Raw genomic sequence first — 72089 nt, forward strand, 5'->3', positions numbered from 1 at the left:
CCCGAAAAGTCCTTGAAGGCGATCCGGAACCAGCCAACGCCAACCACGGGAATGTCGTTTCCCTGGTAGTCTCTGAGGTGTACGCGGTGAGAGTCGAGTTGTCTTTTGGATACTCTGGGTACCAGTCTTTTGATGGTGCTCCATGACACGACGGACAGGGCAGACCCGGTGTCGATCTCCATGTCACATGGAGCTCCTTCAATGAGCACCGTGACGTTCAGCTTGCGTCGCGTAGACGAGTCGGTTTGGCCAATCGTGGTTCCAGACGGGCAGCGGCAGTTGGTGAGAGCGAAACAACTTTCCTTGGCAGACTGGAGTGAAGACTTGAACTTGCGAGTCGATGAAGGGGGGGTGTCAGACGGAGCCGATCAGCAGACCTTAGCGATGTGGCCCTTTCTGGAACACCTCCTACAGATGGCGTCTCTGAATCGACACTTGGCACGGGAATGGTCGCCTCCGCAGCCAGCACATTCCGGTTGGCCCTTGGACTTCTGTTGGAGCTTCCTGCGCTCCCGCTTTGTCTGGTGCACGTCATCGTCTTCACTGGAGGATGCCTCATCACTGCTGGCCTCTTCATGATGCACCGGAACTGGCCCCCTAGCAAGACGGGGGCTGCTGGACTTGCGGATCTCCTGGGCGGAGCGTTCAGCAGCTTCTGAGGCCACAGCCTCCTCAATGGCTTTCTGTAGCGTGAGGTCTGGCTTGGCTAGGAGACGCCGTTGCAGATGGATGTCTGCAGACGATTCGATCCATCAGGGCATCGTCTAAGTCTCGGAACTCACAGTGCATTGCGGCCTGTCGCAGGGCGGTGGCGTAGTTGTTGATTGACTCCCCCTCTGCCTGGTTCCGGTGGTAGAACGCATGGCGGGCAGCAATCTTGGACAGCTTTGGTGCGTAGTGGTTGCGGAGCTTCTCTTGGATCGTGTCCCATGGTGTTGCCTGGACTGCTTCCAGCGCAACTAATGCTCGGGCCGTCTCAAACACCTCAGGCCCACAGAGGCTGAGGAATAGGCCCCGCTTCCGATCCACTGATACTGCTGTCAGCTCGTTGGCTTGGAGGTAGCAGTCGAACCGAGCGAGGTAGGAGTCCCATGACTCAGAGGCTGGCGCAAACGGCGGTAGAGGCACAAATGAAGCCATGATTCCGATGCCGGCGTGAAGGGCGATGGATGGAACACAGTGCTCTAGCCAGAACAGTCAGCTCTGAATTGGTTCTGCCCAGTGATTTCGCTCAGTGATTTCGCTCAGTGATTTCGCTCTGTGATTTAGCTCAGTTCAGAGGCTGGCCGCATCTGGCTGTGCTCTGATGTCCATCCAATCCCATCCTCGTCGCCAGTATTAAGTAGTGGGTTGACATAGCAGCCGGCACAGCGATTTCTTCAAGTAGCTCTTTTATTAAGATAAGCTGGAATAGAACTGACTGCCAACAGCTCAGCCGGCCTGTATTTATAGGCAGCCGGCTGTCAACATTGTAACACAACAGCCCAGAGTTCCCGCCTAAACTAACTGCCGCGGACCTGAGTGAAAACTATCTACAGACCTGATTGAAAACTATATACAGTATCCCCCTGTTGGCCCAGGGTGAAACTACACTACATAACACCCCTCCCCACCGAGATAAGGCGTTAGTTACAATCGTAATGGTTTCCTTATATACAGCACTACGCGTAATGGTTCAATTAGGCACAAAAGCATAACGGTTACATTTCCCATACTTAGACCAACAGTGATACCTGTCCAACAACGTAGTCCTTTAAATAAGTTGGGCGCTTGGAAACTCTGCCAGACCGCCGGGGACTGGTAGCCAAGTCCGGAGGGCCACACAGTTCTCGCTGAGGCTGTGGTGCGACCCTAGGTGGCGTTGGAACCAACTCCCCTGGATCCGCTGTTGTGGGTGGAGCCTCCGCAAGTGGAGTGGTCTGAGTCTGTTCTGAGACGGCTTGGTTCGGCTCCACGCTGGCAGTTTGCGAGGGAGGTGTAGGTGGGGCCTCGCCATCTGTACGTGTCTCTTCTGTAGCCGCAAGCGCAGTTGGGGGCACCTCGGTAGTGTCTAAGTCGCCAACCCTGCGCCTAAGCTGGTCTATGTGCCGTCGCCACAAACGTCCGTCTTCGAGTGCCACCTGGTACGAGCGAGGTCCAGTGACTCCCACTACTGTGGCTGGCACCCAAGGGATGTCCCCCACATAGTTCCGGGCAAAGACCTGGTTTCCTGGGACGAATGACCGTGGTGCGTTGGCACAGCCTGGGGGTGCAGCCACAGCAAAGTCTGGGTGTAGCCGGTCGAGCGGTGACCTGAGGCGGCGGCCCATAAGCAGTTCAGCAATTCTTCAAAAAAGAAAAGTAAAGTAAAATATTATCCAAAATATATAAGATATAACAAAAGCTAATCTGTATAAAACGGTGCCCCTCTGAGGTCTGCACCCTAAGTGCCTGCCTAGTTGACCTCATGATAACACCATCCCTTGTCCCAGATTCCTGTTTAAGTGAATTTGTGGTTGTATTGGTCAAACATTCTTAAACATAAGATTTTTTTATGGTCTTCAAGTAATCTCTAGATTGAAGTTAAAATAAGGTTACCAGATTTTTTTTCAATGCATCTGGGGTCACTTTCAAACTTCCTACTAAATAGATGGATTTTGTCAGGGGACTGACTTGTAAATCCGGAGACTGTCCCCGGAAAATGGGGACGTCTGGTAACCTTAAGGTAAAAGGCAGATAGAGCTAATGGCAGTCAGGCAGCTTCAACATCCCACTGAAGATTTAAATAACAGGAACACTGATTATTTTATATTATTACCTGCCCTTCACCCCAAGGTCCCAAGGCAGGTCACAACAATTTAAAATGCAACATTAACAAACAGTTTAAAGCAAACTACAACCACAAGAATAGGGTGGGTCCTAAGAATATACATCTCAAGTGTCAAAGGTCAGGCTGAAGAGGTGTCTCTTCAGCATTCAACAAAAGCTGTACAGTGAAGGTGTAATATTCATTTGTGTGATGAGTTGGTAGAATACAGCAAAAGTTAACTAATACAGCTTGGCTGCACTGAATATATGGAACCGGAACAGAAAGCAAAACGAATAGCCTGAGATGCAGAGGTTCCAAATCTGTTTCTGATGTGGTCTCTGTTGTTGCTAGCACAATTTCATGGTCAAAAATATTTCATGGTCTAAAATGAAGGCTGCTAGATCATGTAAACAATATTTAGGAAACGAATAACCTCAGAGTTAGTTCAACAATAACATGTGTCCCAAAGCTAGTCAGAGCCCCTGTTTTGGTACCAAGAAGTTTTAAGCAGTCAGAGTTTAAACATAAAGCCTCTGCTTGCTAAAAGAGAGAATTGCTCTGTCTGCCCATCTATTTAGTGCATAAAGCAACATGATTATTATTTTTTGATAGAAAGTCTGCTTTTCTCTCTACAGCTCAAAACCTTTGGCTTTAGAAAAACAAGCAACTTTTCTTTTATCCACAACATCTTGGGTTGTATCAGGGAAAATATGAATCCAGAATTGTGTGAGTTCCTAGAGTAGTAATGCCATAGCTTAAACTTACTCTTCCTTAAGAGAGCAATGTACAAAGCAAACATTAGTGTTGTCAGTTCAGAGTCTAATTATGGTGGTACACTGACTGCCCTATGAGGCTTTTCAATACTGAATTGGTATTCAGAGAATAGGGACGCGGGTGGCTAGGGACGTGGGTGGCATTGTGGGTTAAACCACAGAGCCTAGGACTTGCCGATCAGAAGGTCGGCGGTTTGAATCCCCACAACGGGCTGAGTTCCCGTTGCTTGGTCCCTGCTCCTGCCAACCTAGCAGTTCGAAAGCACATCAAAGTGCAAGTAGATAAATACCGTAGGTACCACTCCGGCGGGAAGGTAAACGGCATTTCCATGCGCTGCTCTGGTTCGCCAGAAGCAGCTTGGTCATGCTGGCCACATGACCAGGAAGCTGTCTGCAGACAAACGCCGGCTCCCTCGGCCAATAAAGTGAGATGAGTGCCGCAACTCCAGAGTCGGCCACAACTGGACCTAATGGTCAGGGGTCCCTTTACCTTTACTATTCAGAGAATATGTTTAGCCGGTCTGTTAAAAATAGAAACAAATGCCCTTTCTCTTCAGCCTCAGGTACACATCTACTGTAGTAGCCAAATCCTGGGGACTGACATCCTTTTGACTCCCCTAAAATATTTGAGGGGACCAGGGACCCTCAAAGCTGATGGGCATTGCCATTCAAATGGGCATGTGCAGTGTCTTGTGATCAGTTATGTGGGGTGGGTAGCAAGGGTCCTTAGCAAAGTATTAGGAACTAAGTTACCAGACATTCCTGGTTGTTTGAGGTCCAGTGACAATAGTCATTTCTGAGCTCCAGTGATCTGTACCTTACATATCTCCCTGTCCACCAGAATCCCTCACATCTGAACAGATTGACCAGTATAATTCTGGCAGAAATACAGCATGAGATAAACTTGATTTTTGAACCATCAAGCGGATATTTTATAAATGGCGGGTACAACATCAATGCCACGCCATTTCTGGTTTGGGAGAGCCAACAATCCATGTCCCTGCTTTAAAGGTTAAAACTAATAATAATAATAATAATAATAATAATAATAATAATAATAATTTATTATTTATACCCCACCCATCTGGCTGGGTTTCCCCCCCAAAAGCAAAAAAAAGCCAAAAGAAGCAGATGAAACAAAGAGAGTTTGTTTTAAAAGCTCCCCCCCCCCCGCCCCAGAGAGGATGAGATAAATGGACAGTATGCGCTGAAAATATTTTGTATTTGTGGAGTCTTCATTCACGAGATGAGGTTTTTCCTCCCCCGCACCTTTGTTTCCTGAGCTAAGATGCATGTCAGGGGTCTTGTATGTATTAAGGACATTTGTATTAATTAGCAACAGCCAGTTTAATTGCTTTGGAAATGGAGCTTAGCCTAAGAATGTCATGCATTTTATTTTCCTTGGCAGGAGGCTGTGGATACATCGTGTACTGTGAGGATGGGATTAACACACAGTACAAGAAATCCTTCCAAGATACGTATCTCAACATACGTATATTAGTCCTGGGTGCTGCATGTTACAAATGAGTGAGACAATAAAATGATGTGGGTCTCCAGTTATCTGTCCAGCAATGGATCCATCTTTAAAATGGCACCCCATTAACAAATATGTCCACTCCCCTTCCCCGAGGGGCGGCATTGCGGGAGGACATCCAGGACCTCCTAGTGACCTAGCTGTGGGTGGAGGGATGTTGCCTGCCTCATAGGGACCCCCAGCTGCATCACACCCCCGGCTGACCAATCGGGATAGCCGGGGTGTGTGGCCAATAAAGTTGTGGCCTATTTTATCCCATTAACCTAAACATTCATGTCCGTGTGCTTATTATCTAAGGGAACTGTGGGGCCCAGGGCCTTGCTATGTAAGTCCCTATTCACAGCTAAATCCCTAGCACAGCTATTATATGGGGCTCAGATTTGGACTGGCACTTACCATGGTTCCATGGAAGCTGTCCAATCAAAGTTCTTAAGGCAATCTTTTTCTGTACCACCCTGTGTCCCAAACGCATCATTGCACCTAGATGCATCAATCTCCCCTTGGTAGAATTATGGATCTGGTGCAGGACACTTAACTTCTGGCTTTGCCGAAACTCAAATCCTCCCGGTCTAATATCCCTAGTGCAACAAGACTGTCACAGGAGTGCCTGGTCTAAAATTGTCCATCAAAAACTTCACTCTTGAGGTTTATCCCCACAGCAGCTACTCACCGTGGGTCATAGTAACAGTTTAATTTGCCAATGCCTAAATGATATTGAGCGTCAGAACAACTTGGTCACAACAAGGAAATTTTGCCCATGGTATGACCATTTCCCATCCTCCCACTTTGATTCTCTGGCACCCTGTCTGTATAATCTAGCAATACCAAAATATAGATGTGCCTTTACCCTCGCAAGACTGAATGTATTGCCCTCAGCTGCACTTGAGGGACGATTCCAACAGATTCCACACAAAAAACGCCTATGTCCTTGCAGAGATGACAGCACCGAATCAGTGGCACATGTTCTCCTGACGTGCACTCTTTACAAAGACCTGAGGAATAAGATTATCACCCCTCTTTTATTGTCCATTCCGGGCCGCCCAACCACTGCCACAGTGTCTTTTCTCCTGGCAGATCAAGAGGAGCAGATTGCTGCAAAGGTTGCAAGGTTTCTAGCTGGGGCAATCAGAATAAGGTCCACTATTTGACTGCTGATTCAGGACCCTAAACTGTGTTTTATATAATCGACTTTTTATTTTGTTCTGTGTATATTGCAGTGTTCTTTTGTTGCTATGGCCGATGGCTGACACAAATAAAGTTTCATTCATTCATTCCCTATCCACAGAATAACTGAATACTATTGGAGTGGAAGGCAAGAAGAGATTTCTCCTGTGTTGCAAAAAGTCATAGAAATGAATGCGCTTTTTATCTTTTTTTAAAAAAAAGAACACCAGGAATTTATTGTGAGAGAATAAACCTGAAAGCTATGCAGTCCAGTTGGGTGACTGCAGATCGATGTTGGAGTTCTGATTGCTTTACTCACAGACTTATCTTTATTGCCCCATATGGAAAAGATTGCTTATATATTTCCCCATGTTTCTGTGAAGACTCCACCATTCCCCACACTCAACCCTCAGGTTTAAAAGCCTGGGTAATTCCAAGAGGCAAGCTTCCTCGTATAAGATTAGTGATTTATTTTGGTTTAGAATTGGGCTGAACAAATCAAGCAATTCCCTCAAACAAGCAGAAAATAGCCTGGTTTATTCCAAATGCACTTGGGAGCTCTGTTTGGCCCATGCATGCTCCCATCATTAGGAGTGTGATGGGGTTTGAGTTCCTACCCTCAGTGCCCCCCAAACCACAACACCCACTTCCCACTACCCAGCCGCGGAATAAATAATGACAGCAGGGTAGGAAATATCCAAACTGCGACTGAACACAATATGTTGCTGTGGATTGTATGGAAAGGAATTGTGTGTTTCTGCCTTTGTCTTACTTCCAACCTTGAGCCTCACTCTTATTCTTGCACAAAGATTCAGAAGTTGCAGGGGAACATTTTAGCCCAAAGAAAGATGGAGATTCCTAGTTTGCTTTCTCCATCTCATGAAATCCACCCATGTTTTGTAAGCAGAGGCTCCTTCAAAAGGAGCACATAGGGCCAAGTCCCAAATGTTCATAGCCACGCCTAACTCTTATTGACGTCAATGGGAATGTTGCTGTCGTACACACACAGAGACCTGTGTTTTTCCTAGTGTGAGGTCCTCTCAAACTGGTGCCAACATTGTGGAAAGTGAGGATAGCCAAATGAACTTTGGAGGTTCAGACCAAGCCTTTTAAAATGCTGGAGTCCAGCATATTGGGTGTAAAATGGGGGAGGGGGAGCGTCTGACTTCATAGATGGAATAGCCTTGCCAAGTACTGAACAGGTACCTGCTATGTGGCGCTGAAGTGAGCAGAACGCATATGCCTGGGTCAGTAGAAAGCCTTTCATCTTCCAAGAGTGCATTTCAAATCAGCATCTGGCTATAGCTTGTAAACAATAGGAACATTAATAATAAAAAAGTCATAACGTGAGAGTCTGTCCACAATATGAACATTTTGCCCCAGCTCCAGCAAAGTAAATGTTATCAATTTTCACAATAAAACATTTTAGCCAAAGTCTCTTAAGCATATAACTTTACAACTTTCATAAAAGGGACATGAGAGAGAGAGACATAAAAGTGAAAAATGTGTTTTGCAATGCATCTGCCACTGATATGGGTGTTCAATTAAATGGACCATGCAAGAAAGGAGGAAAAATTTGTTACTGGGATGTTGCCAGTGATATCCTTTGACACTTCGGCAGTCTCATGTGGTCTTGATCAAGCAGATTAGAGCTTTGGAAAATCCCAAACCAATAAAGGCTGAAAGTAGAACAATCTGAGTACACTTGATACACTGGGGGCTTATAAGTCTGGTGGTTACGTTCGAAGGGCTAGCCCTAAATTATGGTGTTAAAAGCTGCTGCATTCCAGACAGGGCCACTGTGTGGCAAATTTGCATTCATAGGACCGGACCAGTGTCCACGGTGTGCTTGCAGTGAAATTCAGGTATGCCCCAGAATGCTGGTTTCCTTACTGATCTAATTCAAAGGCTGCGGGCAGCAAATCCGCACCTCACCTTCATCCTATACAGCAAAGTAGTAGAGACAGGCATGTTTAGGACCACCCTCAGCTGACTGAAGTTTCAGCCTAGGTGAGGAAACCTAGTTTGCTGAGGGCTTCTCTCAATATTATGGTTTTTAGTTGTTTGTTGGTGGAGTAGTGGACGGGGAATGTGGAAAAGTGCAGCACTGGGAACTTTTCTCAGAGCAGAAGCTATGATTTCCTGTGTCAGAGCACCAAGGTACAGTGGTACCTCGGGTTAAGAACTTAATTCGTTCTGGAGGTCCGTTCTTAACCTGAAACTGTTCTTAACCTGAGGTACCACTTTAGCTAATGGGGCCTCCTGCTGCCTCTGTGCTGCCACCGTGCGATTTCTGCTCTCATCCTGAAGCAAAGTTCTTAACCCAAGGTACTATTTCTGGGCTAGCAGAGTCTGTAACCTGAAGTGTCTGTAACCCAAGGTACCACTGTACCTGAAGATCCCTCCTTGTTAGTGATGTGAGACGATAACAAGGCTTTCATGTTTTACTGTTGTTTGTGGCAGATTAGTGCAGAGGAAGTGTGCACAAATAAATCTTTTAAGAAACAACAGTGGTGAGGTGGGAACTTTTAACTGCAGGCAACAATATTTTTGGATATATATATATATATATATATATATATATATATATATATATGCTTTCGTAGATTTTCACGGGTAAATATATATACACACAGTGGTACCTCGGGTTACATACGCTTCAGGTTACACACTCCACTAACCCAGAAATAGTACCTTGGGTTAAGAACTTTGCTTCAGGATAAGAACAGAAATCGGGCTCCGGCGGTGCGGCAGCAGGAGGAGGCCCCATTAGCTAAAGTGGTGCTTCAGGTTAAGAACGGACCTCCGGAACGAATTAAGTACTTATCCCGAGGTACCACTGTATGTATACACACACACACACACACACACACACACACACACACACACAACTGCCTGCACTTTTGAACTGTTCTTGGAGATGGCGCTGTGGAGCTGTCATGATGAGCTCTTGCAGATAATAATAATAATAATAATAATAATAATAATAATAATAATAATAATAATAAAAAAATATATTTAGACCCCACCCATTTGGGCAGCTCCCAACAGAATATTAAAAATATGATAAAACATCAAACATTAAAAACTTCCTTAAATAGGGCTGCCTTCAGATGTTTTCTAAAAGTCAGGAAGTTGTTTATTTCCTTGACATCTGATGGGAGGGTGTTCCACAGGGCTGGTGCCGCTACCGAAAAGGCCCTCTGCCTGGTACCACTACACTACTGTTGCTTCCTAAAAACTTGGGAAAGGAATGATGAAGGAAACCCCACCTTATACACACCTTTGTCAAAGCCAGAGAGTCTATGTGGAGCTGAAGACATGTATCCTTCTGATCCATGCTGGAGTTGTACAGAACGTTTAGATGCTGCAAAAATGTGCATCTTGAGCATTTTTTCCTCCTTTAGGATTTGAACACAGAAAAAAGCTCTCGTGTGTGCAAAGCTGTGGATGCTGGCCTGCCTTCTTCCACCCGGTTAGCAGAACCATTGATTTAAAAGCCAAACCTCTCTAAAAACAATATAAAAATTGCAGGGTGATGAAAAGCTGCTGCGAGAGACGAATCATATGGGACTTCAGAGACTGGAGAAGTTTCTTTCTAATCACTGATTTGCACAAATAACTTCACACTAGCCTCTTTGTGTTCAGGACCACCTCCCCTTCCCAGGTTGACTTGCAGAGACTTCCATGGATGGCTCAGCGAGAGTTGCACGGAGCGAACACAATGAAAGAAATCATGCTTCAGTGAAGTCAGTGGAAACAATTGAGTGGGGACAGGATTCCTTCCAAAATTCTTGCTGGCAGCCGCACAGTTTCAACAGCCTCTTTCTGTGTGTGGGATGTCAAGAACATCACACCCTTTTGCCAGACGATGAAATGATGGATTTCAAGGCCTGTGCTACATCCATGATAGATCTATTGGACTGAAGCATGGATGGTCCTCTAGCTGGGGTTGGACAAGCATGGCCAGTGGTGAATGGCGATGAGAGTTGGGCTAAGAAGAAATTGCCACAATTGTCAATCTTTTCCTCTTCCCCGGGCAACAATAATCCCTGGCACACGAATGAGACTGTCTGAACAGGTAAAAGATATCGGTGACAAATCTCTGACTCAGGCTATGCACCCATTATCAGCTTAAATTGCAGTGAGGTTATTTCCCCCTGCTGTGTTTCAAGTAAAGTTTGCATATTGCTGTTCATGCCAGAGAGGGGTAGGGATAGTTTTACCTGGTGTGCATTGCCTGTTTGATTTCCCTATACATACCTCAGCTTAACTGCAAAGGGAATGTGTCTTGTTTTTTCAAAACTCATCAACTAGCAACAGTGCAGTTATTCTAGAAAAATAAAGGTGCCGGAACTCACCATGAATGCCTTCCTTGTTCTCTTATAATCACAATGGCGCCCACATGAGAGGTGCCAGAACTGAGTTCTGGTGAGTTCCGGCTGGAAAAAAGCCCTGATTAGCAGTATTCTTTATGAAACAACAGCATAAATACAGATTGTGGCTGATGTCATGCATACTCAGCTTCAAACACCAGCGGTGAGAGCACCTTCAGAAGGTGCCCCCTCCTTTAAGACGTGACACATATTGTGGTAATATTTCCACACTTGAAGCCCAGGTGGTACTTTCTATAAAACAAGATACTTTGTAAATCTGGCATCCTTACTAAACTCATGAGGAAAAAGCAAAAAAAAGGACAAATACTACAGTGGTGCCCCGCAAGACGAATGCCTCGCAAGACGGAAAACTCGCTAGACGAAAGAGTTTTCCGTTTTGGAGGTGCTTCGCAAAACGAATCTCCTATGGGCTTGCTTCGCAAGACGAAAATGTATTGCGAGTTCCTGCGGGTTTTTTCCCTTCCCCCCCTTTTTCTAAGCCGCTAAGCCGCTTATCAGCTGATCCGATAAGCCGCTAAGCCGCTAAAAGCCGCTAAAAGCCGCTAAAAGCCGCTAATAGCGCTAATCCGCTAATCCGTCAATGGGCTTGCTTCGCAAGACGAAAAAACCGCTAGACGAAGAGAATCACAGAACGGATTCTTTTCGTCTTGCGAGGCACCACTGTAATTGTGACCAGAGATGTAAGAGATGTTTGAATGAGATCCATGCTAGAGATTGCCAGAGATCTGTGGCAATTTTAAAAGAAAATGACATAAGAGGAATGTTGCGGAATGTTAATCCTTCCGTGTCCATCTTAGGCATGTCTGTGCAGAAGCAGAGGCAGCCTGGGTAGCAGGGCAGATCTCAGGAGCCTCTCTCCTGATGCTGGTAACCCTAACGCTAACCTGGGCAGGGTGACAGCAGGGCAGGGCTAAGGTTGAAATTGTGCAGGTGCTGGATTGGCTCTGCTGGTGTATCCACACAGCTATGCTAGGTTGTCCTGCCCCCAACCCCGCCCCAGTAAATTCCCTTTTCAATTTCTTGTTCTATTTAATAATTACGATGAAAGGTTTTCCCCAACAGTAAGCAAGCAATCCATGGGCACATAACAAAAAACAACCACCAAACTGGGATAGCATCACTAACAGTCAAAAAACAAGGAAGAAGAACTCCAGGTTTTAGAAATGTTGTCTATTAGAAATTTAGTTTATTATAATAAAATACATTTCTTCTTGCACCTGGACTTCGTTTTATTCTTTTGTTTTGTTTTGTACATATGAAAATAAAAAAACACCTGTTTCTTAGAGAGCTTGTTAATGCAGGATAGTCAAGAAGAAAGAAAGCTTGTAGCTCAGTACCACTGACAAGGGCTGCACTTTGTCCCAAAGCAGTGCTTTGAGATGATGATGATGATGATGATGATGATGATGATTTACTGAATTTATTTACCACCCTATATCTGGAGGTCTCAGGGCGGTTCACAGAACAAAATCAAAATATAAAACCACAAAATATATAATCAAAATAAAAACAACAACCCATTTCCCCCCAAAAAAAAACCCAGACTACATTTTAAAAAGGGTATAGGATGTCAATCAAATCAACCCTAGGTCTGTTTAAAAAGGAACATTTTTGCCTGGCACCTAAAGTTGTATCATGAAGGCACCAGGCGAACCTCCCTGGGGAGAGCATTCCACAGATGGGGAGCCACTGCAGAGAAGGCCTGTTCTCGTGTTGCCACCCTTTGGGTGTCTTGGGATCACATGTACTGGGTCTAATTCAGCAACAAAGCACAGTTGCTTTGCAGCTAATATGCCTTTATAATAACCCTGAAACATTAACGATTTCTCTGATAGGAAGAGTCAGTAGGGCAAGGTTGTGTCTCTTACCTCGGGGTTTTTCTTATCATCAACACTGCATAGGTCCTAGTAAACTCGGCTTTAGCAGAGGTAGAAACCTAACTTCTGTTAGTCATATCTAGGCTGCCACAGCTTTCCCTCAGCCTGTACAGTTCCTGTATTTCTGCTGTGTGACTCACTTTCCACAGGTCTTGACACCAGCTTTCTGGTACCTATATCTGTTTTTCTCAAGCCACAATGACACATTTTTTTTTACAAAAGGTTCCAGGTCACAGCACTGGGCAGGACAGGAATTTCCCTTCTGAATAATCAGTGTGAATAATAATATATTTTTACAATTTTAGGGGATCCAGAATTCAGTAAAATTCTTGATTCTGAAAAAAAAAATCCATTATAGTTTCAACAGAAACACGCTGACTTCCTAGCTTTGGTTTTAATCAGGTTCAATCCACCTTTATTAAAATCTGTTGTCTTTTTCTCTCTGACAGGAAAGTGGAAATCCTATATTCAAAAGACTATCACATTGCTGGATCCCTGGGTACAGTGGGATGAAAGTCTGGCTAACCAGGCTGCCAAGATATCAAGCCACTTGGCTATAATGATGCACAAAGGATCTCATTTTGTGATTTTTTACCTCTGCTTTAAAACTAAACAGATGGCACAATGGCAGGAGCTGCGAGGGAAAGCTGAACAACAGACTTTTCTGAACTCCGACCAGTATTACAGCCAAGATCAAATGTGCCCAGGGAAACGGAGGAAACTCCACAGCCAAAAGCGCCAATGGCAAGAATTTGTTCTGGCTGGCTCTCTCTCTCTCTGTGTGTGCATATTTTCCAAACCGAAGTGCTGATACTCATATATTGATAAAAGGCGTGTGGGTGCCAGCAAATGGCTTAGGGTGATACTCTCTCTGATTAGAGTGATCTATTTTCCCCTGCTTGATGCTGTAAATATTGAGGTTGGTGAGAATATATCATGATCTGGTGCTTGACATTAATGGGAATCATCTTCTCATGATGTCAGCTGCCTAGATCGAACATGGAGTTCTAAATGTTAATATGGGTAGAGTTTGGGATATTTGAAAAAAAGAAAGAGCTAAACACTTTGGAAGTTTTAATTCATTTTGTACTTTCAGTTAGGAGAAGAAAGCAAAACAGACTGCTTTGTGGTATTTTTATTGGCCTCTCTGAATCAAAGAAGGATTATGTTTCTCATGGGAGAACTTAATTTTGCAAGTTTTCCAGATATCTCAAGAGCCAAAAGGTTGACATAGATTTAGATATCTTTCCGAAACAATAGTCCAACTTTTAAAAGGTATTTCCCCGCTTTACTACCACATGGATTCAACTGATCCATCTATATGGTATGGTTATGTTTTATGGCAAAGCCCACTGCACCATTCTTGCTATAAATAGAAACCTACTGAACCATGTAAAAATCCTGAACTATTTTCTTACCCCATTCTCTGTAATGGTAAGGTTGGCGCATGAGTCAATGGTGATCTCATTTATGACTAACCACAAAGGGCAAGGCTAACCTCATGGACACTGCAGTTGCTTTCACTTATGCCACAGCAGTGATGGAGAACTTGTGGCCTTTGAAATGTTGATGGACCACAGCTCCCATCATCCCACACCATTACCCAAGTTGGCTGGGACTGATAGAAGCTGGAGTCCAGCAAAATCTGGAGGGCCACAGGTTCTCCAGACCTGACTTTTGAGTTGAGTTGCTGAGGGGACAACGTAGCTGCTATTGCCTTCTCTGCTGTTGTTAACTCCATGGGCTCTAATTCTCCTGCAGTTTGGGGAAAGGCCTGTGGGTCATTGGCAAGATACATGTTTTGCATACACCAGGTTCTAAGTTCAGTAAGTGGCAACTCCATATCACAGCCTCTCAGTGAGCAGACCTGGGAAAGACCTCTGTCTGAGACCTTGGAGACCCACTGTCAGTCAGAAAGATGTACCAATAGTATGACTTCAAATGTTCATAGTCTCTAAAGTGAAAGTGAAGCATAGAAATGAATATTCTTCCTGAGATGTTATTTGCCCTGCGTCCATAACAGGATTCTGAGAGTGCTTCCAGACACTCATTATTTCTGAGTAGGACTCAATCACATTGGAGCTGTGGTGGCAGGGAGGAGAGTTCACCCCCCACCATTCCCATTATCTGATGCAAATTAGCCTCCTGAGTGGCTACTTGCAGCCAGGGTGGTGTGGGAAGAAGAAGAAGAAGAAGAGTTTGGATTTGATATCCCGCTTTATCACTACCCGAAGGAGTCTCAAAGCGGCTAACATTCTCCTTTCCCTTCCTCCCCCACAACAAACACTCTGTGAGGTGAGTGGGGCTGAGAGACTTCAGAGAAGTGTGACTGGCCCAAGGTCACTCAGCAGCTGCATGTGGAGGAGCAGGGAATCGAACCCAGTTCACCAGATTACGAGTCCTCTGCTCTTAACCACTACACCACACTGGGATAGACAGAACCTGTATATTTCCCCCTCTGCAGTGAATAGTGCCACCAGGGGATAGTTTGCACTGGCTTGGGACCCCTTTCCCCATGTTCTCAGTCCAAACTACCCCTCTTCCTCCAGAACTTTTTTTAAAAATCTAGTAAAGAAGAAAATACTGGGAGACCTAATCCCAGATCTTCCATTTCACGTGTGCCCTAAGATGCAGCACTGCATAGTACAAATGTTACGAAAACATATGGTTTTTATTAAGCAATGTGAAATTCATAACTCTGAAAGCTATATTGACAAATAAAGAAGAAGAAGATAACATGAGAGCGGTTGTGGTTAGTGGTTTGTGGTTTCAATATATTTCAAAGCACTGATGAATGGTGAGAAAAGGAAGAAATTTGCATCCTTTGAAGAAGTCTTGAGAAGGTTCTGATAGCATTTACGAGCTGGGTGTACTGGGGTCAAGGCAAAGGTCTAAGAAAGGTAGTGGGAGTGGGGGAGAAAAATAAAAGAGAGAGAAAGAATAGGAGGGAGAGGTAGATTTGGAAAGGTCAGGATGATCTGGTGAGCTTTCTCTTTATAAAAGTTAACAAGGTCCTCACAAAAGAACAAAATGGAGACAGAAGTGGGAGGTATTTGTGACCTGAACTGAAAATGCAAAACAATCCAAAGTTTAAATGTGGATCTCTGGCACACACACCTTTCCCTCAAAAAAACTGGCCAGTAAATTAAATGTCTTGTCATAATAAGTTCTTGGACGTTCTCAGCTGTGATTTAAACCGTGCTCGACTATATGTTACAATAAATGTCAGAAACTCAAATATTGATATTACTGGTAGTTCTTGTCATTACTAGGCCAGAGAGATATTTTTTAAAAAATCTTCCATTTGTCAAGGCCAAGCAGATATTTTTGGCATAACTAATGTACAAACTTCATCCTCATTTCTATGAAGTCAACAATGATATTAAAGTTGGCAAGAACCCCAAAGAAATTTGGACATTTACTGGTACATTTCAATAACCCCACAACCTTCAAAAATCACCCAATTTCACTAGTCATCAATAAGTAATCAATTCAGACTATTGCAGTTTGAGGCAACAGTGAATTGCAGCAAGTATTATCAGTACTGTACGTTATTAAGAGGGTTGGACTAAATGACCCTTGTGGTACCTCTATGATTACAAGAGACTGAACTTGTTCAATTCATTTTATAGTAAACGACACACTTTGTAATTTGGTTTGCGTTCAGTGGATGAGTGCACCTGTAGGGCATATGTGAATGTGTAAACCTACTCACGTTCACTTGAAGAGACACCATCAAGTTGTTTCAGATCTTCTGTTCTTTAATCTCTACTATTTAATACTCCTTTGGAAAGTTAAAAATACTTTCCTTTATTCATTTCCCTTCGTATTCTTTCAAACCCTTTCTCCTGAAAGGCTTTCAAAGGGAAGCAAAATGAACAACCCCTTAGCTGATTAAAGGAGCAAACTTTTTAAAACGCTGCTGTTGAGAGCTCTTCAACTGAAAGTAAAATTAACATCCAGCATAGTTGTCTGGCAGAACATGAGCTACTCATACGTCATCACAGAACTATAAAAAGAGTTTCTCATTTTACATTCATATAAAATTGTGCCAGTTTTATATGAAGAGGCACTATCTTGTCTTCAATCCTATTTAATGTCTGTATGAAGACAGAGCTGTCTGAAGTTATTTGCTCAGTCAGGGATGAGTTGGGCACAATGTGTCCCCAACCTTCCCTAACACCACTTATGCCCTGAATCCAGGACTCAGCCACAGATCTTCCCTGCTGTCTTTACAAGCCGCTGGGATAGGTTTTTAGGATTTGGGGGCAAGGCGACATTAATCTGCCAGTGACACTCAGCTCTATTTTTCCATAACATATGAATTGGGAAAGGTCATGCAGTTCCTGGACCTGTCCTCAAACGCAGCGGTGAGACAGATGAGGAAAAACAAGCTGACTTGAATTCTGAACCACAGACTGAGGCATGAATCCAGAAGGTATATATGATCTTCACAATGTTGGGCAATGAACTGAAGCTGTATGTGGAAAAGACAGAGGTGTTATGTGTCCCAAGTCTTTATGTCCAGGAGGTAGGGAGAAGGCCTTCTCCGGATGGGACTGGTCTCATTTTGAAGGATCAGGTCCATAGTTTGGAGGTGCTCCTGGATTCAGTCCTTTCACTGGAGGCTCAAGTGGCTAGGAATGCTCCCCCCCCCCCAATTCTGGTTGGTTCACCAGCTACGGTTCCTATTGGAGAAAGATGACTTGGCCACTGAACTCCATGCTCTGGATTCTTGAAGTGTAGATTGGATTATTGTAATGCACTTGAAGATGACTCAAAAACCTGAGTTGGTCCAAAATGCAGCACCCAGATTGCTAGCTGGGGTTCCCATGTAAACATGTAAGCTGTTTTAAAACAGGTGCCAGTTCATTTCTGGGCCCATTTCAAGTTAGCATTTAAAGCCTTAAATATACCAGGCCCCAAATATCTGAAAGACTGCCTCCTTCCCTACAGGCCCTCTTGGGTGCTAGGATCAGCCGAGGGGCCTGCTTGGTTGTTATGCCACCCTCCGATAGAGCATTATCTGTGGTGGCTTGTAAGCTGCAGAACTCCCATTTACACAGAGGTACACATGTCACCTTTATTATACACTTTCGCTGGATGCTGAAGATGTACATGGCTGTTGGCACTTGAAGTGTATATTTTTAGGATAGGGACCCACCTTAAATTTTGTAATTGTAAGTTATTTAAATCTGTTATTAATATTATGTTATATTGTGTCTCAGTATTAATATTGAATGAATGAATGAATAATATTTATTGCTAAAAGCTATAAGCCATCACAAATTGACACAAGCCACAATGTATAGAATACAAATCATTGGTTTAAAACTGCACTGCAACAACAGAAGAACAGACACACAAAAATGCAAAAATCACACCTGCGTAAGTTTGTTGTTGTTGTTTAGTCGTTTAGTCGTGTCCGACTCTTCGTGACCCCCACAACTCATACTCCCCATTTTGGTACTTGTCTTGGTGTCTGGCTCTCAACTTACTTGCAGCCAAGGTAAATTTTACAACCAGTGCAGTAATAGATACATTATTGCCAGCCAGCAAAATAGAAATTTGATCAAGGGGAGGACGGCTGGAAAGAGAATGAAGGATGTAATCAAGGGATTTTTTTATTAGGTGATTGTATATATATATATACAGTATATATAGGGCATCGTAGCAAATAGTGTTGAAGTATTAATATTGTGTTTTAATTGTTGCAACCCAGCCTGGGACCTTGGGGTAAAGGGTGTGTAACAAATCATAACAAAAAGTGCCATATATATATATATCTTCTTCTTCTTCTTCCTCTCTGGCGATCACTCATAGCTGAGTAAGATTGACTTCCATGAACATAGTCTTAGCAGTGAGTCCATAAGTGACTGTGGAGGCCAATTCTGGATCCACACATCCTTCCACATAAGATATAATCTTTATATATATAAACACTATCTATGACTTACACCCCCCTTTTTTACATGTATTTTACAATTTAGGAGATTATAGTTTCTGGAGTCATGCTTAAATTGGAGGACACCATGTTGTTGAATGTTGCTCCAGATGTGGAGTAGCTTCCGCTTCTCTTTTTTCGTTACCGTGCTTCTCCGCAGTCACCAAATACCTGTTCCATTAGTACCCTTTTTGTGTTTTATTCTGCCATCTACTGCATCTCAGTAGTACTGTGATCTGGCTTTTAAGACTGGAACACTTAAAAAAAAGTTTACTTCCACTGCCATCCAGTCACATCACCCATGATTATAGCCCTTGCATTCAAACCTTTCGGAGTGGCTGGCAGAGCCTAGAAGCCTGTATGCTAAGAGTGACAGGGCTTCTGTCCCTTTAAGATAGCTGAGGAAAGGCTTAAGGGCTTCGGTCATAGTGTGAGATAATGGGAGCAAGGCACCTTCTGAATGTTGCCGTCCCTCAGAGCTCTCTGAGGGACAAAAAGCCTGCTCTGCTTTGGCATATAAGCTTCCAAGCTCCCATTCTTTCGCAATATGATTATGAAAACAGATGCTTTTAGAAATTGATTGTGACAAGTGCTTATGAAAGGCTGAAGGGCTTGATGTATCTGCATACATTGTAAATGTGACATTTGTGAACTTTCTATGGCCATGATTGACACATGTTTCTCACCATGAGGATGTTTGCAATTGTGCCATATTGATATTGGTTAACTTCTAGACTTCATGGGTTCCTTTGCTTACATTACTTCCCCCCAAGCTCAGATGAGCTGTGTGGAGCCTGACACGAAGGGAAATTACTAATCTATACATGCTCAGAGGCATTTTCTTCATTATTGTGACTTTACATGGCAGGCCTAATGCCAAATATTCAAAACAAGTTTCAGTGCTCCACCCTCATCCAGGAGAGGATATTTGATAATAATTAACAGTTCAGTTCTTGATCTCTTCTTGTCTGCTCTTGTCAGGCATGGCACCAATGCCAAACTGCCTGCCGTTTTAAATCTCCCTGTGTACTACTGAATTATGGGAAATAAAAATGGTGGGTACCTTCCCAGTAGGGAGGGGAAAGAAATTCAATTCACGTTTAAAGGCAGACCTATCTAATTCTGAAACAGAACGCAAACTGAAACAGGGTCATTCTTTGAAATTCTACCGTCTCTGAATTTTGCAATGCAGTTTTCCAGCCAGGTTAGATGTACAAAAATGCATACGTTTGTGTGTGAAGTGTGCTGATAAATGCATAGATTACTGAAAATAATGTAATAGGATAATATAATAGGTATTATATATGGGAAGACTGCTTGTGAAAATTTGTGTATTTGGCAAAAGGGCACATAAATATAAATATATATGAGGAGATATTAGAACCACAAGGTTGATTAATTTTCATGAGGACTTTAGAAAAAGCAAACTGATGGGGAAATGTGAAGGGATTAGGGGGGGGGAATGGAACTGAGAGAAACCAAAATTGGACATATTTGCACATCCCTATTTCCCTGTAACAGCTGCTGCTTCCAGATAAGCCAGGGGAAGTGAATAGGCAGATGACTATGTGTGGTTGCGACATGAGGGAGCCCACTTTGTCGTGGGGTGCTTGTATCCTTCCGCCATTACCAGTGCTGGTTCTTGAGCACTTTCTTTTTACTTGCATTCACTTTCCTCACAACATTTTCCAGATTCTCCTGCCCCTTTCGAAACGCTTCTCTCTGCCTCACACCGAGGTGATTGATGATTCTTCTTTATTTCTGTGTTCTTGCTCCCTCACAGGTTTATTCACCACTTGCAAGAGCCAACTCTTTGTTTAATTCCCCAAGATTAGCACTTTCCAATTCCAATTAGTTTACTTTTTGGAGGCCCGAGGAAGGAATGTGGGCTGCACAGTGTGTGCAGTGCATCTATGGGAGATTTTTTATAGCGATAAAAGTTTTCCATCAAATGCCTCAGCTTTTTACTCTGGCCACAATAGTTTAGCTAAGTGAGAAACACATTTTTCCAGCTGACTTCGTATTATTTTTATTTGTTGTTGCACATACCTAATCAACAGCTCCAGTTGGCAAAGCTCTTCCTGTCATAAATATGGAGACCAGACAAACTAAATAATCAATCATTGACTAAACAAAGTGTGTGTGGCTGGACAGAATGCCATTTGTGCACGTTTATTTTGAATGGCAATTATTTCTTTCCCCATTACTCGAACATTCGCAACTTGTGAGGTTTCTCCTTCACTCACCACCCACCTCTGTTTATAAGGTGCTTGCCACTATTTTGCTCCTAGGCCCGACTGCGCTGCTTGCAATTCACAAGTGAGTTAAGATGGAGTAATTTCACTGTGTAGTAACTTAGGGCCAGTTCACTCCTATGGGAAACTCATTTTTACATGGATGGTTAAGTATGGACGTAGCCATCACTGCACATACATAGCTCAGTATGATGCTGATAATGCCAAGGCTGACATTTGAGCACTGTAAAGGACAGCTGTGAAAGGGATGCGGGTGGCACTGTGGGTTAAACCACAGAGCCTAGGACTTGCCGATCAGAAGGTCAGCAGTTCGAATCCCCGCGACGGGGTGAGCTCCCGTTGTTCGGTCCCTGCTCCTGCCAACCTAGCAGTTCGAAAGCACGTCAAAGTGCAAATAGATAAATAGGTACCGCTCCAGTGGGAAGGTAAATGGCATTTCCGTGCGCTGCGCTGGTTCACCAGAAGCAGCTTAGTCATGCTGGCCACATGACCGAGAAGCTGTACGCCGGCTCCCTCGGCCAATAAAGTGAGATGAGCGCCGCAACCCCAGAGTCGGCCAGGACTGGACCTAATGGTCAGGAGCCCCTTTACCTTTACCTTTAAAGGACAGCTGCATATTCCTGCATTGCAGGCAGTTGGACTAGATCAGTGTTTCCCAAACGTTTTTGGGCAACGGCACACCTGTGTACTAAAAAAAAATCTCGCGGCACACCACCAGTAAAGCCCCGCCCCGTGACGTCAGCGCGCAGCGTCACGCTGGGAGGGATGCACAAAAGTGAACGTTTTTTCCCTCGGCAGCTCCTCTCAGCTGCGCTCAATCCGCCTCCGCGCAGGCTGAGGGAGGGAGGGAGGGGCGTGTGTGACCCGTCTCTGCTGGGAGACCAAACCCAGCGAGACAGAGTCGCGCGGAGGCGCCCAGGCAGCGCTGCCGGCTGCGAGGAGGAGCGCCAGGCAGCAGCAGGAGGCGCGGCCTCTCCTCGCCGCCCCCGCCCCGCCTCTCGCCGCCCGACTCGCCCGCCTCCCTCCAGGCATCTCGCGGCACACCAGCCGGTGTCTCACGGCACACTCGTGTGCCGCGGAACACCGGTTGGGAAACACTGGACTAGATGATACTCAGGGTCCCTTCCTACTCTACAATTCTGTGAGTTGGGGCACAGGCAGTGTGCCTGTACACCCACATGTCCCATTATTGTGATGCCTGCCCTCGCATCACATACTACTTCATATATATGGTGCATAGTGCAAGAACCAGCTCTTCATGTAACATATAAGACTGCCAGTTTCCCTAAGGTGTGAGCCAGATCCTAGATTATTTATTAGTAACTGCTATTTTTAGGGGGGGACGGGACTCTAAGCAGCTCCAGATTTAAATCCAGTGACTCATTGCTTCCTGAATCAGGCTGGTCTGCTGATTTTTCTCGTTATTGTTTCTTGCTGTTATCTCAGCAGCACTATGTCATTGTGCACCTTTGGGAGGACAAAGTGCTGAAGGAACATGGTGGGCATGCCCTCTACAAAGAGCCTCCAGTGTGAGCCTCCAAGGGTCAGTCGGTAGTTTTTGCAGACTTCTCTGTACCCATGAATAATATAATAATAATAATTTATTACTTATACCCCGCCCATCTGGCTGAGTTTCCCCAGCCACTCTGGGCGGCTTTCAATCGAGTGCTTAAAAACAACACAGCATTAAATATTAAAAACTTCCCTAAACAGGGCTGCCTTCAGATGTCTTTTAAAGATTAGATAGCTGCTTATTTCCTTCACATCTGAAGGGAGGGCGTTCCACAGGGCAGGCGCCACTACCGAGAAGGCCCTCTGTCTGGTTCCCTGTAACCTCACTTCTCGCAGTGAGGGAACCGCCAGAAGGCCCTCAGCACTGGATCTCAGTGTCACTCTACGCAGACCAGGAAGCTGCACCCATGGCTATTAGTGAAGAGATGAATTATTTTCAGGCATATAAATTGGCTTTGAAAATTGAGCTATAGTTTAAACTGTGGTTGTTACACACCTGATCATTATAACTGACAACTGAATACTGTCCGATCTCTCCCTCAATAAGCCACCAAACCTCTCGCCTACTTCCTTCCACAAACAACAATGAAAGGGAGAAGGTGCCTCTGCCTTTACCTATTCCTGCACCTAGCACACTGCTATGGCTGCCAGCCAAGTATCCAGGGTGTTGGCTTTCCAAGTGCTAAAACTTAATTTCTCATCTCTCCTGGGAATCTGTGATAGTCACAGTAGTGAACCTTATTTCCTTATCAATTCTGTACCAAGTACTGAAGGCCACCCATTCATTATTAAGTTTCTTGAGGTGTGCTTGCAGATAAGATGCAACACCAGTGTTGGTAAAGGCTCTGCAAAACAACAATTGATCAAAATCTTCATGTACAAAAATGCAGCACCAGAAACAGTCCTCATTATGCCCAGGAAATTCATTAACACTCCTTTCAAACATTCCTAAGATGTGGCTGTGTGTGGTTAAATATCCCTTATGCCTCCCCTAGCATTTCCTTTCATCAAGCTCTCCAGACTAGTAAAACAATGTTGTTGTTTAGTTATTTAGTCATGTCTGACTCTTCATGACCCCATGGACCAGAGCACGCCAGGCACTCCTGTCTTCCACTGCCACCCATAGTTTGGTCAAACTCATGCTGGTAGCTTCAAGAACACTGTCCAACCATCTCATCCTCTGCGTCCCCTTCTCCTTGTGCCCTCCATCTTTCCCAACATCAGGGTCTTTTCCAGGGAGTCTTCTCTTCTCATGAGGTGGCCAAAGTATTGGAGCCTCAGCTTCAGGAACTGTCCTTCCAGTGAGCACTCAGGGCTGATTTCCTTCAGAATGGATAGGTTTGATCTTCTTGCAGTCCATGGGACTCTCAAGAGTCTCCTCCAGCACCATAATTCTAAACAAAACCCCTTCTCTTCTGATTCACATGCACTGTGCTATATTAGACTATTTATATATCTCTATTAACAGTGGAAATATTAGAGGACTAATATAGAACAATCTGCTCCATCCTCTGTGCTACAGGCCTTCAAATTTTTGAAGACAGATATTGTGTATGCCTTATTTTTCTCTTCTTCATGCTAAACTCATATATTTCAACCATTTCTCATAAAACGTACTGCCCTAACAACACTATATTTTAATGCAGGGGTAGACAACATGGTGTCCTCTAAGTGTTGTTGAGTTACAACTTCCTTCAGCCCCAACCAGAATGGCTAATGGCCAGAGATGATGAGACCTGTAGACTGGCAACATCCAGGGCACCACACTGACTAATGCTGCTTTAATATTTCTGGGTAACAGGGATGAGCACATTTTATTTCCTTTGCTCATTTCCTATTGCTGTCCTACTTCTACTACTTGTGATGAAAACTTGAATTTTGTCTTGGTATCTGCATGGCTGGCTACTGTTTGTGAGGGGAAAGAAATAGCTGAGTTGTTGTCACTGTTTGTGTGTGGAGTGTGAGAGGAATTGGGAGGAAATGTTCCCTTTATGGTTTTGTTTACAATAAAAGGTTCAACAAAAATTAATTCTAGTTGCTCTGCTGTTTTGGCAATTGTAGTTAAAATGGTTTTAAAAAGAAAGAAGCATGGAAAATGTGTACAATTTAAATATAGACTTTTCATGTATTCTTTAAAAAGAACAGCACAAAACAGGGCAGAACAGGCCTATGATTGAGTGCCAGGGAGACTGAAATGGGACAGAATTAGGCTATTCAGTATTATTATTATTATTATTATTATTATTATTATTATTATTATTTATATACTGCCCTATATCTGGGGGTCTCAGGGCAGTTCACAGAATAAAATCAAGATATAAAACCACAAAATATAAAATAAAAACAAAACAACAACCCAATTAACCCCCACCCCAAAAAAACACATTTTAAAAGGGCATAAGATGTAAATCAGATCAACCAAAGGCCTGGTTAAAAAGGAACATTTTTGCCTGGGGCCTGAAGGTGTATAATGAAGGTGCCAGGTGAACCTTCCTGGGAAGAGCATTCCACACATGAGGGATCACTGCTGAGAAGGCCCATTCTCGTGTTGCCACCCTCCAAACCTCTCAAGGAGGGGGCACGTGACGGAGGGCCTCAGAAGATGATCTCAGGATCTGGGTAGGTTCATATGGAAAGAGGCAGTCCTTGAGGTATTGCAGTCCTGATCCATTTAAAGCTTTATAGGTCAAAACTAGCACTTTGAATTGGGCCTGGAAACTAATTGGTAGCCAGTGTAGTTGGACCGGGATCAGTGTAATATATTCAAACCATCTTGCTCTGGTGAGCAACCTGGCCACTGAATTCTGCACCTGCCGAAGTTTTTGAACTGTCTCCAGAGGCAGCCCTACGTATAACACATTGCAGTAATCTAACCTTGAGGTTACCAGAGCATAGACAACAGTAGTTAGGCTATCCCTGTCCAGATAGGAGCATAGCTGGACCACCAGCCAAAGCTGATGGAAGGCACTCTGGGCCACTGAGGCCACCTGAGCCTCGAGCGACAGCAAGGGATCCAGGAGTACCCCCAAGCTACGAACCTGCTCCTTCATGGGAAGTGTAACCCCATCAAGAGCAGGCGACCTCCCACCCATCTGGTCTTGGGAATCACCCACTAACAGTGCCTCAGTCCTATTTGGATTGAGCTTTAGTCGGTTGGCAGTACATCCTCAGCCCTTTCTTGGGAAAGTCAAAAAGAAAATCCTCACCAAATCTTTATGAGGTTAGCAGGCTGCCTCCCACCTTTATCTAGTGACTGACTGTACCTATAAGAGACAAAGGAATATGAGTCATATGGGTGGGAAGCCCAGAACAAGGAAGTTCTTAGACTTTGAACAAGAACGTTACCTCTATTCAGACACAACTTCCTTACAAAACAAGATTGTGACTTTGATTAGTTTTAGCCACTTGGAGTATTCAGTATACCCCATTTTGTTTTCTCAGCTGCATTCGAGAAAGGTGCCCTATGAACCTTTATCTTTGACACATCACTTACTATTAGATGAGGGCACCCCCACCCCAACCAGGGAAGAATTTATTCAGCCTGCAGTCTCCCTCTTGGAACCGAGTCTACAGGCTGACCCTGTGGCTACAAGATTCTGCCTGCTTTTGTTTTTCTTTGTTTCTTCCTCATTCTTCTCCTTGCACGCATCTTACCTGATGAAAAGTTCTGGAGAACTTGAAAGCTTGCCACATTTTTTGTGAAATTTTGGTTAGCCCTATTATTATTTTTTAATTGCCTAACCGGATGTTGACGTTTTCCCCCCTTACAAACCCACACCTTTGCTTTTTATGTAGCAAGCGTCTTGTGAATAGCTCCTGAGGACAGCAAGGCATGCCGAGTTTTTTCTTTATTTTAAACAAAAACAATGGGGCTTTACAATAGGGTGTGAAAGTAAATAACTCAACTGAAACTAGCAGAGGATTGGAATTTTTTTGGAGTTGCCGGGCGTGGTACCCTCTGTCCCTTATAATAATGGTTACTGTGTCTTTTGTATGACAGTTGAACAGGTTCAGGTTAATCATTTAGCTGAGAGGCTTTGTTTTCTCTGAAAGAGTCAGAGTTGTAGCCTACCTGTAAATGGGTGAGTTCCTCTGTGGCTCACCTTGGAATGCTGTCAGGTTATCCCAAGATAATTATTGAGAAAAGAGAGCAGGCTTTTCCAACATTCTCCATAAAAGCTGAGAAAAGCCAAGCACTAGGAAGACTGCTTCCACCCCTCCTTCCAAAAGCAGACTCATTCCCCAGCCCTCCCTACCAGTCCTCCCATTTCAAGCAATCTTGACCTTGTGAAGAATGGACAGGAGTGGAACTGGGAGCAGGAAGGGATCACTTAAAACAGGAGAGACCTATAAAAACTGGCTTGGACACTCCTGAACATGCTCAGCAGTGTCATTTCCTGTTGGGGTCCCTGTACACTACTTTTCTGTGCCCCTTGATTTAATGAATTGGACTGGGATGTATTATTTTACCTGTAAAAGTAAAATAGAAACAAATCATTTAAAAAAAAATGAAAGCAGTTCCTTCTACTTTCTTCAGACTCCCAAGAACTACAGGCTGAAGGAAGTGGTTCCCTCTGCACACTAACCTGGGAGTAAGCTCAGCTGAACACAAGCAGGACTTAGGCATCCTAAAACATGCAACAATTAGATCAGTTTAAGATTGGTTGAAGCATTGGAGGTGTACTAAATTAGGTGGGGGAGGGTAGAAAAACATGCCCTATATAGTACAAAGATGTATCACTCTGATTAAACGAACCAAAATTTGATCCCCATGATACAAGCACGAAGTATAACTTTGTAGCCATTTTATATTTCATTATATATCTTCACAACAGCCAAGCGTGAAAGGTTGGACTAAGGGTTGGTGAGTGGTCCAAGGCAGGATGTGAAGAAAAATAGTGATGAGCTTAAAATGTGAAACTGCACATGCTCAGATTATTTTTTGTAGTCCACAAATCTTGTGCCTTAATACGTAAGATACCCTATTTTCTGGTTCCTTATTTCATGTGTTCCTTTTTGGAAGAAAGGGACATTGTTTAAGGATTTGCTCCAGGACCCCTGGCCATCTTAATTTGACGTTAATTTTGGAGGTACTGTATATGAAATAAACAGCCGCAGCAAAAACCTGGTGTTTATTCAGAAACAACTCCTACCTTCGTGTGAAAAAAGAAAGTCTTCAAGAGAGTTGAAACCATAAAATGGGAATGAAAAGCATGGGGGTTGTATTCTGCAAACACCTCCAAGTTCTCCCCTTGGAATATTGTTACATATAGATGTTTTTTATGTATCCCATTTCTAAAAGACTGAGCTAATAGTAAATATGGCTTCTATGCCAAAAGGAGGGTAAAAGGGAAAATCTTAAAACTGTTACATGTTCTTTTAAGTTTTTATTTTTCAAAACTGGTCTTAACACACTAGCCCTTTAAAGTTCTGCACTCTGATTTTCCCACCACCACCTTCACCAAGCTCCAATAAATACATTTACTTTTCAGGCGTTGGACTAGTAAGACTATACGTAGCTGTGATGTATGTTGCTGCTGTAAACCGAAAAAACACACACAGGCATTAGAGATAGCTCTGACTGGTGCTTTTTAAAATTGCCTGGTTAATATTTAGCTACAAGATATGCACAGCTTGACTAATTGAACTTCTTTTCTCCTCAGAACTTCCTTTTCTGCTTTCAAAAGTAAGGAAGTGGTCTAGCCGATTACTCAAAGAGCGAGGATCAGAAATAGTTCAACGCGGGGGAACTCTTCTAAGAAGTGCTACTTTTATATAATCACCCTTGATCTTGCTGAATTTTTCTTTAAAATTTAAAAATGGCTGGTGTCAGCAGCTGCATGAAGTACTCTATGTTCATCTTCAACTTTTTGTTCTGGGTAAGTCTGAATTGTTCAAAGTGATTATCACGCAAAACAACACGAATTCAAGGGATTCTGAAACAGCAGTTTGTATTTGTAGGTATTTGTAGAACAGCATTATTGCTGATATTTAACAGGTGCTTGCTATCTGGAAACAGTTGGAGACTCTTTCATTTCAACATGCTTTTCTAGCGAGATGTAAAGGTGTTCATTTTGTATTGTTTTTAAATCTATCCTTTGGCAGTGCTTTAAAAACTATTATTGTATGTTTCTATTGTATGTTAGTAGATTGCATTGAGATTCATGTGAAAGGCAATTCATTAATTAGTTTAGTGTTGTTGTTTTAAAAAAAAATGTTTGTAAATCACCTTGAGATACACGTGAAAGGCAATTCATAACTCTTAAAAAACCACAGTTGGGTGGGGAGTAGGGTGAAATTCCAAGGGCAAGCTCAGAACCCAGGCCTTTCTAATCCCCCCTAAATTAATGTGACCAAAATGACTTATATTTCAGTAGTTTGGTATAGCTGAAGCACATGGGTTGGACAGCACATTAAAAGGATGTTGGGAAAAGAAAGGCATTATTTTAATGTTGCTAATAATACACTGACCACCAATTGGGAACCTGCATGCAGTCAGCCATCTGCCACCAACCCAAAGCAGCGTGAAACTTCTATCTCTCCTGATATTTCTAGATGATTAGTGCTCAGATTTCTGAAGATCTTGACCAAAATTAGGACTAATTGTAATAGTGGCTTGGGAATGGAAAGGCACAGAGTTGAAACTTCAGTATTTTGTATGTCTATTGCATGGGCATAGCTAGGATTTATATGGGGGGGGCAGGCTTTATGTTAGGGGAGGGCAGAACCTCAGGTGGTTAAGTATTTTTATTGTTTGGGGGGGGCAATTGCCCCCTTGGCAACGCCCATGGTCTATTGACTGGTGCCATAGCTGTCAATGTTTCCCCCTTTTTAAGGGAAATTCCCTTATTCCGAATAGGATTCCTCGCAAGAAAAGGGAAAAGTTGACAGCTATGACTGGTGCATACTGGAAAAACCCATAATGTCTTCCTCAGAATCAATTACTTCCTCATGCTTTTCAAGTTACTTCAGTGAGAGAATGCAAATGCATTTATTCATGACATCCCCGGATGACTTTGTGAACTGAAACCCTTCAGGTCAGAGCTGTTACTTGTATGAACTTTTGGGAGTAAATCCCATTCCCAAATTCTTAGCAAGACATATTGCAATACGTACCCAGTCACAAAAATCATTTAGAGATATTCCTATGTCTAAAACATTTATCATGTAACTTCCTCCTCAGATTGAAACTATAATGTTTTGTTTTATTTTGACCTAAGCCCCCCCCCTCTCTCTCCCCTCTCTCTCTGCCTGCTTATATCTGTTTTAGTCATGGCCTACTCGCTTTCCATCTATAACGTTTCCAAAATTCATCCTTTTAAATCTATTAACTATACTGATTCTCAGCGCCGGCCCACCCATGAGGCAGGGTGAACCAGCCGCCTCAGGCAACACCCCCACACGTGCCCCACCACTTCATATTGCCACCACACAACCTAGGCAAGGGATGTGGTGGCGGCAGGGCAGGGCAAAACAGGATGCATCCCCCCTACTGATTGTCATACAGACCTGCTTTCTAGTATATGCAATGTTTGTTCATCATCCTTCTTGCCTTTCAGCGGAAACTTATATCTATTTTCTTCTACCTTTAATATTTTCTTCACACTCATTGTTTCCCCACTTACAGTTGTGGAGAAGAACTGTAGCTTTGCATGCGGAAGGTCCCAGGTTCAAGCCCTAGCACCTAGCTTCTATATGAATAGTAAATAAAAGAAAAGCTTGACTGGGGGACAAAAGACTGTGGCTTGCATTTTCCCTTCAGCTTTGTCGTTTCCGCTTTTTCTAGACACATGTCATTCCATCATCCTGCACCACTAGCCTCTTGCTTCTGCTGCCCACAAGAACCAGAGGCTTAGGCAAGTTGTGCATTTAGGCCTCTGTCTGTGTGGTGGGTACGGGGCCTACTACAGATCACTTGGCCAGGACACACACACACACACACACACACACACACACAGAGAGAGAGAGAGAGAGAGAGAGAGAGAGAGAGAGATGGCAGGAGGTCCATGCACACCTTATACTTCTAATCCATCTTGAACTCTGTTATGCTCATGGGCAGGTTAGCAATATATTAAATAAAGACAGCCACAGCCTTTCCACTATGTGATAAGGCAACAGCCGCTGTGTTCTCAGCTGCAGAGAATTTTAATAGAACCCGATGAAAGGTATCTGTTGATCAGCCATTCAAACAACTGCACAGACTGGGGTTTCTGGTTGGCCTGCACTTAAGCACAGTTAATGATCCGGTCCTGCTTGTGGAAATCTGCCCTTGAGCTGCCTGCATATTGTAAGTTGTCAAAGCATGAGGATACCTCTAGAAGTATAGAATTTATCTACCATATGATCTCTCACTCACTCACTCACTCAAACACACACACACACACACACACACACACACACACACACACACCCTGCAGTCTTTAAACCATATCTGCACACACCAAGATTTTGTGCAGCCCCTCTGTAAAAGTGGGTGGAGCAACAGCTATGACTTGTACCTGTGTATTCTAGGCTGCATTCTAGCCACACAAAAGCCAGAGGTTTCCACACATATACACAAACTCTAACCAGACAGGCAAGAGGCATTGGACAGTTCAGAATCATATTCTAGCCAGATGAAAGCACCTGAGGATAACATGGAACAGGACTGGATAGGGCTGTGGCCTCAGGGGGAGTCCTGAGTGCTAAACAGAGATGCCAGGGATCAGTGCTGGAACCCATGCCATGCATAGCTGAGTGTTTTTCTCCACCTGCTGTATGTAAATAAATAGTTATTGGTGGGGAGTGACCGTGAGATGGAAGAGAAGCGGTGTGCTGATGGGCGGCACAGTGGAGTAGCCATGCAGTTGGGTGGCAGTGGTCTCCCAACAGCAGTGTTGCTGCCACTTACTGGGATGGTGCAAATTTGGGACTGTGGGCAAACTGTTGGGAGCACTAGTTTTGCACCTCTCTGCTGTCCTGCCCCATACCAGACCATCACGGTAAGCGACAGTAACACTGCTGTTGGGAGAGGGGCCATTAGCTCCTACCCCATCACCCTGGTTGCATCTATGCATGTGCTCTAAGCCCAGAGGAAGATGTTAACTGGACACCTGGGAGAGGGCTGAAACCTGGGAAACTTGACTCTCTGTGTGTTCACGGTCCATGTGGACAGATTTTTTACCAAATCTTCCTCTAAGGAGCCAGTGTGGTGTAGTGGTTAAGAGCAGTAATCTGGTGAACCAGGTTTGCGTCCCTGCTCTTCTACATGCAGCTGCTGGGTGACCTTGGGCTAGTCACACTTCTTCTCAGCCCCACTCACCACACAGAGTGTTTGTTGTGGGGGAGGAAGGGAAAGGAGATTGTTAGCCACTTTGAGACTCCTTCGGGTAGTGATAAAGCGGGATATCAAATCCAAACTCCTCCTCCTCTTCTTCTTCTTCTTCCTCTCTAAAGGAAAATTAGGAGCAAAACACCAGGCAGGGACAGTTCCTGGCAAACAGAGACTGGAGAGCTGGAACACATGATATTATTTTATCTACTCCATGTGATTGTATGTACTGAACTTGCAAGCAGGCATCTGTTGAAAAGTGATTGTTTTACATTCTGTCTACACTGCTGATCAATGTCTTTCCATAAACAGATGTGTGGATGTGCTATTCTGGCAGCCTCTATTTACATGCGTGTGAACAAAGATGCTCAAGAAGTAAGTTTGTTTTTCACCATATTATTTATCCTTATTTTTCTATATTATTTCTCCATGATTTGTTGATCCCAAAATGGTCTGGGCATCCAGTCTTGTGCTTTCCAAGAAATAATGGGTGTTTAAATATATATATATCATTTTAAAAATTTTAGAAATATAATTTTAGAAATCCATAATTTGCCTTGACCTTCTTTTGATTCAAGACACATTTGAGAAAGAGGAAAGCTTGGTTCCATGTGATGGGCTCCTAGGAAGAGAAACGTCCTTCATTTAAAGTGTGGGCCTTATCTCAGCTACCCACTGCTTCAAAAATATATTTCATTCTTAGAAACATAATGAAAAAACATCATTCAATTGATTTTTTGGGTGTGGGAGGTGGGGATGTAAGTAGTACCACTATGTTCATTGGGATTTACTCTCAAACAACTGTGCATAGGATTGCAGGTTTAAACTCTTGAATAATCCAGAGATGCACTCGAGTTGTATTAATTTGAATGCTCTTTTGAAGAGAGAGAGGAAAAAAGAGGTGTGCTGAAGACATTTTATTTATGTGATCAGGGACAAGATACCTGATTTCCACTTTAAACATAATATAAGGAATGCAGGTGAGTATATGAATACATGCTACATTTTAAGTAATATACATATACATTTTAAGCCAAATCCAATAATAATAATAATAATAATAATAATAATAATAATAATAATAATATATTTATTATTTATACCCCACCCATCGGGCTGGGTTTCCCCAGCCACTCTGGGCAGCTCCCAACAGAATATTAAAAACACGATAAAACATAAAACATTAAAAACTTCCCTAAACAGGGCTATGACTGGCCTGCTGCTGGAGTCAATGCAGTCAATCCAATTATTATTATTATTATTATTATTATTATTATTATTATTATTATTATTAATACCCCACCTATCTGGCTGTGTTTCCCCAGCCACTTGGGGCAGCTCCCAACAGAATATTAAAAACACGATAAAACATCATTCAAAACTTCCCTAAACAGGACTATGACTGGCCTGCTGCTGGAGTCCCATTAGCAGGGATAATGCAGTCATCTTCTCCTCTAAAAAGCTGCCCATCCTCCAACACCATCACCTGAAACCTTTCTTTGGGTGCCTCCACTAACTGAAGTGACTGGAGAGGCAATCCTGGAAGTAGAGTTGCAACTACAGTGACACCATCATGAGCACCAATCACCTTGCGCAATAAAAAAAGGATATTTGGAGGTGCCCGAATTCCGCACAGTTGTCCCTATATTTATTTACATCAGAACATTTCTACGCTGCTTGATTGTAAAAAAACCCCACAAAAAACCCCCAAAGCTGTTTCCAAAAAGAATAATAAAACAATAATAATGTCACTGAAAGCAGCTTTTTTTAAAGCATTCCCAAATAATTAAACTCAACGATGAGCTAAAAATAGATTAAAATACACATCGAAATACCTGGGTAGGCATATGTTGTCTAAACAAAAATGTTTTTAGCAGCTGCCAGAAAGAATACAGTGATATCAATGGGCAGGGAGTTCCAGTGTGTGGGCTCTGCTGCACTAAAAAATTAATTTCTTACAAAAGCAGAACGAGTATTATGTGGTCTCTGTAACAGTGCCCATATGGAGCAAGGTGACCTCGCAGGTGGACTGGTCCCAAGTTGTTAAGGATTTTATAAACTGATAGTAATAATTTGAATGTGACCTGGTAGCAAATGGGCAACCAGTGCAGGCCTTTGATCAGTGGTGTCGTATGCTGACAGGTTCTCACTCCTGTCAGCAATCGGGCTGCAGGAATCTTCACTAACTTCAGCTTCCAGATCGAGAGAAGCCCCACATTTGTATTCAGGCACACTTCTTGCAGTGGGAGACCCAGCAAAGGCAGAGTCTACAATCACACACACACACACACACACACACACACACACACACACATTCATAGGCTCTGTTCAACCTTCCACGGAATGTATGGAAGTCAGGCATGCAATGAGCAAGCACCTTCCTATTCACCACTAGCCATGTGTACATATCGAGGGATATGCCATTTGAACGGGCCTTTGAAGCCAATAGGGCTGTGCAAAATGCTTCCACCCCCCCTGTGCTGCTTTGTGCCCCTTCTCCACTCATACCTGAGCAACGCAAAACAGTGCATTGTAGCAGTTAAAAAAGGTAAAGGGACCCCTGACCATTAGGTCCAGTCGTGACCGACTCTGGGGTTGCGGCTCTTATCTCGCTTTATTGGCCAAGGGAGCCAGCGTTTGTCCACAGGCAGCTTCCGGGTCATGTGGCCAGCATGACTAAGCCGCTTCTGGCGAACCAGAGCAGCGCACGGAAACGCCGTTTACCTTCCCGCTGGAGCGGTACCTATTTATCTACTTGCACTTTGAGGTGCTTTCGAACTGCTAGGTTGGCAGAAGCTGGGACCGGAGCTCACCCCGTCGTGGGGAATCGAACCGCCGACCTTCTGATCAGAAAGTCCTAGGCTCTTTTGTTTAACCCAGTTGCTCTGCCCTAAATTGCAACACTCCTGCAGTGCCCTTTGGGTATTTGGGTGTAAGAGATAGGATGTGGCTAAACTCATGAAATAGCACTGGTGCAAATGCCTTTTCCCACTGATCCCATCCACAGTAGACTAGAGGAAAGAGTTGTTGATTACCTTTCACATTGCTTTTGAAGAAGAATGTCCTTTCTCTGTTTACCATATTTGCTTCTGTCTACACAGTCATTCAACAAAGGCAGTGGCATGTTTGCCGGGATTGACCTCCTTATTGCTGTGGGCGCTATCATCATGGTGATGGGTTTCCTCGGCTGCTGTGGTGCCATGAAAGAAAGCCAATGCATGCTCCTCCTGGTAAGACATTCAATAACAGGAACTTCAACACTAGCCTCTCCACACCAATGTTTACATTGATGTGCTCACTTCTTGTCTCCTTTCTTTGTCTGTGATTTTGAGCATTCTACAGTGGAACTTTGGTTTTCGAACGTAATCTGTTCTGGACTTCCAAAATGTTCGAAAACTGAGGTGCAAAGGGTGGCCTGCAAGTTTACAGAGAAATTTGAGAAAAAACATAGTGGTATCTCAGCAGAAGCCGTTCGACTGCTGAGGCATGTTCAAAAACGGAAGCATTTCCTTCCTGGTTTTTGGCGTTTGAGTTCCGAAACGTTCGTCAGTGGAGATGTTTGAAAACTGAGGTACCACTGTATATTCAATGAAATGATTTAGTGTTTCTAAAAAGTTCCAAAGCAACAGGCAAGAATTCTCTTCTTTGCATCTGTGGACTATGAAGGAAACATGAGACAGAAGGATACAGTAAGGGAATTTGACTCGGATTATTATTGTTATTAATTTAATTATCATCATTTATTTATATAGCACCATCAGCACACTCTATACAATTAAAACACAAAATTATACCCCAAGAGACATACAATCTAAAACAAAAGATATACACAATACAATAAAAATATATAGTTTAGCATGCATAATTCACAAGCCATTACATTAGGGATAATGTATAAAGAGTACCTCTTGCATCAATAAAAGGCTGGGAAGTTTTTACATTTCTGAAGCCCTGTTTAGAAGTGCTTACATAGAGGCGATGAATCTGGGTCACACCCAATGACTCCACCACTCCTGATTATCACACTTTCAAGGGCCCAGTTTGGACACAGCCAGAGCATACAGTACACAACTTGAAAGCACACACAGCCTGTTGTCAACCTCCTCTGGAGTAAAACTATGGGAGCCAGTTGCATGTCATCTACTCCTCCCTTCTGAACTGAATTCTTGTCAGAATCCTTGGAGTGCAGCAAGACCAGTACCAGAAACTTGGTTGGTTAATTTTTGTTTTGCTTCAGTATTTATGTACTTAAGCCTAGGTGGGTGGTTGTTGTTGTTTTGTAATACTGAATTTATTCTGTTTGACTTTTTTTTTGCTTTTTGACACTTTTGAATTTACTGACATGTTCTGTGTTCCATTCATGTGTCTTTCCATTGTTCTGTATTTGGATGTTTTTGAATGTTTCCTGTAAGCTGCTTTGGGCACAGCTCATTATGGGGGAAAGCAACATATAAGTTAACTCAATCAATCAATCAATCAATCAATCAGTGTCAGGCCATACCTCCATTTTTCTAGAGTATGGATTCCACATATGGGAGCCTATGCATGTAGGTGCTGTGTAAATGAATGATGACTGGAGTCAACATGAAGTAACACCAGTCTTCTCTTAATGCTTTCATTTCTACACATTTGAACACATGAACAAGTCTAGTGACAAGTACGGAATCAGCAGTAGTGTTTATTCTGGAGGGTGCATCATAATAACACTCAAAATGGTAGACCAAGATCTATGTGCCATTTTATTTACGTTAAAGGCTTGTATCTCACTTGCTCACCCCCCCCCCCACAAATGACTGACAACAGTAAATTATACATATGCTTGAACCAAATCAATAAATGCATTGATCAATCACCAAATATAACAACATCATAAAAACTATATATATAATTCTAGGAAAAGGAGAACTGCAAAAGGAACAATGACAAAATCTGGAATAGCTTAGGCAATTGTAAAATGGAGCCTACAAGCAACTAACAAATAATTTTTTTTAAAAAAAATTACATTTGCATCTCACTTTAAAATATGTCATACAATGGCCAGATTAACAGAAACCTACTTTACCCTGACATGACCCAGAAAAACTGTCTGCGGACAAACGTTGGCTCCCTTGGTCAGTAAAGCGAGATGAGTGCCACAATCCCAGAGTCGTTCGCGACTTGACTTAACTGTCAGGGGTCCTTTACCTTGACCTTTACCCTGCTTTTAGATAATTAATTGTTCTCTTTTTTGTTTCTCCCCTCAACAGTTTTTCATTGGACTACTAATAATCCTGCTTCTTCAAATCGTAGCTGGTATTTTGGGAGGAGTGTATAAATCTAAGGTACCACATATTTTTAGTCATGCTTAATTGTTTCTAAGAAAATATATCAAATATGCTGATTGATATTGCATTCCTTTTTGTAGGTGGAAGAAGTTGTTAACAAGACCTTAACTGAGGAGGTTCAAATGTTGCAGGATACTACAGGCAAGAATCAAGACTTCCAGGCTGGTTTTCACAAATTTGAGCAAGCGGTAAATGATATTACTGATTTATTTGAGATAAAGGCAAATGAGGAGTTGTTGTTTTTTTAACTCTTACAAGAATAGTGATAGCAAGAAATTGGAAAAAGAACACAACCCCTACTCTTTGTGAATAGATTGAAAAAGGTTGGTCTGTTGTGGCAATAGTCATATTAACTTATTTCGGAATACAAGTAAACCAACCCGATAAATCTAACCCAATAAGTGTAAATGCAGCCATATGCTACTTTTTAATTAATTGCGATGTTATATATTTAAACTTTAAAGATAAAATAAAAACAAACATGATATTAACATTTTTTTAAAAAAAATGCTAAAAGCTGAAATTCTTACTCATTGGTGCTTGGACTCAAGATATGTCTAGACCCTTAATTCTTGGGGAACCAAGCTGTTTAATGGTTAAATCTATGTTAGTTACAAGCCTTGGATCTGAAACCTGGACCAGTTTCATGCATTAAGTCAGACCACTTCTACACTGTGGCTATTTTGTAGGTGGGAATCAGTCATGTGTCAGCACATTCAGATTGTAAAATTAAAGTGGATTTGGTGCACAAGAAGCCTGCTTCCTAAATAAGTAAATTAATCAAACTTTTTGTGATAATCAAAGTGATGGGGGAAAGGCAATGGATAGAGTAGAGTAATACTCACTTGTTGTGCGTATAACCTCCCTGCAAACAAATCAGAAGGAATGCTTGATAAACAGCCAACCTTGTATCTCCTGTTCACAAACTTTGTGCAAACGAATTAGGATAAATGTTCAGTAAACCTAAGTGTGTTTGGACCTTTAAGAATCTCACTCAAGGCCAGTTCAAAGCTGGAAGGTGGGTAAGAGAGGGGCGTCTACTGAGTGACTGGCTCAAGAGGCAAGTGGCCAGGAGACACCCATTGCTCCTTGTGGCCAAAGTGCTTCAAGGTGCCTATCATAAGAGACCTGGGTTTCTCACATTAGAGAACTGAATGCAGCAAATACATAGGCTTTGAAACTATCACAGTATCTTTGTAAGAACTTATGGCAAGCATCTGTTTCAGCTTATGCCGGGATGACTGTTCCTCTTCTTGTTTATGTGGTGCCTGAGACTTCTCAGTTTTGCTTTCTGCTGAAGGAACCAACTTTCTACTGAACAAAACTATGAAAGAAGGGGGACTAGAGTGGAAGAATGTAGAGTTACAGAATGCAGACTCTTAACCTCATTTAGTTAAACTGTTTCCTCCACTGCTGGCTGGTATCCCTTCTACTTCAAAGAAAATGGCAATGGTATTATTTCATAATGGTATTTCCTAATGGCCACGTTTGAATGATAATATCTTGGTTTAATAAGCCAAGATATCAGCGAGACTTCAGGGTGAGCACACAGCCCCTTCTCTCTTTTCTTTGCACAAACAAGTAAATCAATCGGAAGCCTTCCGTTAATTAGTTTCCCTTTTCATCTGAACTAGGAAACTATGGTCAATGGCTTCAAAACAAGGAAGGATAGTAAACCAATGTCAAACCAATATGGAAATGTTGGGAATAAGCCATCCTAATCTAGTAATAAGGGTTTTGTTCCTAAAGCAGTAGCTACGCTGGAGTTGAAAAGAAATGATTACCTCTTAGTTGCCCTCTACTTCTTAATCAGTCGCCAGTGTATGAAATTATAAGGAGCTGCCTTCAGACATTCCCTAGAAATAGGGCTACATCTAGGAAAGTCATCTCCTTAGTACAAGGACTTCTGCTTGAACAATGATATTTCCTTTTCCACTTCTCTCCCTATGTGCCCTCCCAAATACTCCAGGAGTTTCCCTAATCCTCCAGATTTTAAAGCAAAGGATGGATGGCAACCTGTCATGTATAATCTAGTTGAGATTCCTGCATTACAGGGAGTTGGACTAGATTACCCTCGGGGTCACTTTCAACTCTATAATTATATGATTCTATGGTTCAGTTTTTGGAGAGGTGCATGCAGAGAAAAGAGTAGGAGGAAGTTCTCTTGCACAGGTGGAGGGCTCTGCTAGATACAACCCATAGTTTATAAAAAATATAGTTGGGGAGAGAAATTTGCTTCAGCCTAATTTGCACTTCCCCAAACAATACCCAAACAAAAGCACACCTTTCCTGCAAAATTCACGGTTCTCCAAATTTTGTCATACAGTTGTACAGCCAAAAAATGTATACAAGCTACATATACTGTGGGAAGGTGTGCATGAAAATTCATATATAAGTAGAAGAAAACAAACAAAAACACATAATGTTAGGAAAAAAATGTTTTGCAAATGTGTATAGTTGCACGCATTAGATTTTATTGACCAACTAAATACAGGTTATAGCTAAAAACAAACAAACAAACAAACAACAAACAAACACAAAAAGCAGACAGGTCTCAGAAACATATTAAAACAAACACGATTAAAGCATTATTTACACACATCACAGATATACACAAATGGTTGGAAATGGTGGAAAACTCAGGGAGCAAGGCAGGACTCTTGGGTTTTCCTAAGTTGAGAACTTTTATTGCAAACTTCGCTGGGTTGCACTGAAAGGCTGGTGAATTTTCATGAGGACTTAAAAAGAAAAGTTTGTTTGAACATGTCATGAACTGAGCTAAAGACTGGAAAAATTAGAAAATGACAGAAGATTAAATTGGCAGATTCACCCATCCCTACATAAACACCCCATTAAATTGACTACAACAGCTGTGAGCCTTGATTCTTGTAAAATGTGGCACCAGCTGATTTTTTAAAATAAAGTTCAAAGTCAAAATCTTTCTCTCCTTGTGAAAAGTGGACATTTGGATAAAATGGGAACAAAATTCTAAAAGAAATCTGCTTTAGTTTTGATAATTGAAAGAAAAATGTGATTTCTCTGGATCACACATATCTTATAAAAGGATAGTTAGTATTCTGAGAAAGTTGCTTTTCTTGAGAATGTCTGTTTATTTGTTGCACTTAGTCCTCCCTGCTTCCCATTGATTTTTGGTGAGTATCAATTTAACTGCAACAGCAAGAAGAAGAGCCATTCAACGTGGTACCATTATTACGGTTTCTCCTTTCCCCCCTATATGCAAGTTTAGTCACATGGTTTGCTTTTTAAAAAAATTCTCTGAGATCTTGACACATGCCATTTATCGGTAGTGGCACCCGCCCAGTGGAATGCCCTCCCAAAAGATGTCAAAGAGAAAAACAACTACCAGACTTTTAGAAGACACCTGAAGGCATCCCTGTTTAGGGAAGCTTTTAATGTTTAATAGACTATTGTATTTTAATACTCTGTTGGAAGCTGCCCAGAGTGGCTGGGAAAACCCAGCCAGATGGGAGGGGTATTAATAATAATAATAATAATAATTTATTTATTTATTTATTTATCCTAGTTAGGAACTCTCATTGTCTCTTTATTTTCTCCTCTCCTATAGAACAAATGCTGTGGTTTGCTTAAGGGGGAGAGTGACTGGGGAAAGGCACAGTCCGTATATAATGGCTGTCAATGTGACACTGAAGACGTAGGGACATCAGTTTGCAAAGGAGATAAGTATACAACGGTAAGAAGAATGAAAACGTCTTTCATAATTTTCCTTTGAGGGTTATTGTTGTTTGGACGGCTTGAATATTCATGGCGACATGGCAAATTACATATTGGTAACGGGTTGCTCTATTACTTGCCTCAAACACTTGTCACCTCTTACCTCAAAATGTGAAAACTCATGTTTCTGTTGCCTTTCTTGCAGTCCTATTTATTGAACTAGTTAGAGACCATGTGACATATCTGAAGAAGAGTAATGGCCCCACCACAAAATGTATGCGCATTGCACATTGTGTTCTGTCTACCTTGGAATGGGTTGCTTCTGGCGTGCGCATTTGGAATTCTCCTCCTAATCATTGCTGCTGTATTATGCATTACAACAAGTCATGTATTGCATTCCAGAATTAAATATAAACATACAGTACTGTAGCATCTCCCCTGTACTATAGCACACAGCGTGCTATCCAGAACCTGATGCGTTAATGGAGCGCTGAGAAGATGAACAAAGTCTGCAAAAAATTGAGAATGAAAATGCCACAAGCTATTTAAAGTTCTAAGTTGTACATGCCTTCACATTCATTGTCACTATGGACAGTTTTCAACAAATGTGATGTGTTTGTTGCATTTTGCTTGTATCCTGCATTTCTTCATTGATGGGATTCCCAATACCTCCTTTTCTGAATGTTGAGAACTGCAATATCACAGTTATAAACTCAGGTACTTTCCCTGGAATGAAGGTCGCCAAAGACTTCTGGCATTTCTGTGATGTATGGTCTATTTACACACGTGAATGTATATGTGTGTCCATATGGGCTCAGTATGAAGTTTCACTGTATTAACTTGAACAGATATTGGTTCCATACTCCTCAATCATCCTGATTTGAGTGGGACATCACAGAGTTACAGAAGCCATCCTGGCTTCTGATTGGATCCTGGAATGTCCCATTTTTTGGTCCGGTGCTCTGACATGAGTCAGCTGGGTCATGCCAGAACACTGGACCAAAAGATGCTTTTTTGTGGTCTCAAACTCTTCTGCACATCAGCTGGCTCCCATGAGAGTTTGGGACCAAAAAACAAGTGTTCTGATTTTGATCAGTGGGATATTGGAGGGTATGACAGCATGAGTTTCACAGAGAAGAGCATCAGACCTCTCTGGGTCCCATCTCCCCCGGCCCTGCCAGCGACCTAGAGGAGGAAAGGAGAACCTAGCTGAGTCACCTCCATCAACACATATGCATTCCCAACACCTGTTTGGAGATTATACATATAATAGCCAGAGAATGCAGAAAATTCACATTAGATATGCATATTCCTCAAGGCCTGTTGGAAATTGTGTATATATAGTTCCCTCTTCCTGGAAGGATTATGTTCACTTTCTCCATAAGGCCTGATGAATGTGCACAGGGGTAGCTTGTTTTGCATATTAACCATTCAATTAAGATTAAACTTGCATATATGTTTTAAGACAATAGACATTTGTTGTGCACTGTTTTGCCTTTCTGGTGCCAAGCCGCAAATGGCTTATATTTGGCACAAGATGGGAGATTCCACTAGTTCGGTTCATTCCCATTAAGTGTTCATGTTAGAAGCCTATGAATTACTAGTGAACATTTCACTTGCATTAATTTTTCTCTCTTTTATCTTTCAGCCTTGCAGAGAAGTAATAATGGAGTTCTTCAAGAATAACATGGTCATCGTTATGGGGATAGCATTTGGGCTGGCATTCATTGAGGTAGATCTACAGCTATTCCTGCTCTTTCTGTCTCACTCTTTCTCCAAGGAGCTCTGGGGAAATGTCCCACTTTTGTGCAGCGCCTTAGGCTGACTAAAAAGCCCCAGAATGGCATTTATGTAAATGTGTGTGGGTTTAAAATGAGGAGAGGCATCCTGGTGCATGCTGCCTCCACTTCCAACCTTTGACCTGAAGAAGACTCGTCTGGGGGAGAAGGAGCCAAAGAACAGTTTTGTCTCAGCTAGAGATGAACCAATCTGCTGATTTCAGTTTCTCCCACTTAGTATTTCCTGCCCACCTTAAACACAGTTTACCACATTTCTGCATCAGTTTGTATTTTTGCCATTCCTGACTGGCGCGAATTGGTGGCCCTTGATCTGTGAATTCCACCAGCGTCAGCAGCCACAACAGATGGTCTTCTTTTGGAAAAGTGGCCTTGCTGTCTCATGGAGCCACACAGAGTGGTTTAATCTGGCCACTATGCAACGCATGGTGCCCAGCAGTATCCACACTTAGCCCAGATGTGGTCCTGTGTATGTTGTGAGCCCATGGCCATCTCCCCCTTTGTCAGTATCCAAACACTGCTGCAAATCGGCTGTATTGTCACTTAAACCACTGCTACTAAATTTCATCTGAAGCTGGAAGGAGCCGTGAAATGTAATAAAATAAACGGCTGTTAATAAAAAGGAATAACAAATGTTTAACAAAATGAGCTGATGACAAATCATGTGATAATTGTGTGGTAATTAATGATGTGGGAAATATGTGGGCTGGGAGGTGAGGAATTACACGGCTGCCCATTTGCTTCGCTACTAGAGGAGTCAGACACGCAGCCTTTTTCTTACTAGCTAGGTTTGAAAAAGAATTACAGGTTTCTAATTAAAACTGATCCTGAGATGACCCTTTATCCATATCCGTGCTGAACCTGAAAGTGTGTTTCTTAAAGGGAAATAGTATGTTCCATTTTTAAAAAAGTCTGTTTTGTACATTTGTATTTGCTGAATGGCTTTCATAAGAAGTAAGGGGACCCCCTGGAACGGTACAGAGAATGGTGAAGAGGGATGCATTAGGTAAGGGGGTGATCTGCTAAAATTGAGTGCCCTCATCCTGCCTCAGTGTGAGAGCTTTCCTCTACTGCAAAGTCACTATTAAGCAAGTCATTAGAATAACATTGTGATTCATTTCTGATGAACCGAAGGGCTTCATTCTGGGGCGATTCTCTCTGAGAGAGAAGTAATATGAAAAACCTTTATTAGCTACTATGAGATTTGATTCCCTCCCCACGTTACAGCAGAAAACAGCAGTACAAATTCCATAGAAGGCAATGTCTTCACCCATTAAAGCAATCCATCTTTCAGAATAAATTTAAGTTTCCCATAGTGTGGTATATATGGGTTTAATTAAAATCCCACTATTCTCGAGTCATACTTCTAAAAATTACTTTGGAAATGGTCTTCAGCATAGCACATTTCATCTGTATGTAAATCCAAGAAATTTGCAAACAAAATGTTCTTGCTGCGCATTTGCCTGTATGTGGGGGATATTCTGAAGCTGCCAAATCATACCATAAACATCTTTCTTTTCCAGGTTCTTGGTCTGGTGTTTTCAATGAGCCTTTACTGCCAAATCCAGAGAAAATGAAACCATGGAAGTGTCAGAAATATGCCACCAGCCAAATGAGAAACCTTTGTAGATTGAGAGATGGATGTTTGGTTTGGCACCCACAAATAAATGCCAGAAGCAGCTGTGATGATAACAGCCGAAGCACCAATGGATAAATACTCTTTATGACTTATGAAATAAAATCTGTTTAAAATTAGAGAAACTAATGATCTGTCACTAGTTTCTTTGTAATGCAATACATACCTATGTGTACACTTCTGCCACCTTTTTTTAATTTGAAGATGACTTGTCAACAAAATGAAGCATATTGACTTGACACATATTGTGTTGTCGCAGCGCACTGTTTTCCAGACTTCTGATAAGCAAGGAATACTTTTTTGTTCGGAATTAAAACTGGACACACACACTTCAGCTTCACCACTGGAAATGCTTTACTTATAACAGGGACAGGGGGCGGGCTGTGCACTTCTGAATGTTGTTGAACTCTTAATACAAGACCAATGCTGAGACATAATGGGAGCTGTAGTACAGGAAGATTGGGAGATGCTAGGTTAGTCCACTCAGCGATGAAAGCAAAATTACCCAGCCCAGAGGAGTCATCCCACCTGTGTGGTGCACCTTCTGAAGCAAATATCTTCTGTGAGGGTATTTCACTCTTCAGTATCTTTCCAATAGGGATGACTGTATTTTAAAGTCATACTCCATGCAGCCAAATTATCAACAGAGGTCAGTTTGAAAGGCTGCAAGGCTAGAATCGTTTAGAATGAATAGACGGGTGTGTATTTTGGGCTACATGAGATTTTTTGTTATTTTCAACAAGCCCTGTTTAGTTTCCCAAAAATTTCCCATCCCCCCCCCAAAAAAGATCAAGCCCAGCATTCCCATCCCTTTTCCTCCTCTTCACTAACTAATTTGTTTCTAAAGGTTTTTGAAAAAGAAGGAATGATGCTATAAAATATTTGCCAAATCTAATTTTTACTTCTTACTTTGCCAAACCTTTGTTAGGCGTTACAGGTGTGGGCCATTGTAAAACCAAAAAACCCCCAAAAAATCCATATATAAAAATATATACAAATAAACAGCCATGTAAAACATATAATAATGAGGATTTTCATTGGGATTTCTTCCCACTAAATAGTGCTATTCACCACTCTAAGAGATACTATTGACAAAAACTCAGCCACCCTTGCAGTTACTTCTAGGTTAATGTCAGATAGATAGAATCTGATATTTTCATTTGGCTGTGATATTAGACTACCCAAAAAAGGGAATAACACACATTTGTGTAACTGGTTTTTAAAACTCTGTGTGTACTTGGCTCAGTTTTAAAAGCCTCAGGTTAAGCAATTCAAAATTATAGGTGCTGAGAGCGCAAAGCACTTTTGAAGATCTGATCCAAGGTAACTTTCACTTCTTATCTGATATTTTAACTAGTCAAGCATTCTATTAATTCCACTGTGTGTCAGGGGGACACATAGGGCAGATTTATTTCAATTGCTGCCTTTTCAGAAATGGTTTCAGGAAAGTGTGTAAGATTATTCAGGGATCCAGGAAAACAGAAACAAGGTCTAAGGAGAATTCGGTTTTATTGCAACAAATTCAGTACCAAACAAGCCAATGTAACTAGAGTCTTTCATGGCTGCCTGACTGAATCAAGATTGTGCAGTGCATCCTTCATCAACCTAGTGCCCTTCAGATGTTTAGGAAGGCCATTGCCATCAGCCATGCTGCATGGAGTTGATGAGAGTTGTAGTTCAAAACATCTTGAAGGTGCACCAGGATGATGTTGGAGAGAGAGAGAGATTGAACCCTAACTAAATCCTGAGCTGGAGGAGCTTCAGATTATGATATGAAAGAAACATCAGAAGAACATGGGGTGGAATTCTAAACATTACAGTTTCCTATACCATTTCTCATAGCCAATCTCTGTGAATCGCAACAGTCACCTGGGTCTCTGCCACTCGTACTATACTCTGTCAAGGAATGACAGTCTTTTTATGACAATTATCCATTCCCACCTCTTGCAAGACAAGAGACCTAAATTCTGGGTGAATCCACTGCTGAACAGCCATATTTGTGTGGCATCTCTGAGGAAGACACGTTTTTTCCAGGCCCTTCAAGATCTAATAGAGTTCCCTATTCCTCTGTTAGAATCAGGATTGGAGACATTGGACAGTTTCTATCAAACTCAGCAGCTGAATGGAAGGCACTTCAGAGGGAGTCAGGACTGGCATTTTTAATACAATACTAATATTGCAATTGTCTGAAGAGCTAAGGTAAGTATCTCCAGTTTTGAAGTCAGGGTAGTTATTTGCCAAAAAATATCCTTTGTGCTGTGTTGAGTACACAGCCTTCAAGCTGCTCTGTTTTGATTATGTTGCTATGATATTTAATTGGTATGGATCCAAGAAAAGATTCAATTGGTTATTCATCTGCCAGAGAAACGGACTGTGGTTACCCTTAGAGGCTTGCCAATTGCATACTTACTGACATCAGTGGTATTGTGCTATTCCCTATAGAAAATATTGGAGACTATTGCTTCAGATTGAGAAGAAGTTGCTGATGTGGGTGCTAAGTATTATCAGATTCTGCCTCCAAAAGCAGCTTAGCTGGCTGCAATGAAAAGAGCCAGAATCACAGCACAAGGCCATTTATATAATGCTCTATTGTAGGGCAGCGGTAACGGAGGAATCTGCAAACTCCATGTTTTTGAGACATCAACAGTACAGTTTTCTTTTCTGTTTACCTGGAAGGAAGCCCAACAGTTTTCAGTGTGGCTTATTCATAGGTAAGGGTGCACAGCCTTCTTTGAGTTCTTCACACACTATTTTTTTTAAAGGGCTCTGTGCATCTCACAGCCACACTATCCTTTCAGCGTGGGGAAAGAGGAGACAGCATTAATAGGTCTGACTTTTCTGCTGCCCTCTTTCTCCTCTGCAGGTACCTCAGAGTTCTGACCTACCCTTGTTTTCCAGGACAGGAGCAGAGCCAAGCCTGGGGAAAAGGCAGTGCTTGAAGTAAGTACCAGTATGCTTCTGAATGTCACCAGTTGCTGGAAACCACAGGAGACAGGAGAGTGGTCTTATGCTTGGGTCCCGCTTGCTGGTTTCTCATCTGGTTGCCCAGGATGCTGGACTAGATGAGCTGCTGGCCTGATCCAGCAGACTTTCCCTATGAGGTGGGAGAGCAGAGGGAAGGCTCCCTTTTGGTGGGTGGTAGGACAAGCCTGGTTTTCCCAGTAGTGATATATGGAAGTGAGAGCTGGATCATAAAGAAGGCTGACCGCCGAAGAATTGATGCTTTTGAATTATGGTGCTGGAGGAGACTCTTGAGAGTCCCATGGACTGTAAGAAGATCAAACCTCTCCATTCTGAAGGAAATCAGCCCTGAGTGCTCACTGGAAAGACAGATCCTGAAGCTGAGACTCCAATATTTTGGCCACCTCATGAGAAGAGAAGACTCCCTGGAAAAGACCCTGATGCTGGGAAAGATGGAGGGCACAAGGAGAAGGGGACGACAGAGGACGAGATGGTTGGACAGTGTTCTCGAAGCTACCAGCATGAGTTTGACCAAACTGCAGGAGGCAGTGGAAGACAGGAGTGCCTGGCATGCTCTGGTCCATGGGGTCACGAAGAGTCGGACACGACTAAACAACAGAAGGGCAAGCCATTGCAGCTTGATTTGATATCTGTGCTTACCGAGACAACTTGTTTCTATTCCTCCCCCCACCCCACTCCTCTCTGTGTCTTCATATTGTCCAGTTATCACTTGTGATGCCTGCTCATTTTATGTAATTATTCATTGCAACGTGGGAAGGATGGAACACAACAGCTGGATGATGGGACATGGGAATTGTTTCTTACTGTAAGTGTAATCAGTGAAATTTATATAATAAGAAAGAAGAACAAAGAGTGGCAGCTTTAAAGACTTGACCAATTTATCATAGCCTTTGCTTTCATGGACCAGAATCAGCTCCACCAGATGTATGAAGCAGAATCTCATCAACAAACGCTCACGACACAATGCATTTCTTAAGACCCTAGGGAACCACAAGTTTCTGCTGCAATGGACTCCCTATGGAAATGATCAAAAAGGGCATTCTATCTCAATGTGAGAAAGGGAAGAAGAAGCTGGATCCTTTCGTAATTGAGGGATTGATAAATAGAAATGTTGCAGAACTACCACACTTGGAGACAGAATGCTGGGCTAAATGGATCGTTGGTCTGATGCAATATCAGCTCCCTGTTCTTGCGATTAAGGGTATAGTACAGTATGTGCCACAAAAAAATCAAATCCTTGGAGATCATCCTACAGCAGCAGAATCAATGAATGGCATTAATTATGCTATGCTGCATATGAGAAAGCCGGTCCATCAAAACGTAGATGTCAGCACGTTATTAGAACAAATGTAGCACAGCAAATAAAAATAAAAAAACACTTTCAATATGCATATGAAAGGGAACAGTTGCATTACCAATTAACGTATTTTTAAAGTGCCAAGAGGCCAATTTCTTCAACCACGTTCACTGCTTAATGTTAATGTCTGGAACAGCTAAAAATGGAATTTGACAGTAAATCCTCAATGGAATGATAAATCTATGCACTGTTTTTTTACACCACAATGATTATAGCCAAGGTTAGGTTGAGCTCTCATGTAAGCCAGTTAAATCAAACAGATGGAAGAGATGTGAGGCCAAGAAATTAGATATTTACAATAGCAGAAATCATAGATGCAAATCGTTACAATATTAGACCATAAGGAAAAGAACAGTAAAGCCAACAACCTGCATTTCCCTTTGCCAGAAGAGGTGAGACCCAAATTAAAATCATGCTTGTATTTTATTTTATTCTTGCTGCAAGCTGTTGATTTATGTCTCAATATTGAATCCCGACCAAGATGACACTATACTTAGGTCAGACTCTCTCCAAAGAACAATTTGTAACATCACTTAAAAGGATTGTACCAGGAAAGGTTGATCTCTAAGGGATTCTTATTTGGAGGCAAAACAAAGCAAACTCCAAGGTGGAAAAGCAGAGTCAGAAAAATTTACATTGAAGCACAGAATTGTGAATAGTTTTGTAGATGAAGAGGGAAAACATCAAGAAAGTCAGAACTGCTCAGCAGAAAGATAGCAGATGATAAACACTGATGGGACCAGATCACGCATGCATGTGTACTACTCGATGACTACATCAAGTAATGATTGCATGTGTGAATGAGGCATCCCTGATCTAATACCAACAGCAACAATTTCCTACCACCCTACATAATCTTACAACACAATCCTTTTCAATACAAGATGTTTGATGCAATTTTGCATGTGCTGGCTTATAATTTAGCTGTGAAAGACTGAGGCATGTGAGAGCCGGCCCTAATAATTGTTAGCCCTTAAAAATAAGGGAAAGTAAGGGAAATAGTAAGGGAAAAGAGATCCCAATGCATTCAATGGGGTTTCTTCCATGAAAATGTGTGTATTGTATTGTATTGTATTGTATTGTATTGTATTGTATTGTATTGTATTGTATTGTATTGTATTGTATTGTATTGTATTGCAGTCTGATCTGTTACTCACAATAGGGAGGGGGCTTCAGACAAAAAAGAAGCATGCAGATACTGTTAATAGTAATGATCAGTGCCGTTTTTCTTGAAAAAGAGGTGCCGGAACTCGTCACGAGCACCTCCCCTGTTCTCTTACAATGGCAATTACTCTCACCTGAGAGGTGCTAGAACTGAGTTTCAGTGAGTTCCAGCTCAAAAAAGGCCTGGTAATCACTATGATGCTTTATTACATTTTCTGTAATAATATACTATATTAGATCATTCTGATGGCAATGAATAAGAAAATGACAGTCCCAGAGCCCCAATTTAAATTTAAATTAGCCTATAGACACTTTGAATTTGGCACCTGAATGTGGACAAATCAAGTGCAACACAAAGTCACACCACTGCTGCTGCAAAACAAAATGATCTACATGTCTGATCCCTCACAGATCAGTTTGCACAATCCAGTTCAATGTGGCACAAACAGAAAGTATTCTTCAAAGCACGATAAGCCCATGATAAGCAGCAAGAACCTTTCAGAATGAACATGCAGAGAGATACTCAGCTTCCTTTGAAAGTAATTCTGCAGACTAGATTCCATTTCATCAGATGTATCAAGTGGAGCCAAATCAGGAAGCACAGTCTATCCCAGAAAAGTTTATGCCATAATTGATTTGTTAGTCTTTAAGATGCTACAAGATTCTTTCCTATTTCAGAATGAGAAACAGAACTTCAGATTATCAGAATCATTTTTTTCACATGCTTTGGAGCATTAAAAAGCCTCAGAATCCTAACCAACCAAATAGAAATCACCATTGTGACACTATAATAGGGTTACCAGATGTCCCCATTTCCCGGGGACAGTCTCCGGATTTGAAAATCTGTCCCCGGACAAATTCCGTCCCCGGAATGCCCCCGGATTTCATTAAATGTCCCCGGGAAATGTGACACCCTGCTCTCCTGCTCAGCTGGAGGGGTGGGAAGATAGTTTTTGCACAGGCAGAGGCAGAGGCAGAGGTGGGGGGGATTGAAGAGTGTGAAAGAACGGCTTTGCACCTTGCCCGGCAGAGAAACCGTGCACCTTGTGCCCCTCCTGGGCAACAGCATGCCACCCCTGATCTCCTGCCCCCTGCCCCCTTTGTTTTGAGAGATCGCGGGTGGTCGGCCTTTGCCCAGGAGTGGTGCAAGGCACATGGTTTCTCTGCTGGGCAAGGTGCAAAGCTCTTTTTTCGCACCCTGTGAAACTCTCAAAATGAAGGGTGAAAGGGGCAGGAGATCAGGTGAGGTTCGGGAGTCGCCTTGCGCCCCATACGGGAAACAGCTGCCCACCCACGACTCCCAAGCCTCCCCCAATCTGCTAAAGCAGCCTTTCTCAACCTGTGGGTCCCCAGATGTTGTTGGACTACAACTCCCATCACCCCTAGCTAGCAAGGCCAGAGCTCAGGGATGATGGGAGTTGTAGTCCAACAACATCTGGGGACCCACAAGTTGAGAACCGCTGTGCTAAAGGAAGGGGGAAGGGGGTAGGAGATCAGGGAGGCTCGTGAGTCATGGGTGGGAGGCGCGCCGTTGTCCAGGAGGGTGCGCAAGGTGCGCGGTTTCTCTGCTTGGCAAGGCACGGAGGGGTGAGATCACTTCGATCCCCTCGGCCAACTGGAGTGGCGGCAGAGCTGGCGTGGAGCCAGGCAGCTGAGCGTGAGAGAGAGCGTGAATGAGAGAATATCCCTGATGGCCGAGAACTGCAGAAGTCAAATTGGAGCAGGGAAGCCTTATGCTCTTTTAAGTTGAGGCTGCTTGAGTTGAGGTACCTCCATTGCAGGGGGTTGGCCTAGATGCCCCTCAGAGATCCTTTCCAAATCTGTGATTCTGTGATCATCCCACAGTCGTATTCTCAAACTCTGCTTCCAACTCCACCCCCCCCCCAAGTTTCTCTCCTCCTCTGGACTTCTCAAGGCAGCAAAGCAGCTGAAGTATAGATGTAATTAGGGATAATAAAGCATGTAATTTATTTATTTTTTAAAGTGTTCCTGCATTCATTGAAAAAAAATCTGGTAACCATACACTATAACCCAGTGGGGCTAAATTCATCTTCACACCCACTGGGCTCATCTCTACTAGGTAGTTGGACAGTAGTAAGGAGAGCAGACTGGATACTTTACATGTTACAGATGAAAACAATATCATCCAGCTTCTTTCTGTTTATAGTTAATACACATTACTTGCCCTACATCAATGTCAAGGAGTGAAATATGAATTCCAGAGTCTTCAAGTTCTGTAGGAAACAGATCATATGTGTTATTCATTAGCACAAAATGTTAGCAAAAAGACTATTACTCTTTGGAGTTGTGCAGCGTCTTAAATATGTACCACATGAGAGTGAATCTAGGTTGCCTGGTGTCTTCCTGAAGTGGATAATTTTCAATTAATTACTCTTCCGCAGCCCTTTCAACAACATAGCCAGTGCTTACCAATCTCTCTTTTAAGGGATACAAAATCTTCCCCACTGTAAGCAATTTTACAGGATTGTAAATATTGTGACTGACACTCCAGTCATCTTGCTAAATTATGAGTTCATAAATTTGGAATGTATGACAAGGCATAAACGTTCCATTAATCTCTGCCTTTGGTTGATAATATTCACTTCAGGAGGGGGGTATTTTGGGGGGATGGACGGACCATGAACTAAAAATGTACAAAAATAAGTTTCTCAGAGCGCAACTTGGCTTCACTGTTAGGGTTCCCAAAAGCCGAGCTCAGCTTTTGGATGGAGGTAACTGCAAGTTGATTTTAATAAACTTCTTTTCTAGCTATAACAACTGCAACAAAGTTATGGGGTAGGGACCTCAATTGTCATGGATTTCATGCTGGTGGAGAGGACCTAGTGATGAGGAAGAATGCATTTTAAATCTTCCGAGGGAGACAGCTGGCATGTGTTCTGCTATATGGCAAGCATTCATATTATTTTGAAACCATAGGTGGTATAGATTTTTATGGTTACAAATCCTCTCGAGTTTGCTTATTTATGTAGCCTGGGATGGATATTGCTGAGAATTATTCTGGAACAGAACTCTGCGGAAAAAGCCAATAGCCATATAACACAGGCGCTAATAATAGTTCTAAACGTTTTGTTTTAAAGCGTTCCATGGCTTTCTCTAGCAGCTCTGACTGCCAGCATGTGAGCTTACAAGTGCTACAGAAAATGGCTCATTTGCTACACTACTTATTTGATCGTGAGCATATAATTGTAAGGTGTGGTGATAACTGCAGGAGGATAGCTGAAAGAAGTACTCTAGGGACACACAACCCCTCATGAAAAAGGACATTGCAGTGAAGATTTTCTGCACTGCCAGTATATACCAAACTGGGAAACCTGCAGCCAGTCCCAAGTCTTCAGAGGGTGAGTAGGCTTGTCATAGGGCTGTGTCCAAATGGACTCTCAAAATTCTCTAACTTATTCATGGGCAGAGGTTTTTTTTTGGGGGGGGGAGCTACACAGAGACGTAGCGTGGGTTGACAGTGCCCTAAGCAAAGTGGGGTGGGAGGGAGGGATGGACAGAGTTCACATGCACATTCAACTGCCTAACAGCATCTGAGTTACCCAGGAGATTGCAGCCACAGAGATAAGAAGAGAAGAGTCCTTCTGGTGTCTGGAGAGGTCACTTCCTGGTTCGAATGGAGAAAGCATTTTCAACGGAGCCCAGGGACAGAAGCACACAGATGTATTGAGGCAGCAACAGGTGTTGAAATTTTGCGCCCCTAAGAATTTTGAGCCCAGGGCAACAGCAATTGCCCCTATACACACACTAAGCCATTGGAGCTACATGTTCTACAGCAGGGCTGACTTTCTTAGAAGCTGACTCCAGGCACTTCAAGTAAACTCAAACATGAACAACTTTCTTCTACTAAGTGCCGAGGTCAGTGGACCACGTGCCACACTGGCCCCAGATGTATTTCTCAGTCCCAACACCAGGACTGAGGCTCCTATGCATTGGCTAGCTATGCTGCAGTCTTCTATCTTGGGTGGCTCCTGAATGTTGGCAATGATGGTTCTCCCAAAGCGCCCATGGCCTTGGCCTTTTCCTGCCACACAGCGACACAGCAGCTCCCTGGCCCAACCCATGTGCTCCTCCATCATTCAGGTGATTCTCTCCCCGCTTGCTTCCATCATTGTTGCCTCTGTCGGTCTCTGATGTCCCTCCTCCCATGTAACTCTCACATCAAGTGAACATCCAAGTGCCTGCTACGTCTCTACTTATATAGCCCTTAGTTGCTGGGGAAAGACTCACCGTGGTGTGTGTGTGCCTTGGCTTCAATGGCTCCAGCTGCTGGCCTGACTCTTAATTGGCTTCAGGAGGGGGTGAGTCATGTGCTTTCAATCTGGTCTCCTTCCTACCACCGCTCCAGCTGTTCCAACCTCCTAATCCTCCTCCTGACTCTTGGAAGGAGTCATGTTCCCCCAGCGTCCTGGTTCCCTCTGAGATGGAGGACTGTGTGATCTCTTCTTCCCTGTGTTCCTAGCATTCCATGCTGTCTTTCTGCTCTCCTACTGACCCTTTGACCCCCAGCCCCTCTGTCACACCTTCATGTTCCATGAGGCTGTTGAGGTCTCCTGACCTGATGCCTGAGGTTGTCCTCATCCTGCCAGCCCCGGCACCCCTACCATTCCATGACACCTTGTGATCCAAAATGGTAAGTCCTCTGAGCAACATCAGCTGGCCTCTAGTTTGAGCATACCCATCACCATCTACTGTGCTAATGCCTGTGACGTTATTAGTGCTCTGCGTCTTGTGGTTTGGGATGTCTATAGAATTAGGGTGGCATACAGAGGAAAGGTCACACAACAGTACAGAAGAACACACAAGTAATTGTACCTCTACAACTATTGGATGTTAACTACTGGGGGAGAATGCAGCAGCAATTATTAGCAATACAATTATTTTAAAAAGTTGTTAATGTTGTATTTTAAAGTCGCCATCCCATGAACTTATAGTGAAGGGTGGGTAAGAAATATGATATGATGATGATTACACTTCTAGCATAATTAAATTACATTTCTGATGAATATTTTAGGAATTGATTCTAAAATTGAACACATACACAAAGAACACTACAACTGTAAAAGGGAAATGGCTCAGGGGCAGGTGATGAAGAAGAAGAAGAAGAAGAAGAAGAAGAAGAAGAGGAAGAAGAAGAAGAAGAAGAAAGGTGAGTGTTAATTTTTTTTAAATGGGGGAAAATGAGTGGGAAAAATATTAACAGAGGAATGACTAAGTAAGTAAAAAGGTAAAGGTAAAGGGACCCCTGACCATTAGGTCCAGTAGTGGCTGACTCTGGGGTTGCGGCGCTCATCTCGCTTTATTGGCTGAGGGAGCCGGCGTACAGCTTCTGGGTCATGTGGCCAGCATGACTAAGCCGCTTCTGGCGAACCAGAGCAGCGCACGGAAATGCCGTTTACCTTCCGGCTGGATACCTATTTATCTACTTGCACTTTGACGTGCTTTCGAACTGCTAGGTTGGCAGGAGCAGGGACCAAGCAACGGGAGCTCACCCCATCGTGGGGATTCGAACCGCTGACCTTCTGATCGGCAAGTCCTAGGCTCTGTGATTTAACCCATAGCGCCACCCACGTCCCAAAGTACAAAGTAAGTAAGTACAAAGATCTTATTCTGAATTTGAGGAAGTTATGCAAATTTATTTTAGTGCTTATGTTTCAACAGTGTTCTTAACAAGTTTCTAGGAGTTTTTTTAATGTTTGTTTTATTTGTATTGTTTTGATGCTTGGTTGTTTGCTGCTCTGGTCTCCTTTGGGAGAAAGGGCAGGATAGAAATTTAAGAAATATAGACGTCAGTAACTCCCTTAATTGTAGGTTGTAAACAATAATTAAACATCTCTGAAGGTTATGCTTATGGAACCATTTCCTCATATTTAGCCTAGAAAGAAAATTAGCACCTGAATTCATTCTACAGTTGTTGTTTTTCCACTAACAGCTAGTTCTCAATCCGATTTGAGTCTTGGAGTAGATTTTTATTTCAAATCCTGGAGAAGAGCTCTAGTAGCTCTGAAGAGCATACACTCTCCACACCAAAGGGTTCAGGTTGAATCCTTGGCACCTCCAGGCAGGGTTGGAAAGCTCTGCAGCAGAACTGCCAGCCAGAGGAGACATTATTGAGCTAAATGCACCAATTATCTGACTTGTTAAAAGGCAGTCCTGGCATATTGATTGATTGATTGATTGATGTTAATCCTTCATATAAATCCTAAAGTGGTTTACAATAGTAACAACACAGCTTTAAGAGGCAATACGATAAACCAAAGTAAGTAAAAACACGTCACAATAAAGACAGATTAAGATGCACCAAAAACCACAATAAGACAGGCTACGTCTCAGTAATCTTTGAAAGCCTGGCAAAATAGGTACTGGAAACTACTGGACATGCCAGTATTATTCTATATATGCATGCTATTTTATTCTATATATGTTTTAAAATCTTCTGCTCTTATTTGTATTTTGATTATGTTTATGCCCATTTGCTTTCAATGTTTGATTTTATTGGTATTTGCAATGGATATGAAACTGCTTAGAGGTTTTTGTGGATTGAGCTGTATTTAAATCTTGTCTGATAAATATATTTCTTAGAGAGCCAGTGTGGTGTAGTGGTTAAGAGCGGTAGTCTCGTAATCTGGTGAACCAGGTTCGCTTCCCCGCTCCTCCACATGCAGCTGCTGGGTGACTTTGGGCTAGTCACACTTCTCTGAAGTCTCTCAGCCCCACTCACCTCACAGAGTGTTTGTTGTGGGGGAGGAAGGGAAAGGAGATTGTTAGCCACTTTGAGACTCCTTAAAGGGAGTGAAAGGCGGGATATCAAATCCAAACTCCTCCTCCTCCTCCTCCTCCTCCTCCTCTTCTTCTTCTTCTTCTTCTTCTTCTTCTTCTTCTTCTTCTCCTCCTCCTCCTCCTCCTCCTCCTCCTCCTCCTCCTCCAAAAGTCTCTCATTGAATGTGATGCTGTCATCAAGATGCTTCAGTTTGCTCTCTACAAAGTATTCTGTGTTTTTAATAGACTTTTCTTCGGCCAGCTCTGTGAGGGAAATAGAGGTCTCCTAACGACTCTCAGCCTCTTTAACAAAACTACGTTTCCCAGGATTCTTTGGGGGAAGCAAGCCATGATTATTTAAAGTGGTATGACGTTGCTTTCAGTGTACAGTATAGTGCAGATGGGGCCTGATCCTTACAGTGCAGTGAATGTAAAAATCTACCACCTTCCTCCATTTCTCTGAGAATTTGAGAGCTCGAACTGTCCCTGCAAGCTTGCTTTCTGCTTTGTCGTGGTTAACAATACTAAACTACTCATGGGAAACATCTGGTATGCTTTAATACCAGCTTGGGTTGGGGGTGGGGGAAGAAAAGAAAACGCAGAATTAATTTTGATATGATAGTAAACCGGTTTGATTGGCCCTATACTGACACAGTCATTGTATCATTTACAATCTCTAAAAATAAATTGTGTTCTATAAAAACGTTACAAGATCCTATTAGGCCTTGCAGTTATGACGGCAGTACTATATGTGCTGCCGGGAAGCTGTAAATCCTTCTGGAACTCAGTGTATGGTTTGTACTGATTTTTCTATTAAGTTAAAGAAAATGTTAGCCATGTAAAAGGCAAACGTGACCCATCTGTTTCATGCAGCACAGTGCAGTTTCCCTGATTAAAAATACCTGGAGCCATTCCAACGTTGCCGTCATATTGGCTGAGCAACTGCTACAAGCCAACCCCTGCAAACGCTCAGATCTGGAAGTTCAAAGCTTATTTAGATTGTGTGTGCTTGTAAAACGGGGAGGTGGAATGCTGTTTGTGTTTAAAATAATGCCTTGCAATTTTTTCAGGACACCGGGCCCCCCCCCCATTAATATCACCTGAACGCTATGCGTATGGCATGCAGCAACTTCTAAATAGGAGATATTGTACTTTCCCCCTCTCTTCTGCCTGCTTTTTTTTGGGGGGGGGCAGTAATTCCCAAACCATCTGGTTAGCAGGTACTGTATTGTGTTTGTAGTGTGACACACCAAATGAAAAAGTCTGATCTTTTAAAAACTACCATAAATTTCCCAAATGGCCTTGTGTGAAATGTTAAAAAGCAGAAGATAGAGGTTTTAGGTTACACAGCCTTTAATTCAAAGAGAGAGAAAGAGAGAGGGAGAAGAAGAAGAAAACGTATAAACAGAGACAGGTGGGCTACTTGCTTCATACCTGGACTGCGCCAGCTTCTTGAATCCGTGAACATTACACCCGGAGACAGATGGAAATTGGAAATAATCAATCATTCTCGCAGGGACTTGATCATTTTGAAACATACCCAAGATGAGTCACTTGCCAGCATCTTTTGAAGGTGAGGCGCTTAAGTCCAGGCAAGAGCAGATGTTCTAAGGTGGTGATGTGATGTATATCATATGGAGTGTGTGAAGCAGCCCATATAAGCATCATTATGATTTGATAGGTGATGTGAGTGATGGATGAATCATGTATCGTGCATAATTTCATCATAATATGCATCCCATTTAGCAAGCTCGATACATGTGGAATATACAAGTTGAACGGAATCTCCCAAATCTGGTGAACGTCAACATTCATATGGGAATGCTGACAACCTTAGATGGATTTCCTGAAAGTCCAGAAACAACTATATCTTCCCCACTTTCCACCAGTAAAGGCTGCTAATCCACCAGTAAATGCCTGCTCGTGCCTCTCTCTTTTTACACGGATGGTGCCATTTTGACTACATGATGACTGCTAGTGATACATATATTCAAATAAATTTCATTTAATAAAAATTGAGGGGTATGATAGTTTACTTAAACATTTTACTGCTTGCATTCTTTGACTTGTGGTCCCCACCAGCCCCTCGATCAGCGTGAAACCTTAGCATAAATAAAATCAGGATCTCTTTGTATGGGGCCATCTTTCCTCGTGATCTTCTTTTGAGGGGAGAATATCAAGAGAGAACTTGTTTTAGGAACATCACCAGCTATCTATCATAATTTTAGGATTCCCCATAGAAAAGAAGGGATGGCAAATACTCAAGAAAGCAATTGTTCTAGAGTCCTTGTCTCCGACAGGGTTTTGAAAACAATCTAAGTGTTCAAAGCAATAAATTATTTGGAAGAAGGGAGTTTGCATTTCTATTTATTCCCAGATTTCCTCAGAAATATATGTGTGTGTGCGCGCGCATGTGTGTGTTTTTATTTAGCTTTTAACAGTAACATCAACAATACATGATACATCAGAGCTGCAGCTGAGGTACAGGTAAATAAATAACTACCTGTCATTTGAGCAAAATAATACTTCCCTTGTATGCCAGCAGATCTTTCCAGAGCAGTAGATGGCGACGACAAATTGATCCCTTGCCCATAGCAAAAAGCCAAAGCACTGAGCTTTAAAGTCATCTTTAAAGACAACCTATATGTCTTGTTGCTTTGATTTTATAACTAAACGTCTCTGATAGACTCCCACTCCTGCAGAGTACCTCCTTCTTCTGTTTTCCAATACTTTGTTATAATCTGCCTTGCTGCCACCAGTAAAAAGTGCTGTATTTTGTCCATTAAAAATGGACACAAATGCTATTTAAGGTTGTTTAGCAATTTAGATAAATTTCAATCCTCTCTCTCTCTCTTGCTCTCATATACATGCATCCTGCCTGAAAGATTATCTTTATATGATCAATTTATGTGCCTGCGATGATTCTAACTCTCCACTGGATGTCAATAGTACTTAATTTAAACACTGGATCCTATCCATGGGGGGAAAAACTAAGAGAGTCTGGAACCACTGAAGTCAGTAATAAAGTTTTTCACCCATTTTAGTGTAATGATTGCTCCCACAACTGTCTTAATGAAAGTAATTATGTCTGAATTACAATTCATACATTGAAATAATTGAAATACTTTATTGTCACTTATATAACTTGTATACAGTGAGATTACACAAGCACCCCCCACTCAGCTCTCTTAGACTTAATTCCCCTCGTTTATTGCCCTGTTGTTATCTTTTCATTCAGCAGCCTAACAGCCCACGGACAGAAGCTGTTCTTTACCCTGTTGGTGTGACTAATCATGCTTCTATATCTTCTGCCTGAGGGCAGGAGATCAAGAAAGTGCCGGCCAGTGTGTGAATCATCCCTGAGAATTTTCCTCACTCTCCTGAGGCAATGTTCTTCCGCTATTTCATCCAGCAGGTTCACGGGACAGCCCATAATATCTTGTGCTGTGTTCACCACCCTCTGTAGGCATTTCCTATCAGATGGTGTCAAACCAGCGTACCACACTGTGATGCAGTATGAAAGGACACTTTCTATTGTTGACTGGTAGAAGGAGGTCATCAGATGTTGATTGATATTGTTCTTCTGTAAGACTCTGAGGAGATGGAGTCTCTGTTGGGCTTTCTTAACCACCTGGGTTGTATTTATTTTCCAAGTAATACATGATGAGAACCTGGATTTTGCTAATGTGGGTTTGGCAACTCCTGCCAAGTGCATTGCCCTGCTTTCCTTTGGATGACATCAGTGAAGCCGAGGGCAATGGTATTGTCATTTGGGCAGCCCGGCCTTATGCCATGGGGAGGGCAGTTTGGTGCTACTCATGCAGCAGTTTGACTTCACCCCTGGAGGCACACTCCATTATTTCTCAAGACAGATGGATGCCAACATTGACAACTTAGTTCTCCTTGTGTTGGCATTATATTGGCGATCTCCTGAACAGAAGAATTGCCTCAGCCTTTATTTAAATATAATGTCTGGCATTTTCCCTTCAATACTCCAAATATTATCCACATTCTACCATTCATTAATTTCTAACATTCATTGACTTGAGCAGTTATGTGTGCCCTTACACCTCCAAACTCTGTTACCCCAGATCTGTAACAATATTTACTGCTTATATGTGACAGGGGTTAAAGATAAGTGCCTTAACTCACAATTACTATACTTTTTGGCCCATGAGAAAATTTGTAAGTGGGCCTAACTCTTTTCTGGAATGGATGGATGGTTTTTTATATATATAATTTTAGAATTTTCCACATATTTATTTGAATTAACCAGCCCATTCTTTGGCTTTAGGTTTCTAGTTTTCTGATAATGGCGTACTTGGCAGCCTAAAGGTTGCCTTAAACACCATATGTAGAAGATCAGCAAAAGTGAATTGCATGCAGTGGGGATGGGAAGGGGGACGAGAACAAGATTTGGAACAAGAACTGATCTAAATCTCACAACTAATATTTGAGTTAGTGGCACCCTGTATTCTGGTATTTTACCTCCCAGTGCCTGTGGTATTTAAGTATAATGAGGTTTTCATACTTGACCCAAAGACAAGTCTTTCCCCCCGCTAAGCCTGCAGAAAGTGTTTTTTTAAATAATCATTTCTGGCATATTTATTCAGAATGTACTATACTTAAGGTTGCTGTAATCACAGACACACATTGGTTTACCAGCCATGATGTTCAAATTATTAATCGTAGACCAAAATCTTTGGCAGATGTAAAAATGATGTTTTATTTATCAAACTGACTCATTTGAAAAGGCAATTCTGGTCATTAGATTCTCTTAGCAGTACTGGCAAAGGATGCTGGGATACAGAAAATTGTAAATAATTTTTCGGCTTGTTTCAGACTGTATGGGCACACAAATGCATGTAGATGTTGTTTTTCTTTGTGAATTCAAACCTGATTATTTGCTGGCATTCATTCTCCTGCCAGATTATATCAGTAAAACTAGAAAAGATCCAGAGACAAAGCTAAGACACCTGGCATAACAGTGCACTTGAAATACCGTATATATTTTTTTCTGTTTGCCAACTATCCCCCGAAACTGAATTTTTGGTACTGCAACTTGCCAACCTCACATTTCCCTTCCTGAAAGGGTAGAGAGAAGTACAGAGTGCATCGTGTATATATATATAGAAATAGGCATCATTCCATCTGCAAGGTTTTTAAAAGTCTCTGCTGACTTGACAGAAAACTCAGCTTCTGATCTATTCTTATGCTCACCTGAAGCACTCTCATGTTTTATAGCTGTACCAGCGGCCCTGTTATTAGGCATAATGAGGATCCCACCACAGATATTGGGTAGCAAGAAGCAGCCATGAGGTGTAGAGAAAAGAGCTAAATGGGCCATGGAAGTGGAGAGTGTTGCCTTGTGTCCTGCGCTGAAGTAAGACTCAGCTGCCAGTCTGTTCCATCCCTTCCTGCCTCAATCTTCCACCCTGACAGGTGTGAGGAAAAGGGCTGCAAATACAGTGGTGATTCTGCTGCTCTATTAAGACCTCCCTCTCTCCACTAAGCACCACTTCTTCCCATCAAGCCCCATCTCTTTCCAGCTGGGCATTGGGTTGCAGCCTCAGTTGGGAAGAAGCCCCATTGAACTAAGTGGGCCATTTGTAACATGTTTAATAATAATAATAATAATAATAATAATAATAATAATAATAATAATAATAATAAATTTAGAATTGCATCCTTAGTCCATTCATCTAAGACTAATACTGTTTGAAAAATCATCCTAAATATTTTGGAATACCTCTTTCTAGTAGTGAATCAGTGAACTATCTGAGAAACTACCTTATCAGGGATGCCAACTTGAATAAAATATTGGGGGGGGGCAGGTAAGCCCCACCCTGCATAATTGATCACATGATCTCTCTCTCTCTCTCTCTCTCTCTCTCTCACACACACACACACACACACACACACACACACCATTTGATTGGCAATGCCCATCAACTTTAGGAGGGGCGACCTCTCAAATATTTTATGGGGGGGGGAGGTGAAGACCCCTCAGCCCCTAGGAGTTGTCTCCTATGTACCTTATAATTGCAGTGATATTGAGTATTTGTGAAGAAAATTTTCTCTGTGTTTGTGGGTAGTGTTTCTCATAAGAAATGCCATCTTGAATATTCTGCATTGTGTTTTAATGGCAGTGTAGAATTTTAGAATACACACCAACACAGTCTATTTTTAAAAATATGTTTTTATTCAAAATTAAAACAAAACATATTATCCAGAAACATATCATTTTTCCTCCCTCCCCCCACCCTCCCACACAAAACCCCCACCCCCCGGCTTCCCTCAGTTCCAGTCTTTGATTTCTCTGAGAATGCTGTTTTCTGCATGTTACAAAGTTGTATAGATTCTCAAACTGTTTAGCTGATTATTATCAATAAAAAGTTTGTGAATGTTTATTCAAAGTCAGCCAAGGAGTCCAGTTTGCTTTGTTGCATCTTCAAATACTTTATAAAGGGTTCCCATTCATCTTTAAAGTCACAGTTATCCTTGTCCCGTAGCTTATATGTCAGTTTTGTCAGTTCTGCATAGTCCCTCAATTTTTCTTGCCATGATTCTTTAGTTGGGGTTTCTTCAGTCTTCCATCCTTGTGCTATTAGAACTCTCGCGGCCATGGGCACAAGATGTTGGACATAATATTATGATGGCTGACTGGGAACAGCTATGGACCACTGGTATGACGTATATGGCATGTAATGCCTTAAAAGAGAATTTAATGAAAATGATTTACAGGTGGTACATAACACCAGTCAAGCTTGCAAAAAATTACCATTTGCCCGATAATAAATGTTGGAAATGTAATGAAACTGAAGGTACATTCTTTCACCTTTGGTGGACATGCCCAAAGATTAAGGCATTCTGGGAGATGATCTATAATGAAATGAAAAAGGTATTTAAATATACCTTTCTGAAGAAACCAGAGGCCTTTCTCCTGGGCATGGTCAGCCAATTGGTGCCAAAGAAGGATAGAACTTTTTTCATGTACGCCACAACAGCAGCAAGAATACTTATTGCAAAGCACTGGAAGACACAAGATCTACCCACCAGGGAAGAATGGCAGATGAAGCTGATGGACTACATGGAACTGGCAGAAATGACTGGCAGAATCCGAGACCAGGGAGAAGAGTCGGTGGAAGAAGATTGGAAAAAAATTAAAATATATTTACAAAAATATAGCAAAATTAATGAATGTTAGAAGGATGCTGGAATGAAGTTACATGGTTTTAGCAGAAATGTTATAAAGAATTAAGTAAAAATGGATTGTTATTGGGCCAAAGTGTAAAATATAAGGTCAGATTGGGTTAAGGTAAATTATAGAACAAAAATTGAGTAAGATGGAAAGAATTTGCTGAAACAATTAATTGAACTAGAATACAAAGAAGGGAGGTGTGAGTAGGTCGATGAAACAAGCAAATGAAAGGTAAAGATAGGGAATATTGGATCTGTGTTTTAGTGTTATTGTTTCTTTTTGTTGTACTGTTGTATTGTTTTTCTGTGTTTTTCTTTTTATGTATTGTAATGTATGTCCTGTTAAATCTTTTGTTGTTTTTTTCTTTTTGTAATTTCTAAACTTTTAATAAATATCATTAAAAGAAATATAGAACTCTCGCGGCCGTTGTCGCATACATGAAGATGTTTTTCAGCTTTTTTGGCAAATCACACACCAACACAGTCTAATGTTGCCTCGTCATTTGTCTGTTCTAGAATATAAGGGTGTGTGTTTCTCATTAACAACTTTACAAACTATGTGCTTATGGTTTTCATGTGTGGCACGGACCACATTTGAAAGATAGGGAAAGTGTCTGTGTTTCTGTGTGTGTTAGTTTGGTTTCATTTATTTGTTTTAGTTACTTAAGAAATTTTTATCCTTCCTTTAAAAATACCATTTTTCCAAGATGACTCACCAAACGACAGAGTGGAAGCAAAGTAACAAACAGCACACGCAGTATCAGATTAAAAACATATTTTTTAAAAAAACCAAAAACATGAGACAGATTAAAAAGGCGGCATTAGTGCAATGTGTTGGACTGAAAGAGAGTGAAGCAACAGCCAAGCAGATATATTTATGCAATGCTCCTGACCCCACAGCTGACTGGCTGTCCAAAATGCATTTTGTTTACAGACCCTGCTTTTCTGTAAACAGATTGTCTCTACACAGGCCATGCAGCGGGGAAGTTTCTGATGCTTGAAGAATGCCCAGGTGTGGTGCAAACCATCCAAATGGTGTTTGTATTAGCTGCCATTCTAGAGTGCTGAAAATGTTGAAGCTGGAAGCTGCAGAAACGAATGCTTCTCACTGAAACTGAGCGCAGGGCGGAGAGGAATTGGGTTTTGTTACTATTTTGTTCCTGGGATCCTATTCTTCCTTTTTGAAAAAGAATTCTATAAATTGAATAACGGCTGAAGGAGGTAGTGTTCCATTCAGACTCAGCTGTTTTCAGGAGATATCTCCCAGAGGCTATTTTGCAGAAAGGGTAGAAATGGTGCTATAGATTTTGTAGGTTTTTGTTTTGTTTGGTTTTTTGAAAACTAGGCTAAGTAGCCGTGATAAGCTCTATGATTACTTCATTGTCCAGCAGGTGGCAGTCATAGAGCCTCTTCTGACTGCTAAACCACAGACAAGTGTTCAGACTGTTCACCTTTATACAGAAGGTCAAGCCTCACACTTGCCAGAAGCTGCTGCTCAGATTTACTCCATGGTGCTGCGGCAGGAGATGAACTCTATACAGGTGAAACAAAATTTAAAAATTCCTTCCAGTAGCACCTTAGCAGACCAACACGGCTACCTACCTATAACTAGATCTATACAGGTGGAACATCTCTTAGAAGATGTCCAAATACGTCCCTGATGTCTGGACTTGATGAACTAGACTTGATTCTATGGCAAATGTACAGTGGGTTAAGGGATCTGAATCGATTTTGAATTTCTGCATTCCTGAACTCCTCCTTGAGTGGGCTTTGAGTTGCTGCAGCCTGCTCTTCCCATGTGCCTCTTGAAGGTATTAGTAAAGATGTGAGCTGCACACCTTCTGCTTGCTGTTTTGCTGGCTGTGTGACAACACCTGCAGCTACTGTTGGCTCAGGCAATAGCCTTTTCATTAATGGCTTTACTGGATGGTATGGAGCGAACATTCAAAACTAATAAACGTCTTCAGTGATTTACAACATGGTCAAGGCAGTAAAATATGCCTGCCCCGTAAACCCAAACTACAAAGATTTTTTAACTTGCACCAAGATTGAAGCCAGTAGGTCCTGCACGGCTAAGGAGTTCCTGAGTTGGATTTTTCCAAGGACCAGTGTCACTTTATTGAGGAAAGAGTTGCTGTTAGTAAAAGGGATATGCTTCTAAGTATCAAATATTAGACTGCTGATAGCAGTTTCAGAACAGAGAGAAACTGCTAGATATTTCATTTAGCTCATACATGGCAGAACTTTCTGGCAGTAAGAGCTGTTCGACAGTGGAACGGACTCTCTTGGGAGGTGGTGAGGTCTTCTTTCTTGGAGGTTTTTAAGCAGAGGTTGGGTGGCCATCTGCCATGGGTGCTGTAGCTGGGATTCTTGCATTTCAGGGGGTTGGATCAGATGATCCTCAGGGTCCCTTCCAACTCTACAGTGTGTGTGTGTGTGTGTGTGTTTCCTATCCTATCCTATCCTATCCTATCCTATCCTATCCTATCCTATCGTGTTTCTGTTCCTTGCTCTATTTCATTGAGTTCATTTAGCCAGCTCTTGAAATGTTCTTTGTCAGGAGACTCAGCACAGCGATCACATCTGGGATTTTTGAACTGAAAAACTGCAGAGGATTCTAACCCTGTTAGAAATAAATGTCTCAGCTCTGAATCCTTTCATACCCTTTTTTGGTGATGGTGATGGTGATTTACTTGTTCTTCCTACTAAGGGCCCAGGACAGACTACAACATTAAAATGCAATATTAAGGAAAAACAGTTTGAAGCAACTTAGAATCACATAAATAAGGTGGGTCCTGAAAATAGACACTTCAAGTGTCAAAAACCAGAGCAAAGAGGTGCGTCATTGTACTTATAATGACTTACAGGAGGAGACCTATCGCTCCTCATCTACAGTTTCCATCGTCCCCGACCATTAGCCACACTGGCAGGGGCTGATGGGAGTTGAGGCTCAAGGGCATCTGGAGGGACCTTAGTCCTCCATCATTGTTTTAAGGGCTTAGTGTGGTCCATCCTATCGTCAGCAATATATTGCTCTGAAAGCAAGGGCGTGGGGAAGAGACTGCATACAAGAAGAGACAAGGCATGAGCAAGCTGCATATCTACATTCTCCTGTCTCTGATAATTCATTTTATTAGAGGGCCACGTAGAGAATATGCTAAAGGTTGGCAAGTCAGCACCCTACATATGGGGTGGTGTTGTTTTTTTAAAAATAGTTGATATTGCCTTTCCTCTCATTTCCCAGTGTTAAACTTTTCCATACTTGGTCCCCATCCATGACTCATAGTACACAAGTTAAAAAGCTTTTTACATTTCCTTTCAGGTTGAATCAAAATATCCCCTCTTTTTGCTTTGTTGCTTTGCCTGTGAATCCGAATGTCACAAGGTAATTTAATCCATCTCTTGTCGCCTGGATGATGGTGTCCAGACAATGTTCCTGCGTTATAAAATAAATAAGATAATATTTTTATGCACAGTGAAATCTGAAATCAAAATGATCAAGGAAGAAGAGCGTGATCTGAATTATCCAACGGGATATAAAGATGTATAACGGGGAGGTTGTTGGTGACATGTTTGGCTTTATGAAACTAAAGTACATAATGGAAATCACTCCGTCGAGCTATCTTTTTGCCAAGCTGACAGCATTTAGAAGAGAGGCAAAGAAATGAGTCAACGGGTTTTCACGCTTGAATGCCGCACCTAAAAATCATATATCCAAAACAAAAGGAACCGGGGAATGTGATGCCATGAATAATGATGAAAGCATTCTTTGCAGCTTAAAGAACTCTGCTTACAAAACACTTCTCTAAAAGTGCAGATAGCTTTCCCCACCCTATCTAAATTTGAGAAATAGAATATTTAAACTGAATATTGATAAGTGCACAGCTGTCCCTAGGAACTGAAATGTGTTTGGTATGTTGTTCCCTTTGGATTGCAGGGCATTCAAGGGTGTTTTTCGTAAGGCCAATAGACAATGTTATTGTACAGGTTAAGGCCATACTAACATCTAAAATGCAGAGCAGGAACTCCTGCCTATGCTGTGGTGCAATTATTCAGGAGCAAAGTGTTTGCCCACTTTATTCACTACACTGGACTCCTTGATGATATCCTGCAACTAATAAGATATCGATTTATTGAAAACATGTTTTTTATACCACTTTTTCGGCAAAAAAAAAGAGAGGCTCTTAAGAGCAGCTTAGCTTAGATACAATCAATAAAGAAAAGATGTGTCACTGCCCACAGGCTTACAATCTAAAGGACATGATACAAAAGGGAAAAGGGAGTAGGAGGGCAGAGGGAAAAGCAAACTCCAGTGTGTCAAGTTAAATTGTCATTCTGCCAGCATCAACCTACTAGAATGGAAAGAATTCAGGCGTCAAATGTAATGGGTCTTCCAGCAAAGCCTTCTGCCGCAGACTCGTGGAATGGCTGCTGTCAGGGAACAGTTGAGGGAGGAAAGGCTGAATGAAACTGGTCTCCGAGCAGAGACGACAGAGTAATCCTGCTTCCCATGCCTCCCTCTCTCCTAGAGACCGGACAAATCTGGATGATGATGTTAAAGTGACATGAACTCTTATCACAGAGAGCAGCCAATGGTTGGAGGAAAATGGGATAGTCCTCACCTAATGATGCAACAATTTCCGATAAAGCAGGGGGTTTGCACATGGGATGCAGTACTTCAATACAGCAACAGAAATACGCCATGGATGAAGGAAAAATATGGTGTCCCCTCCCCGCAAAAAAATAAGTAAAATAAATCCACCTTTCTCAGGAACTGGATGCAATTGGATTGAGCGTTTAGTTTGGAGCCACATCCGCCCAGTCTAGTGTGCTGATGAGGATCTCTACATATTTTCATATAACAAAGTTTTCATTTTTATAAACTGATGATCAACTTTTCATTTAATCATCCAAGAAAAAGTAGTTTCCACTTTTCCTCTGTTCCACATCCTTGATTGAATTGAGTTTGTTTATTCTTGGTCTGTAATTGTTTGGATCTCTTCTGAAAGTACTCTCAAGCTAAGACAATAATTTATTCATGCCAGCCAAAAGAGTTTGAGGACTGTTTGCCACTGTGCACCTGGATGGAATGCCATCAAAGACAATGACACAATCTGCAAGGTAGATAGTCATGATGAAGTTGTGCTCTACCACAAAGGCAGTTTCTTTAGCATGGAGAATGAAACGTTTGACAACTCTAGCTGCCATCAGACGTTGTTCTGAGTCTAGGTATGCAGAAGGTTCATCAATCAAGTAGACATCAGCTGTCTTGCCAAGACAGAGGGCAAGAGCAACCCGCTGCAACTCACCACCAGACAATGTTTGTACCTCTTGATCAATGATATTTTAAATCTGTAGAGGTTTCATTACGTCAGTCACAAACTGGGGGTGTGTATAGGCATCTCGAATCTTTGATCTCTACATAAGTCAGAAATGGAAACACATTTCCTCTTTACAGAAGAGGCAAGCCGCTTTCTGCCGCAAGCCATTTGCCAATGTGCAACTGTAGCACTAGTCATGTACAGTGGAACCTCAGGTTACATATGCTTCAGGTTACAGACTCCGCTAACACAGAAATAGTGCTTCAGGTTAAGAACTTTGCTTCAGGATAAGAACAGAAATCGGGCTCCGGTGGTGCAGCGGCAGCAGGAGGCCCCATTAGCTAAAGTGGTGCTTCAGGTTAAGAACAGTTTCAGGTTAAGTACGGACCTCTGGAATGAATTAAGTACTTAACCTGAGGTACCACTGTACAGTGGAACCTCGTGTTACGTACCATCCTCCTTGTGAATGCTGTGGATTGCGAGCTCCACTAACCCAGAAGTAGATGCCCCGGGATGCAAGCAGAAGTTGAGTGCCGGCAGCAGCGGGAGGCACCATTAGTGAAAGCGTGCCTCATGTTACGAGTGGTTTTGGGTTACAAACGGACCTCTGGAACAAATTAAATTCATAACCGGAGGTACGACTGTACTGCATGCACTATGCCTGGACCAGCCAATCGAGAGAGCAAGACACCTGTACGAAAAAGCAAACAAATTCTCAAAGGTTTTGTGATATGGACCTCAGAAAATGGCCCTCAAAGCTCACCATGTTTCTAAACCACACAAGGTTTACAGCTTATGTGTCACTGACCTCTAGGGCCAAGTTTGGGAACTGCAGTTTCTGTACCCAAAACCCCACTGGCTCTGCAGGTATCAATTATGTATAGCCAGCCACCACAGACCATTTAAGACATCTTAGTTCTTCTCTGGCTTATGCAATCAACTCATCATAGATTCTGACAGATGTGCCTTGCAGTTCTGTAGTAGCTCACCAAGCTGTTCCCCTTTTATTGAACTCTTCTTCGGGATCACTTTGGGGGATCAAAACTTGGAAGAAGCTATGCTTGCCCAAAGTTCCCAACATGCACTGAGCAAGGTGACAAAAGTGAAGCCAACTCTTTCTCTTGGTGTGTACATGTCTGCCTATATGTTCAGCCTCTTGCTGCCTGCAGTGACTCATGAGGGAAAACCTAAACAGATGTGGTGGGAGCACACATATAAAGGGTACATATTTATATCCTGCCTTTTCCCCCTGACAGGGACTAAAGACAGCTTACAGATGAAAAATAAGAACAGCTAAAAATCTAGGGAAGAAGTATTCAGTAAAAACAACTGAACATATTTTCATTGCTTATCAACTAAAACAGATATTGAAAAAATGAAAGAATAGTTTCAAAATCACTATGGGAATTGGCAGTGGAGTGGGGGAGGTGGGTGGGTGGGTGGGTGATGGCACAGGCAATAGCCAGTAGGCACCCATGACAGCCGCCCTGTCCTTGATGTGCTAAACCTGCCAGGTTCAGTTTCTGCACAGCTTGTTTCAAGATGCTGAAGTATAAAAACACAGGTGTGTTTTCAGGGCAATAAAGGAGTGTTAAGGTCAGCACTGCCAACGTCAACATTTTACAAATCTTACCTTTGCTAGTTACAATGTATGTCATTTCCACTCATCCTTTTAAAATACAAGGGATCCACAATCTGTCAAGAATTAAGTTCCCAACAGGACTTGGCAAGTGAAACTGCCAAAAACTAATGCACAAGCACCTGTATATTATATCTGTATAGAAAAGCTGAACTGAAAACTGGAGATTTGAGATCAGGGAATTCCTGCCTGTATGCTTTTCTTCCTAAATTTTTGGTTCCATGAATCCTGAGACCTTCCTAATAAATGTATTTATTTGCACACACATACCTGCAAAACCACCTGTGCCTGCCTGCCTTTCTTTCTTTCTTTCTTTCTTTCTTTCTTTCTTTCTTTCTTTCTTTACAATGGTACCTTGGTTTTCAAATGTTTTGGAAGTCGAACGGTCTTCCAGAATGAATTACGTTCAAAAACCGAGGTACCACTGTATTTGTGTTTTGCTTTTCCAGCAACAAGCAACTCACAAGAATCCCAACAGCATTGGACAAGTGAACCATTGTAAACACTATAATATCAAGCACATAAGTGAAGCAAACAACAACAAATTCACCAAAAATAATACGTTTAAAGCACATTACTTCTCCCCCCGCCCCCAGGAATCCTGGGAATTGAAGCTGTGTGAAGGGGGACAATAGTTCTGAGGATTCTTGGGGAAAAGAAGGTGCTTTAAATGTATGGTGCGTATAAAGCCAATGATAACTGATCAGGCTTCAGTCAGGAGATATCTTCTAAGTCAGGAGTGAGGAACCTAAGACCACTTAGATGTTGAAATCCAGTTCCCATCAGCCCCAGCCAGCATGGCCATTGGTTAGGAATGATGGGAGTTGTTGTCCAGCAATATCTAGAGAATTACAGTTCCCCCACCTTCCTTCTAAGTGTTGTCTTGTATCCTTGGGCCAGTTTTTGGAATCTTTCCCATGGAGCCCCAAACTTTATTTCAGAACTGGGTCAAAGACATTTCAAATCACTACTTGTGCAAGGACAGACATCTATCTACCATCTATCTTTCTGTCTGTCTGTCTGTCTACAGTGGTACCTCATGTTACAGACGCTTCAAGTTACAGACTCCGCTAACCCAGAAATAGTACTTCAGGTTAAGAACTTTGCTTCAGGATGAGAACAGAAATTGCACGGCGGCGGTGCAGCAGCAGCAGGAGGCCCCATTAGCTAAAGTGGTACCTCGGGTTAAGAACAGTTTCAGGTTAAGAACGGAGCTCCAGAACAAATTAAGTTAACCCGAGGTACCACTGTATCTATCTATCTGTCTGTCTGTCTGTCTATCTATCCATCCATCCGCCCCAAATGTCCCAAAGTTACCCCTTCTAACTAAAACGACTCAGTCATTCAAATAGTTCCTCTTGTAAGCAAACCTAGTTTTAAAAGCTCAAGGCAGCAAATGTTCTCCTAGCCACACTGTAGACAATGCGCAGTCCTGCGAAGCAGAATCCCATTGTGCCGGGCACAAGGCTCTGGAGGAATTTTCTGCGGGCAGCCCTTGGTATGTGCCCTAACAGGGTCAGAGTGGGTTTAAGCGAATAGGAGAACCGAGCGAGAAGCTTAATCTGCAATGAAACTGGGGTTTAACAAGGAGTATGAAGTGTAGCGAAATATTACTTCCATATGCTGGATAAAACCACATGTTGAAC

The 72089-nt window shown here is 42.3% G+C and overlaps 1 protein-coding gene across 1 annotated transcript; it reads left to right on the forward strand.

The window, feature by feature from the left end:
- The first annotated feature begins 27908 nt into the window (after positions 1–27908).
- Positions 27909–44132, forward strand: TSPAN8 (tetraspanin 8). Its single transcript, XM_081211981.1, has 8 exons — positions 27909–28123; positions 31867–31929; positions 34656–34784; positions 36801–36875; positions 36959–37066; positions 40465–40590; positions 42220–42303; positions 43891–44132. Exons 1-8 carry the CDS (start codon positions 28064–28066, stop codon positions 43942–43944), a joined length of 699 nt encoding a protein of 232 aa, XP_081068107.1. The 5' UTR covers positions 27909–28063; the 3' UTR covers positions 43945–44132.
- Positions 44133–72089: the final 27957 nt, after the last annotated feature.

This window comes from Podarcis bocagei (assembly GCF_964188305.1).
Source record: "Podarcis bocagei genome assembly, chromosome: 10".
Lineage (NCBI taxonomy): Eukaryota > Metazoa > Chordata > Lepidosauria > Squamata > Lacertidae > Podarcis > Podarcis bocagei.

What these genes read in the sequence shown, in the direction of transcription:
- TSPAN8 (XM_081211981.1), top strand. Translation starts at nt 28,064, where the DNA reads ATGGCTGGTGTCAGCAGCTGCATGAAGTACTCTATGTTCATCTTCAAC. An exon ending in TCTTCAACTTTTTGTTCTGG is followed by an intron (nt 28,124 to 31,866) that starts GTAAGTCTGAAT and finishes TTCCATAAACAG; the next exon opens with ATGTGTGGATGTGCTATTCT. An exon ending in TGAACAAAGATGCTCAAGAA is followed by an intron (nt 31,930 to 34,655) that starts GTAAGTTTGTTT and finishes CTGTCTACACAG; the next exon opens with TCATTCAACAAAGGCAGTGG.